At 31.9% G+C, this 72,089-nt stretch overlaps 2 protein-coding genes across 2 annotated transcripts; both read right to left on the bottom strand.

Moving 5' to 3' along the window:
- Nucleotides 1–25,297: 25,297 nt before the first annotated feature.
- LOC132727151 (aminopeptidase N-like) lies at nucleotides 25,298–37,803 on the bottom strand. The gene is made up of 11 exons (XM_060712569.1): nucleotides 37,748–37,803; nucleotides 37,054–37,154; nucleotides 36,318–36,463; nucleotides 35,503–35,558; nucleotides 34,765–34,912; nucleotides 33,482–33,558; nucleotides 32,141–32,248; nucleotides 31,441–31,608; nucleotides 30,936–31,013; nucleotides 26,594–26,672; nucleotides 25,298–25,456 (listed from the first exon to the last, which is right to left on the bottom strand). Exons 1-11 carry the CDS (start codon nucleotides 37,801–37,803, stop codon nucleotides 25,298–25,300), a joined length of 1,176 nt encoding a protein of 391 aa, XP_060568552.1.
- LOC132727158 (thyrotropin-releasing hormone-degrading ectoenzyme-like) lies at nucleotides 37,054–66,041 on the bottom strand. The gene is made up of 20 exons (XM_060712583.1): nucleotides 65,960–66,041; nucleotides 65,586–65,763; nucleotides 64,525–64,606; nucleotides 60,544–60,691; nucleotides 60,011–60,114; nucleotides 58,256–58,393; nucleotides 56,753–56,777; nucleotides 55,452–55,622; nucleotides 53,482–53,673; nucleotides 52,665–52,875; nucleotides 52,267–52,422; nucleotides 51,548–51,665; nucleotides 50,252–50,372; nucleotides 49,367–49,521; nucleotides 48,567–48,680; nucleotides 47,797–47,937; nucleotides 47,463–47,528; nucleotides 47,090–47,155; nucleotides 38,259–38,442; nucleotides 37,054–37,154 (listed from the first exon to the last, which is right to left on the bottom strand). The coding sequence occupies exons 1-19, from the start codon at nucleotides 65,991–65,993 to the stop codon at nucleotides 38,329–38,331; spliced, it is 2,334 nt and encodes a 777-aa protein (XP_060568566.1). The 5' UTR covers nucleotides 65,994–66,041; the 3' UTR covers nucleotides 37,054–37,154; nucleotides 38,259–38,328.
- Between the last annotated feature and the right edge of the window lie 6,048 nt (nucleotides 66,042–72,089).

Raw genomic sequence — 72,089 nt, 5'->3', positions numbered from 1 at the left:
GTATTTTTAAGATAATGCAATTTGAACGTTTTGCATTATTATTATGAGTGGGTGGGGTAATAATCTTGCGTGTCACAAGTGAATAAATAATAAAAAAGAGGCCAAACCTGTTGTTATTCATTGCAAATTCTATTTTTTTTGAACACCAATACATGCTGGCTAAAAAACTACCAATCTATAACAGGGAAAGACAAGACAGTCGCCACATATTAAACATATTACGATATTATATTACGATTTTTATGCCTGGACAGGTACTCGTAAACTACCTGCCAAAAGTCAAGTTTCCGAAGGTATATTTTTTTAGGGGTTTACTACAAGGTCCATGCATATATATTGATTGCAAAATACTAAAGAAAGCTTGTGTTGCAATTTGTTTGATGTCAAGCTACATATACTCATAACTTTAGTGGCCTACTAATGAAAAGGTTATGCAAAGATGTAAACTTTACCATATATCAAAATGTGAAATATGTGACTAAATGTGAAATGTGAGATAGCCTCGGTCAATATTAATTTTGTCGGTACATATCAATTCATATTCACCAGTTAAAAAGTTCATATTTGTTTTATTATATAGTTTATGAATCTTTTTTATATCGGCTATCAAATCTGCCATTGAATACGACGAATGATTACATTACTCAGCGTGTTATTTTTTTTTTACATAATTTGCCCTGTAATTCAATCAGCGCATTGGCACTCAGTAAGACACTGCTGGAAATAGAAAGGACGAAGCGAGTCGCTGCTATCTATTTTAAAAGCTAAACGTGTAGTGTTTATTGTGACTACTGTCTGGCTATAAAAGTGATTGTCGTAAAAAAGTATCACATGGACCATGTTCGCTTTTCACAAGCTTTTATATCCATTAACACTTTTATTAACTCTTACTTTAACAAACAGAAAAAAAAACATACACTTATGGCATGAAAATTAAACTTGCAAACATTTAGCAAAGTATGATGTTTAGTTTAAACATATTTGTCACAAAAGCATATTTACATACATGATATTTACAATCGATTAGACTGGATGCAACCTAATGCTTAGTGAATTCGTTTCCCAGTGATGATTTGACGAGAGAAACAATGCTTACAGTAACACATTTATCCATTCAATATACAAATACTGGCTTTAATTATTACTATAAATCTTAATTTTGAACTTTTGAAGAATAGTACCGTACTTAGTCACGTCACTCAAAAAGTCTTCAAACTAAATCGCTTAATATACCATTCAATATTAAAGCTCGGTTTATCGAGTCAGTTCGCTATTCCTTACCAACATTAATCTGACATAGTACATGCCACCTGTACTATCGAAACTGTTTTATGAATAAAATTTCATGAAATACAACAACAACAAAAAAGGCGAATAAAAGCAAAACATTGTTTATTCAATTTCAGTTGCACTTTCTGAAATGTAAAAAAAAATGACCTAGTTAGAATTTGTTTGATTGCATAGTAATCTATATCTGGACAATATTATGCACAATCTGATGTTAAATTCCTCGGTTAAAAAGTCAGCTTTAGGATAAAAAATAGAATTGAAGAAATTATAGTCCGAACACTAAACGGTATTAAACAGACTCTAGGAACATTTATTTAACAGAAATAAAAATTAAAAAAGTCCAATAATTAAACCTCAGAAAAACATAAGTATCCGATAAAACAACGAAAATGACTATGTACAATAACTGAATTGAAAGTGCTGCACGTTACATAGTATAGTTCAAAACATATGTATTAGCAAGGGTTGTTCTACGGTTGATGCAGCATTTATTATGAACTCTGCTGTAAATAACTTTAAGTGAGAATGTAGAATTGAAAATAACTAAGAGTTAATTAAAGCAATTTATTACAAATCAAAGCGAAATGAATGTTAGACATATTATAATGAACTGGCAGAAAAAGTAGACAACTTAAATAATTTAGGATCGTGCATTTTTGCTTTGAGCCGAAACATACAGGCTCGTAAAGGTGTAAGTCTCTTAATCGTTTTTATGCATTAAATAAAGGCATTGACTTCAACACCTGGCATAATATGTCGGCTGTTTGTTGCATTTGAAATTGCTCCTTTTAGCTATGACTCCGAAATATTCGGAAGTCAAATAGTTTAGTAGTTATTTCAGATTTAACGTGCACTTCTTCCAAGTTGGAGGGATGTTATGCGTATTCAATATGTTTTATGGTAATAAAATGTGTATTTTTTTGTCTTTTATTTAAAAACTTCAAAAATCATTTACATACAATAATTGTACATTGATTTTAACATGTCAATGGTGTTATATAACATTTTAAAAAAAAGTTTACATAGCTATAACAAACAATTATAACACGTGTGATAAAGCATGAGACTGAGAATTTATAATCTAATTACATAGAATAAGTCCTTTTTAACAGGTCTTAAAAAATCTGGAAACAGTGTTACCTCGGAAGCATTAATCACAACAAAATTATTTGAAAATTGCAGACTCGGTTTGATTGGGTCTGTACATGAGAGATAATGAATAAGTGCAACATCCCTCACGCCCCCTAGCACCGGCTTGAGCGGAACTCAATTCTAAAAACTTGATAGTGCTGGCATCAATGATCCCGATGGAACAAAAAAAATATAACAACACTGAAGCTTGTGTAACATAAGTTGTACATTTTCTGAAAAGGTATGTAAAGCTATTACGCACACTGACACAATTAAAATATGTTATAAAGCATTGAATTCTTTGTTATATGCCATGAATGGTAAAGGTACCAGCGCGTTAATTATTCATCAGATCAATTTTGCACACACAAAAAGCCAATGTTTGTAAAATCAATTAATTTGCAAGAGAGTTGATTGCTGCATATTTTCGAAGCGATAAACAAGTACACTATTTAGTTTAATCATATTTTATTGCTAATATATACATGTAAATATACATAAACAAATTGATTACGAAATAACAAATAGCAAAAAGGTTGGGCCCAAGTTCTTACAACATTAGCGATCGGCCCTCCCCCTGAAAAATATATTAATCAACATTGATGGCATTTATATGAGAAAGTGTGACATGTATACATATAAAGCGAACAAAGAAAAAAATAAAGACATATTAACATAAAAAAAAATAAAACAATGTAAGAAATAAGTAAGACAGAAAAAAAATGTATAGTAATGTATTTATATAATAACGACAAGGTTAAGGATCCAGCATTTAGTATTATTCCCCCTTTATCAAAACAACATAACAAATGCTGGATCCAAATAAACCCCAAATTGTCAAAAAGATATACAAAAAGTAAAACATGGACATTTCTAGTCAGATAAAGAAAGAAGGGGAAAAAATGTGTTGAGCAAAAAAGCGGAATTTTCTGATTATACTTTATTTTAAATTAATCTTGAATCAAACTTAAAATTGTCTTAATTAACACTTGTACTTTTATCATGAAAAGGATATTTATCTATTTATAATTAAGATGAAGTGTTTGAATGTTGATCAAAAATGATTAAACAACAAGAAATTTAACATAAACAAAAATATTCCTTATACATTTATACATTTCGTTTACAAGCAGCACTAAATAGTGAAATGAACAATTAACTGTTCAGCGGGTGTTTGTAGTCTCTTAAAATATAGGTATAACTAGAAGCTAGTTGTTGATAGTAATTATTTTATTAAGGCAAGAAAACTATTAACAGTGTGTATTATGACGGGAAAAATATATATACACCATATTTATATAAAATATATATGCAACAGAAAATATATGTATATATACGAGATGTAGATGTACTTGTATATAAAAAAAAAAGTCGAATGTGCTCAATATTACTTACAGTGCATGTCATCGAATTAACAATGGCAATATTAATATTACACACACCAAAGATTATAACTAAGATCAAACATCAGACGGTGCATTTGATCTCTTACATTAATAAATGAGTGACAGTTACTATGTATTGTATGTATGTATAAATTTACAAACAATAAACGGTACAGTGTGTAAATCATGATGCTATCCGAGACCGTTATACATTGAGATATAGTACAATTTGAAGTTATCATGTGTATTTAAAATATTTCGAACACGGACATCTGTGTTGTCTTTAATAGAAAAAAAAAAGGAAAATGGATTTATGTTGGATGATGGATATACAAAATTAAATTTGTGATGTGTATATCAATATTATGGTTGAAAATGCTCGGGATATAAAAATACTGTATTTTTGACTTTGATACTTGGTGTAATGAATTAATAGTACAAAAACAAGCATTGGTTTAAAACTACTGTCCTAGGATGATAATTTGGTCTTAACGGTACATGGGAAAGTCCAAAAACGGGGTTATCTGGATTATTATCCGATATCGTAAAAGTAAACACCTACAAATACTATATAGCATTATTCTTACAGTATCGTTTGCGTATTACCGTTATGGCTCTGTCGGTATATCGAAATGATTTGTAACTTTTAGAGTTTTGTTCTCATAGGTTCGAACCCCAAGTAGTGCCATTTTATAACCACAGGTTTTTCTTCTTGCTCTGTTTTTTATCATTATAATTATTCATTTATTTTCGTTTTCCTTTTTGTTTTCTTCTTATGATATATATTTTATAGTATATATTTTATTTTTTATTTCTATTCTTTTTTCTTTTTGTATTTTTTGATCACAGTGAAATAAAATATTCGATCTCATATTCATGTATGCATAAAACCGGTCAAACAATTGACTGTTCGGAGGTAAAAAAAATGTACCAGTAGTCGAACTTCTGTCTGTACGGATAAACTCATTACTGACACGGTTGCTCTACCTAATGCGCTAACAAGACATATGATAACATGTAGTTTTATTTTCATTTTTATAGATTGTGGCATTGATCTGCCTAACCTATTTTTCGCATTGTTATTGGTCTTTGTTATGTAAACAAAGGCTCAAGTTATCATCCTAGGACAGTACTGTCCTAGGATGATAACTGTGTTATGTAAACAAAGGCTCAAGTTATCATCCTAGGACAGTACTGTCCTAGGATGATAACTTGAGCCATTGTTTACATAACAAACACCAATAACAATGCGAAAAATAGGTTAGGCAGATCAATGCCACAACCTATAAAAATGAAAATAAAACTACAAGTTATCATATGTCTTGTTAGCACAGTAGGTAGAGCAACCATGCCAGTAATGTGTTTTAAACGTACAGGCAGAAGTTCGACTAATGGTACGACACATTTGTTTTTACCTCAGAAAGTCAATTGTTTCAGAAAAAAAGTTTAGCCGCTTTTTTCATATACATACATGAATATGAGATCGAATATTTTATTACACTGCGATTAAAAAATACAAAAAGAAAATAGAATAGAAATATAAAAAAATAAATAGATACTATAAAATATATATTATAAGAAGAAAACAAAAAGGAAAACGAAAAAAAAAATAAATAATAATGATAAAAAAACAGAACAAGAAGAAAAAACTGTGGTTATAAAATGGCAATACGTAGGGTTCGAACCTATGGGTACAAAACACTAAAAGTTACAATAATTTCGATCTACCGGCAGAGCCATAACGGTAATACACCAACGATTTTGTAAGAATAATGCTATATACTATATGTTAGTGTTTACTTTTACGATATCGGATTATAATCCAATCTTGATAATTAAACGATTAAGAAGAATAACAGATGATTCCCCATGTATTATGTTCACACAAAGTTATCTTTATATAGTCTATCTAAAGTTTATCAGGTGCTTTATTCACACAAAGTTATCTTTATATAGTCTATCTAAAGTTTATCATCTTACTCTGAAATGTTGTTGGTTCATGGCTGAAATGTGACATGGTTGCTTCTGTTCGATGCCAAAGGACTGTTAAGCATCTGGTCTGATGGGTCCGGCAGGAGATGATCGATATCTCCCAATTGTCTGATGGAGTGAACTTTATCTTGGGGTTTCACTTTATAAAGAATACGGCCATCAGAGGTCCAGAAACTATCTATATGTTTATCTCTCCTTGCCATTTCTAACTGTTGCACTATAAACTGCCTTTTCTTGGTAAGGTCTTCTGTTATAAACACTTTGAACGTATCCGACTTGTGATTTTTAAGATGTGATTTGGATTTGTATACTTGTTGTTTTGTTTTCCAATGTTTTAATTTGCACAAGATTTGTCCATAGCCATCCCTGACTGGGCCAATAAGGTGTGATCTTTCTATATCATTAGTAGTGATGGGTGGACTGACATTCATTTTTTCGTTGCATATAGAAACAACCAGCTGGTCAGTATCTAGTTGGTGAACTCCCTTATGTATTTGTAAGGTATTTTTGCTAGCCTCACTTATTTTAGTTGGGGGTATTTTAACTCTGTGGAAACGCAGTGAGCTCCTGCGTCCATATTGTTCAAGGTCATCCACATTTTGTTCATCTACATCTACATCTACATGTTACTCCCAAACAATCAATTCTGACTATGACTGGGAGGCGCTTGTCAGGAAAACTGTGTTAAAAGAATTAGTGCATACCTAAAGATAAAGATCACAGATAAAAAAAGGTGCAGGATAAAAAGAATAGTGCAAGTTTAAAAAAACATACTGGGGAGGGGACTAGAAGGTGACTGTCGCCAGCCTATCCTTGAAGGCATCTAGGCTGGGACTGGATTTGACCTGATATGGAAGGCTATTCCAATACCTGAGAGTTCTAGGGAAGTAGGAATTTAGATGATATTGGGTACGGGACTTGGGGATCAGGAAGTTCAGATTTCTAGTTGGGGTCAGATGGTTATGGTCAACATATACAAGTTTGTATTGGATTTTATAGAACACTACTAGAGAGGACTGGAGTCAAGTTCATTTAGCATTTGGATTACACTACTTTCGAAATTATAATTATTACAGACATATCTGGCCGCAGCTCGTTGGACACTTTCAATCTTATGACTGGGATGTTTCTGCCAGGGGTGCCATATGGTGGAACAATATTCTAGTTGTGGTCGGACATAAGTAACATAGGCTGATGTTTTGAGTTGCCTGTTTTGGGTTTTGACTTTTCTCTGGATGAATCTTAGAGAATTTTTGGCCTTGGAGGTGATCTTATTTATATGCTGTGTCCAGTTTAGATCTTTAGAGATAGTTACTCCAAGGTATTTTGCAGATTTTTGCTGATTTGAGAGTTTTATTATGAAGGGTGTATGGAAAGATGGTGGGGTTCTTTTTACGGGTGATCCTCAGCAACTCACACTTGTCTGGGTTGAACTCCATAGCCCAGTCCCGTTCCCAAACTTCAAGTTTATATAGGTCGTCCTGTAGTCTGTCAGCGTCAGTCTGGTCTTTAATTGTCAAGTAGACTATAGTGTCATCCGCAAATAGCCTGGTTTTACTTTTGACAGTTTCTGGCAAATCATTGATATATGCCAGGAACAGACAGGATCCTAGGACTGAACCCTGAGGGACACCGGATAACACTGGTAGCTGGTCGGAGATTTTACCTTCCACTGCAACCCTTTGGCTACAGTGGCGAAGAAATGACCTGACCCAGGTGGATACCTGTTTGTTAACACCCATTGTGTTTAGTTTATGGATCAATTTGTGATGGTCGACTTTGTCAAAGGCCTTTGAAAAATCCATCACAATCACGTCTGTCTGTTGTCCACTGTCTAGGTTGTCAAATACTTCTTGGGAGAAACTCAGCAATTGGGTTTCGCAGCTACGTTTTGACCGAAAGCCATGTTGGTAGGGACTAAGGATACTATACTTGTCAAAATAGGTCATCAAGTTTGAGACTATAATATGTTCCATTAATTTAGAGGAGATACAAGTAAGGGATATTGGTCTGTAATTGCTGGCTTTTGATTTGTGACCTTTTTTGTATACCGGGGCTATTGTTGCATTTTTCCAATCATCAGGCACAATACCTGTTTCTAAAGATAACCTGAATATATGGGCGAGGATAGGTGCTATTTCATTGTGGAGTTCTTTAAGGACCCGTGGCGATATTTGATCTGGGCCTTGTGCTTTACTAGGATTTAAACCTGATAGTAATTTGTCAACGCCTTCAACCGTTATAATGATAGGGGACATGCAATATGGAAGGGGGTTTACTGCATGTTTGCATATTTGTTTTAGGCTTAAAGGTTGAGGTCGAGAGAAAACAGATTCAAACTGTTTATTTAGGATATTTGCTTTATCCTTAGGATTTGTGTGAGTTTGACCTTCTGATTTTAAGGGGGCAACACCACAGCTATCTGTTTTGTTATGTTTAACAAAGCTGTAAAACTTTTTGTTTTGACCTGGTTCGGAATCCCCACTGAATATAACTGACTCCAAAAACTTCCAATACGAGTTACGAATTTTTCTTTGGATGACGGCTTTCTTTAGGGATTCTGTATTTATCTATTTTAAGAGTTTTGAAATGGGGATCAGAATTTGGGGCAACATTTCTTTTTTATGTTTTGCATACAACTTGTCCCGTTTACGTTCTTGTCTTTGTATGTCAGGAGTAACCCAGGGGAGATGTTGTTTACGTTTTGTCATTTTAGTAGGAATGTGTAAGTCACTTAGTCTATGGAGTTCCTGTTTGAAATCAATCCAGGCCAAGTTTGGGTCTGTATGTTTACAGTCCATGAACTTTTTGTGAAATTTGTTTAACTCCGATTTCATTTTTAACCAGTTTGCTTTCTTATAACAGTGTACTTTTCTTTGAGGTTGGATGGGACGGCCCCTATTTATTTTTAATTCATGGAAGATGATGTCATGATCGGAGTTACCTAGACTAGGGAGAGATTTAACATTGAATACAAGAGATGGTAGATTTGTGAAGAAAAGGTCTAACACGTTATTTTTTCTTGTGGGGATTTTGACCATTTGCTCAAGGTTGAGACTGACAATATTTTCAAGGAAGTTCTCATATTGGTCTTTAAATTTACATGAGCTCTTGGTGGACTCAGAAGACCAGTCTATGTCGGGCATATTGAAATCACCTGCAAGCCATATTATACTATTTTTGGGGACTTTCTGCATTTATAGATGACCACACCTGGGATAAGGACTCAGGGTCGTTTTCATCCGTTATGCGTTTTTGACCAGCATGCATACAGACCAGCCTGCTCATCCGCGCAGTCTGATGAGGATCCATGATGTTCGCTTACATACGCTGTAACAAGTGGATGCGCATGCTGTTCTGAATTCATGCTGGTCGCAAACGCATAACGTTGGTTTTGTCATGACGCGGCTCAAATGATGTATACCAATTCTTGGCGACATTGTTTGATTTGCTTTTTGGTCATCTTAACCAATGTTTGTCATACCTGAACCATCAGCAACACACACTTACCAAAGAGCACAGAATCAGTTGACAAAACATGGATATGTTTGTTTGTTTGTTTAATTTTACGCCTTTTTTCCCAACAGTATTTCAGTCATAGAGGCGGGTAGTTTCCTAACCATCGTTCCTGGAGAGTTGCACCAGTACTAGACAACTTTCCTCCGTGCTAAACTACCCTAGCGTGTCCCGGGGAGGATCGAACCCATGCCAGAGAGGTAACTGGATTAGAAGTCATCGACTCTAACCACTCGACCACGGAGGCGGTTCACAGGGATAGGTAACGGCGAGAAAATACGTGTATAGTAGCATTAAATAGCATTTCTGGTTTTTGTTGTCAATATGTGTCATAAAATTTGCACACTAAACTTTTTAACATTTGAAAACATTATAGTAGAAAATGAGATGAAACCGTATTTGAACCAAACTGTCTTTTCAGCCTGTTTTGTCTAATATAAAGCAGACGTTTTAGAAATCAGAACCAAAAATGACTTTTTTTACTTTTTTTGTATTCTCGGTAATGCAATATAAAACAGTATAACACGCTTTTCACGATTTCACTATCACAAGGTAGGGCAATCAAGTGCATATTATATGATATAATTGTGTACAACATGAAAAAGGAATACTTACACATCATATCAAAATCACTTCCATACGGAAGAGCATAAGTGCCAGGTGTATGTTTTTTATTAACTCGAAATTTCGAGTTACTAACTCGAAATTTCGACTTACTAACTCGAAATTTCGACTTACTAACTCGAAATTTCGACTTACTACCTCGAAATTTCGAGTTACTTATCTCGAAATTTCGAGTTACTAACTCGAAATTTCGACTTACATTGCACGACTTTCATTGGTTGCCGGTGAAAGCAAGGGTTGAATTCAAGATACTTTCTTTCGTGTGTAGCTGTTGCACATTGACAGAGCACCTTTAACATTTATTTAACAGAACAATTTTGTAGGGTCAAATTGTCCACACATACTGAACATATCCTTCGCTTTTTTTGTGGAAGGGGGGGGGGGTTGTAAAATCACACTTTCCACATTTCCGTGTAAACCGGGTGTTTCTTTTTCTTAAGCACACATACAACCATCATGTGGAGAAACAACAAGTCCAAAACCCACCCTATTGTAAACTGTGCAATATCATGTGTTAAATAAGTTTTAAATGGCGTGTATACGCCAGTTAGTCTGTCACGTTTCTTTATACTAATAATGTTTTTGTAACATTTATTTATTCATTATTTACTAATACTTTGATTCATATTGTGTTGATAAAAGTTGATAAAAGTGATACTTGTTGTTATATATATGTTGGGAATAATTTAAAAGCATCCGATTTTACAAGAAATATAGTCAGTCCAACAATTTTGACAAAGGCCTCAGCACGCCCTATTTTGGCCACGCCGCGATACTTTCCTCAGATGTCCCACACGTGAAGTATAGGATCGGTTTTTTTTACAGGGTTGAGAAGAATATGATTAGTGAAAAGATCACCGTAGGGAACGTGTTACAGTATCGCGTTTTTCGGTTACAGTATAGAATTTTCAATATGGAGGATTATTTATGAGAAGAGAGGTAGGTGATTTTTATTCGGGTCCATACTACTAGTAGTTTAGTTCCTAAAAGTTGCTTTTGTGCTTTGCTTGTAAGGAACAGAATCCGGTATCTAGTCATATATTTCTTCAGACCCTACACCGCAGATTTATCTCTATATTGTCTCAGAAATGTGCAGATTTGACAGTTTAAAAATTTGAATCGAGAGACCAACGCATTTTTCTCCCATTCCGACATTATTTAAGCATGCCTGGATAAAGTAAATCTACAAAACGTTAGTCCTTTGGGTTAAGAAACGTTTATACAAGTAAATGACCAGTTGAACCTATTTTCCTGTTGGTAAAATGCGTTTGAAAAAATAAACAATGTTACAGTATAGAGCGAGGTTAATTTTGAAGGGTTACAGCATAGACCTAGCGACTTTGATCCAATTTTGTTACAGTTTATACCCAGATTTCGGTTACAGTTTAGATACTTGCCAAATTTCAAACAAAGTTCGTGTATCCATTATTGTTATGAAATAACTCACACCTTTCTATTTAATACATTCTTGAAATGTTGTATTACTTTTTTTCTTCAGCAGAAAAGTTATAGTTTGCTATTTTTCTTACTTTAAGTTTCAGATTGAGACTTTTTGCAGAATAAGTAATGTCCTAAGTAAGGACTGTTTTCACGACAACAACAGTAACTTTTATCGAATTGTATTGAGAGAAGAAACATTATTGCTTGATTTCGTTACACATTATAATAATGCCTATTAGTAATAAAATAGAGAAAAAAAGAATCCTTAACAAAAGTCCAACACGGAAAACCTTAAAATGTTGCAGGCTCAGTTTGATTAAACCTGTTCATGGACGATAATGGTAACTGCAAGCTACCGTACACGCCTCCTAGCACCGGCTTCAGAAGAATTCACATTAAACATGAACTGGTACACTTTAGATTTTTTAACATCTGTGGATGTGTTCATATGGCGGTTATCATGGAACCTTCAATGTGACATGTTATTGCCATTCTATGAAAAGCGGCATATTACCCACAGGTTAAAATTTGCGGGTGCCCTAAACGAGAATACAATAAGTGAAACTAAATAAAATGAAATTTTGAGAGGGGATCGGTGGTTATGAAGCCTTCATACCATAGATAAGCTGTCAAAAGACACAATTAACAAGCAGGCAATACCCTAAGAATGATAACACAGTATTTAAGTGAGCAATACTGCAATCTTAAATTTTATTTTAAATACCATAATGCATCTTGTAAGTATTTAAAAGGGTTTGTTACTTTTGGCTCTCTTGGATTTTAAGTTTCTTTCAACGACACTGAGGTCATGTGAAAACATTCCTGCTTTAGTGTAAAGAAAGACCCCAGATTCCCTTTGTGAAACATTTCAAACACGAGCGGGCACCGGACTAGAACCACCGACCTTCCGTAAATTAGCTTGTTAGATTCCCCACATACAAGAATCCAAAGTCATGATTGGATTTCAACTACAGCAGTAAATGAAAGATGATTTGAAGTCGACGGCCTAGCTTATCCCGACTCTGCGACTATACTATTATGTACGTCCATCAGGCTCACTAGAGAAGATAGTGTAATTGTCTGACCTTAATTTATACTCTATAACTTTCAATATTATTTTCTTTTTCAGAAACATGAAAACTGCTATACAGGATGTCTGAAATAAAAAAACGACTTTTAATTTAATTATGACAAAATAATCGTAACTTCAACAAAGAAGCATGATTTTATTTGAATGCTTTTGGTTCGAGATGAAAAGGGTCTTTAAACATTGCCTTTTTTCAAAATCTATGTTTTGGGTTTTCGTATCCCCGATTGCAACCGAAACCATTTGGACAACTTAATTGGTAGAAAAGCATGTACATTTCATCACATTTAGTCATGTAGTTACTAAGCGGATGAGATTGCACACACATGTGTAAGACAGACGGACGAATAGCCATCGGGCCAATAAGCTCACAGAGATTTAAAAGTCTATGTAACATTCATACATTTTACCTAGTATAAATAGAAAATATCGAAGTCTAAACTGTAACCGAAATCTGGGTATAAACTGTAACAAAATCGGATCAAAGTCGCTAGGTCTATGCTGTAACCCTGCATAAATCACCTCGCTCTATACTGTAACATTGTTTATTTTTTCAAACGCATTTAACGAACAGGAAAATAGGTTCAACTGGTCATTTACTTTTATAAACGTTTCCTAACATAAAGGAGTAACGTTTTGCAGATTTACTTTTTCTAGGCATGCATACATAATGTCGAAATTGGAGAAAAATGCGTTGGTCTCTCGATTCAAATTTTCAAACTGTCAAATCTGCATATTTATGAGACAATATAGCGATAAATCTGCGGTGCAGAGTCTGAAGAAATATATGACTAGATACCGGATTCTGTTCCTTACAAGCAAAGCACAAAAACATCTTTTAGAAACTAAACTACTTGTAGTATGGACCTGAATAAAAAACACCTACCTCTCTTCTCATAAATAATCCTCCATCTTGAAAATTCTATACTGTAACCGGAAAACGCGATACTGTAACACGTTCCCTACGGTGATGTTCGAACAGATGGGATACAATACAACGTCTGAAGAACGCCTGAACGTACAAATTAAAGGAAGCCTTGTATTTTTTAGGTCGGGTGTGTACATGCCATTACTAAGTTTAAGTTAAAGTTCAATAGTTTTTGTCCAGGCACCCGTTTCTCCATCTCTGTAATCGTTCAAAGGCACTGCCTACTATATCTTATACCATCTAACTAATAACTTTGGCCATTCTTGTAATGTTAATAAGTCGAAATTTCGAGTTAGTAAGTCGAAATTTCGAGATAAGTAACTCGAAATTTCGAGTTAGTATTTCGAAATTTCGAGTTAGTAAGTCGAAATTTCGAGTTAGTAAGTCGAAATTTCGAGTTAGTAAGTCGAAATTTCGAGATAATTAACTCGAAATTTCGAGTAAGTAAGTCGAAATTTCGAGTTAGTAAGTCGAAATTTCGAGTTAGTAAGTCGAAATTTCGAGATAAGTAAGTCGAAATTTCGAGTTAGTAACTCGAAATTTCGAGTTAGTAAGTCGAAATTTCGAGATAAGTAAGTCGAAATTTCGAGTTAGTAACTTCAAATTTCGAGTTAGTAACTCGAAATTTCGAGTTAATAAAAAACATACACCTGGCACTAATGCTCTTCCGTACTTCCACGCTCCATGTAGTTAAACATATTTATAAATTTTCTTTCATATTAAAATGTTAAATTGGAATTAGACATTAATTTTTCTTGCATTGTACAATAACAATACACGTATAATCGTTCAAATTCTTTGTATTAAAAACACAGGCCAATCGGCCTTTGTGATTATATTCTTACCCATTTGAATTCCGACCGTTCATTATTTTACAACAAAACTTGGTCAAAATAATCTTATCTTTCACATGGAATAATTGTTTTGAAGCAACTTTTAAACATTTGCTTAAGTGCAGCTCTTAACCAGTGCGTTCTTACAGCATAAACAAATGGATTTATTGATGAATTTAAGATGAACATTGTACTTACGATGAATTTTAAGTCACGAGAACCATGGTGGTTGATTTCCATGCGGAACATGACAATCAATGGTATGGTACAAATATTAAAGATCAGCATCAATGCACCAACTGTTTTAATAACAGTCTGTTGTGCTCTGATACTTGCACGATTATCGGTTATACCAGCTGTATTGTTTTGTTGAGTTAATGTTGGGGGTACTGAACGAGGAATTCTATATATATCCGCTTCCATTTCAATCACCTGAGCCGGAACAACTTTCTTCCAAATGCATCTTATGCGCAGACATATGACTACATATAGTACATTTGTAAATATGTATGGAACAAAATATACATTGAATAGAAACAATGCTGCATTTTTCGTATTACCTTCAAATAGTTCATTAAAATTACATCGAGTTTCAGCCACTTCCGGACAACCATATAAGAAATGAAGCAAAAAATTAACAACAATACTTAGAATCCATGAAGAAAGTATCAACGCGAAAGGAAACCGGTTATCAGATCTTTGCTCATTTATTCTAGACGCTTTATTTATCAATATGCATCTGTGGACACAGATGCCAAATATCTGGTACAATGAAGCACACTGAGAACTGAAAAAAAGAAAAAGAACACTAAGCAAGTCCTGTAATTCAAAGTCTTATTCAATAAAGGTAATACAGCCAATGAAAGAGATGCTAGGCCAACAAACATATCTGTGATGGACAAACACAAAACTTGCGTGGAAAAACTCGACCATGTCTTTTTTCGGTTGATAATGAAGCACAACACAATGACACTGTTCGCTAGTAATGTCCACACAACGACAATGAGACCCGACACGACCGCTGTAATACTGACGTCACTTGTTTCGTCATGGTATGTCCTGTTTCTATCCGACACGATCCATGTACTATTCATGTTGTCTTTACAGTAGCATATTTATCACTGAGCTTGTACATCTGTTATAGGATAGTTTGGCGTGAGCTTCATTATGTTACAAACATAAAGCATGGTGTTGCATTTTTGATTGATTTAATAGAACGTGCTGTATTGTGATCTACAACTAGATATTGTTTTGTGTTGCTGGATGTCGTTTCATGAACGGTTTTACGCCTAGTCCTAGGTAAGATAAAACCGCACCCTGGTGTACATTGATGATAGTATAAAGTTATATATACGAGTATGTTTTACGTTAGGGTATAATGTGTGCAGGCAGGTGATGTCAAATCTGAAAATAGAATTTAAACTTAAAAAGTTACAAAGGACAAATACATTATTGATTTATGTATGGTATGCTCATTGTTCTCGGCAAAACCGTTATTTATGCAGAACCGAGATATATTGGTATCACATTAGATGTCAAAAGTTTTTCGCGCATGCATGACTAACTGTATACTGTTTCTTTTGCTTCCCATTAAGTGATGCGTATACTCATCGACACGCTTTGACTCAAAATGGTATGACAGTGCCTTAAAATTTACAAAAACGTAGCGTTCGTAAAGCCTGATTTTAACTACATGATTACTTAGTAAATGTCAATTGTCAGTCCGTTCACACGTTGAGGTGCTTTTTACCATTTTATAAAAGTGTTATTTTTTTAAAGCTTTTGCAGCGAAATAATCTTATTTGAAACTGCATGGGTATTGGTACGCGTTTAACTTTTTGAGGCATGGAGGAGCACGTGACCTGTTTTCGGTACATGGAGGAGCATGTGATCTGTAAACCGTACATGATTGGTTAATTGACATTTTTCGAAAACCTAGCTAAATACTGTTTGCCGGTATGTTACGAATTTACCTCTAGGGAATTAGTCCGAATTACACCTAATTAACAACAAAAAACTATTACGTGATATTTCTCATTTTCTATATTTATTTTACAGTTTAAGGTGGAAAAACTTGAATGATGTGTTTGAAAATTATCAATGTTTCTTTGATATCTATCTCAAATTTTACAAACAATAAATTGTTTATACTGAAAATCTACAAAATTAAAATATTAGTGGCATCTGCCATACTAAATATAGATATTTTCTGCATAAACTTGTGTGTTTACTTTATTTTTTTTGCCCGGAATTATTCAGAAAATTATTCAGGTTTTTAATCACTTTCTTAAAAAGAAAGAATTGTTTTATGTTCGACCTTTAACGGTCTTTAACGGTCACCAGTTTCCAAAGATCTTCTTCTATATTGATCAATTTTTGTCAACTATATTCCTGATACAAATTTATTTTCCCCCTTTAAAAAAAAAATGTTTAAAAAAATTTAAAATGAAATACTTTATATAAATTAAAAAATTCCCCCGGGGAAACCCATTTACTTTTTTAAAAATTTTGGGGCAATAAGTTGATAAAGGGTAGGTTTTTTGCTTTTTTAAACGAATGTTTCCAAAAACAGAAATTTTGTAGGGAATAGGTCTGCATGTTTTCACCCCGGGGTGGCGATTTGAAGCCCGAAGACCCTAGCATTCTTAAAAAATTTATCTATTTTTGGAAGTGTGTATTTTAATTTACTCATCCTTATTATATTTTTTTGATAAGCAGATGTAAACGGGGTCCAAAATGGAACGAAAGTGTATACTTGCGAAGAAAGGCCGAGTACGGGAAATCAAAATAAATTAAATGTAAAAAATGGGGGAAAAAAGAGAAAAAAAAGGTCTTTTACTTAAGATGAACTATACTCTCACTGATGGTAATATTTTGGGAAAGAAAGATGCAGAAATAACGCACGTCTTGACTCTCAAGTCTAAGTCGTCACTGGACATCATTCTGGCAAATTTGCACCCACAGTGATTTCGTTTTTATGGAAATGATTCCTACTCGAAAAAAACAAGGGTGACTAGACCGACCAATTTAAAAAATGGATTTTAGTTTTCTTTTTAAAGATTTGTTTAAACCTTTTATTTGTTTGCTTTTTTGATAAAGTAAAGAAGCCAAGCTTTGCTCCTGCTCATGTGCATACCTGTGTATTCAGGGACTGTTTTGTCAATACAAATTTCACAAATCTCTAAAATTATGTATAAGACTTATCCAAATAAGAATATAGAATTAAGCTTCATAATATTGCAGGAAAATGATAGCGTTGTCGTTCTGTAATTAAACGGGAGACGATTTAAATAATACACAGGTATGTGAAACAATGATTCTGTCCTTCTTTTTTGTCACTTGACTGTAACGAAATTGACTGGCAAAATAATTGTGGAAATATCGAATTGTAAATGTTTTGTAAACATTTCAACGGTAAGAATTCCTTTATAACATAAATAAATTAAAGTGGATTGGTCTGTAATGGAAGGTCTGTAATTATAGTGGCTGATTTACGCCATGTCGTATTTTCACTTTATATAAATTTTAAATGAACTTAATCCAACATGCTCTCTATGTAATCAAATTAAGTATGTCTTAAAAACTCTAGTACTAGAATAACAGACATTATAAATGTTTTCCTGTGAAAATATACCTCAATCTCAGACATATTTTTTTAAGATGTGTGCGGGCAGTGCCTTTATTGTCACACCAGTCACACCGGTCAGCAAATTAGACTGATAATCTAAAGATGGTAGTATATAAATAACACATGGGTTCTTGGGTAACAGTAAAAATATCATCCCGAGGAAAATACGCCTACGCCTCGGGTAACAGTTTTTATACGAGGGATGATATTTTTACTGTTACCCACAAACCCATGTGTTATTTATTTTATTACCCCGAACAAATACTGTGATGATCTGAATTTGTCATGTAACAAAAATAAGCCAAGAGAAGCAATGCAAAAATTTAACAATCCGAAAAAGCGAAAATGTAACAATGCGAAAATGTAACAATGCAAAAATGCAACAATACGAAAATGCAACAATGCAAAATGTAACTATGCGAAAATACGAAGAGACGACAAAATTATACTTGTTCACATTTTGTATTTTGAACGCGAAAAAGCGAAAATACGACAGATTTTATGCAGATAATAGAATGTTCTAGAATAAAATACATTTTTTCCATCATATAAAATAACAAGAATAAAGATCAACAAGGCAAAGGCAATGTTCACAGGACGCCGCCCCCGGACACACCCAAGCAGGACACCCAGAAGGCATGTTTACACTACATTACTTTACCTTACTTTATTATTTGTCCGAGCAAAATTTTATAAGACTATCCAAATGATACGATTGTATTGTTTTATTTGAAACTCTAATAGAAAATATGCCATTGCAGACCAATTCACTTTAAGAGAAAATGAAATTGTCTTTCAGTATCGAATATGCAATTTTTGTTTTGCATTCACTGAGTAAACGCTGATATGAGTTTGCACAAAGGAATTAGTGTATTAAAGAAATAAATGAAGAAGTACAAAGAAAGAAATACAATAAATTAGTGAATATTTTTAAGAAGTAAAAACAAAATATATTCAGTATCGAATATGCAATTTTTGTTTTGCATTCACTGAGTAAACGCTGATATGAGTTTGCACAAAGGAATTAGTGTATTAAAGAAATAAATGAAGAAGTACAAAGAAAGAAATACAATAAATTAGTGAATATTTTTAAGAAGTAAAAACAAAATATATTCAGTATCGAATATGCAATTTTTGTTTTGCATTCACTGAGTAAACGCTGATATGAGTTTGCACAAAGGAATTAGTGTATTAAAGAAATAAATGAAGAAGTACAAAGAAAGAAATACAATAAATTAGTGAATATTTTTAAGAAGTAAAAACAAAATATATAAAATTAAAACAACATATTATCAAATAAAGCTATAAACCTGCTGTTTCAGTAATCCGAATCAAAAACTAGAAACACTTTCGATGCAAAACGTCAATAAAGGATTGTAAAGATTCAAAGAACTTAGTTTGACGTACATGTTTGACCTTATTAATTGAATAACTGAAGAGGAAGAATATCACCATATTTCTATGTATCATATACATGTATATACATTATGCGTATACAATGATCAATATCAATAACAATGATATGTTTTTCCCATATATTGATATAGTTATCAGGCCTCGACACTAACTTTTTTAGCAGGTGGTACGCCGGACCACTAGATTTGAAAGTTAGGTGGTCCTTCCAGAAGTCAGGTGGTCAGTTATCATTATTATATCATTTTACTGCAAATGTAGAAAAAAATGTTTAAACTTTATGACAAAGATGTATTATTTACCTTTAAAGAAAACAGATATTTTTAGATATATATTTTTCATCTAATCAGAAAAGGGAGAGCAAGTCAGTAGGTATTTTATCGTAGAGTTATTTGTTTATTTGTTTTTATCTCAGTCAAAAATACACAACAGAGCTCTTATTTATGTTAACTTTTATATTAAAGTGATTTCTCCCTCAACTCAAGTTAGGGAATAGTGAAACCATTTGTGTCTGTTGTTTTCTTACTGTTAATAAATATTCATTGCTGATACGTGGTACGTCTTATAATCATGATAATAACATAGTATCTTTTATAGATTAACATTTTTAATGGAACTAATAAGTTATCTTATTCTTGTCTTTGAAAACAAGGAAATATCTAAATTATTAAACTAATGACAACGTTATTATTTACTATAACTTATCTTATTTTTTTTCGCAGATTTATAATACAGAATTTTACCTCCCTGTTGCTTGTTACTTGATATTCATTTTTGACATTGGGTATTTTTAACCTTTTAAAATATTTTTAACTCTAGAAGAAACAGATCTCTTATCGTTAAACAGTTTAAAATAAAGATAAATAGCATAGAATTACTAGATGTATTTTTTTCCAGTTCCCTTCATTTGCTGCCGTTATTCAAGTATCTGAAATTAACGTTTAGCCAATATCATATAATTACCATCATCGGATACTCACGGTTGATTAACATGTAACATAACATAAAGGTTAATGGTTCCGCCGTGGTTATCAGACGATGCATAATTACTAGCACCATTTGAATGAATTTTGTACCTAAATTTATATCACAAATGAACCATATACATGTACATCGGACATAGATTTTAAACAAAATTATATATAACATGTTTTTGACCAAATCGCTATTCTCCCAAATGAGCCTTGCATCAACCAGAAAATTCAAGTGGTCTGACGGACCAGTGGGTTTTAAAATTAGGTGGTCCTTGCCAAAATCAAGTGGTCACGGACCAACGGACCACCGCTAATGTCGAGGCCTGGTTATAATTCTCACCACTTGAATTGTCAGCATGCTTTACAAATTACAGGTCAGTGTTTTTTTCATTTCTCACATTACATTGTTAAGCTTGATACACATACGGCTGTATCATATTGCAACAAATATTGTAAGCTGAATTAATAAGCAGCATAGAATTACTGATAATTGATACGCACACACGCACGCACGCACACACACAAAATAAAAAAAAAATAAAAAAGGAAAAATATATAAATAAAACAAAAACAACAAGTAAAAAAAAGAAAATGAGAAAGCCACAGAATGAGTGATATTTATTTAAAACTGATTAAAAAAGAAATACGATATTCTAAGTTTAATTTTCATCCTTATGATACTGTACATACGTTGCATATTGCTGCTGTTATGTACTTTGCGGCAGTTGTATCTCAGTTTTGTTATATACCAATACTTTTAGTGTTGAAGGGTATAAATCTATACCTTACGAAATATTTTAATAACATTTATCAACAGTAAAATAACATTGGTTCCGTTATTATATGGTTGATTCCAAAAAGGGTTGTAACATAGAAGGTCTGTCTTATTTAACACACATGGATGTTGTACGTGAAATAATAAAAAGTTCCGGAACAAAATATTATTTTCTATTTTAAATAGCGTTTTATCCGTTTAGCTATGATTTTGTACATGCGTCTCAATTTTCTACCATGTTTATTTTATATAAGCATTTTTTTTTAAATCAAAACAAAAGAATCAAAGATAATTTTTTTAAAATTCAAACAATATTTTTTTATGCAGATAGATCTATATGGCTTTATACACTTTTACAATTTAACAACGCCTAAACCGGTGCTCATGAAAAGGCTAAAAAAAAACTTTATTTTGCAGTTTTCATTTCACTCGAGGTTTATCCATTTTTACAGATTTCTAGTTAGACATTTAACTTGTGCGATAATGAAACGTTATAATAATCACATACAGGTATTACAGGTTTGAAACATTTATTAATACATCTGAAAGATGTTTTTAACCCATCATATAATTTCATGTAACAAATTTCAAACGTTTTACATATTTATGATCCCATTTCAAGTTTCCTCTATATGTTACGCGTTTTGTGAATTATGTTCTGCATGAGAATGTTATTTATTCAAAGAGGGCCTTATGAGCTATTTGAAGATACTTTTGTCAAGGTTAAACTAGATTGCACATCAGTAATACGTATTAAACAATTAATGCGGGAAAAATAGAGAGAGTACGTTTGGGTTGAAGATTGAAGACTGACGGAAGAGGTTAAATAAAATGGCTCCTGGTGTGGACAAATACGCAAGTGTAATGCTAGTCAACACTCGACACATTGCACTCGCGTGAAATAGACAAGAAGGCAGACCGACAGGCAAGTAGATACAGAAACTATCATATACTCTCATTTAAATAAGAAAACATTTTTTTGCGATTCCTCGTCACAAGATACTTCGAGATCTTTCGAGGATACCTGAAGCTTGTATATAAAGGCATGAATCGGTACGGATTTCGAGAAAAGTCGTCAAATTCATGACCAAGATACATCTGGCTGTAGGCGAACAGTTATTGAATGATATTTCTGAACAATCTAGGGACATAGGTCATTGTTACTACTTAACTAATATGCTCAATATGTTCCTTTATTATTACAATATATATTGTATTCTATGTGATTTAATTTGTGTCATTTTCACATGCAATCAACGTATTCTGTAATAGGAATAGCAAGCTTTCGTGTCTTTATCAATTGTGTTTGCTAAATTTTCCATGTCGATCTTATTACTGACAATATCAACCAAAAATCTACAAAAACTGTTTGTTTGTTTTTTTTGTTTTTTTTTTGTTTTTTTTTTTTTTTTTTGGGGGGGGGGGGGTTACGTCACATCGACACAGTATAGGTCATATCGCGACCGTTCCAGTTTTTACTGGCGGAGGAAGACCTCAGGTGCCCTTCCGTGCATTATTTCAGGCACGAACGGGCACCCGAGTAGAACCACCGACGTTCTGTAAGCTAGCTGGATAGCTTCCTCACATGAAAGAGTCCAAAGTCCCTGTCGGGACTCGAACCCACAGCGGTGAGGGGCAAGTGGTTTGAAGTCAACGACCTTAACCACTCGACCACGGCCGCCCCACTCTAGAAAAACTACCGCTGAAACAAATTTAGTTGTTTTTACTTAAAAATTTCCATTTTCTTCTAACATATTACGGATACTGGTGTATGTATTAGAGAAATAAATTCGGTGCATAATCTGATAACTTCATGGCATTGTTATTTAAACAAATAAGCCATGACTAGCTATAGGTTTCAATTAATCTCGAGAGTGAAACAAGTTCTTGCAATATAAATTGATCACTTTCGAGTCATCTTCCAGGATTCAACCAGTACTGGTGTCGTATGAAGAAACGTGGTCGAGACCCAAGCAGGGCTAGAACCCATTATCCCTGGGTTGAAAGGCAGACACCGTTACCAATACGCCATCACTACCTAAGCTATGTACATTAGATCGTCTATCAAAATGTGATAGAAAGACATATCTAAAATATGATAATATCGATACACAATGTGGCCATTGATGAATCATGATCGGGTTTTAATGTCATACGACTATACCGGCTTGCAATAAGAAAGACATCGAAACTAAATATGATGCCTGAGTGTAATTTTAAAGATCCTGTAACACATTTTTTTCATGGTTTTATTTCATAAATATGATGCTCAAATTAAGATTTGTCAATATTGTTAGTTCAAGTAAGCATTATTTATAAAGATATTACCGAATTTACGTTTCATGTAAAGACAGGGAGGTAATTAGAAATTTAGAATTTTCTATACATTCTAAGTCAAATTTTCCAATAAGAAACGAATGCATATAATTTATTGATTAAATATTTTGTGCATAAATATTTGCAGTACACATTTTACATAATTATTCTTTGATGTTTGGAAATTGTTTTAATTGCATAACTATATACATATATAAGTTTTTGCAAGTGTGGTATACACACAGTAACAATATCAATCACAAAACATACAGGATCTTTAAGGATTTGATAAACATGTAATTTTAAAGAGATCCTTCATCATCGTCATAACCAAGCACTGCTTCTTGATACGAGTTATAGGTAAGTCATGTACAGAAATGTAAAAGGGCCTCCAATAAGTGAGATCATCATAAGTAAGGAAACTGATTTTAATTTGATTTAATTAGACGTTTAACATCAATTTATTAAAAAAAACATTTATTTCGCCAAACCTTTTCTCGATATGTGCAGGCGAAAATGTATCTTTTCGTCTTTTGTAAAACATCTGTCTGTTTTGACAAAATTTCGCCTGGACAAAAACCTTCAAATGTTTTGAGATAAGTGACTGAGATTTACAAATATGGCCTAGTCTTTGTGAATAAAATGAATTGATTTGTGCTAAAACATCGAATCAAATCAAACAAAAAGAAGTTGTATAACACCTAATGATCGCACTTAATGGAGACCCTTTAACGTTTCCGTAGTCATGACAATAAAGTAATTTTGCTAGTGATACTAGCATTTATTTCGTTGTTAAAAAAAGTGTGTGTTCCTCTTTTCCTTTCGCTTTAGGTCACATCATTAGAATTTCACATCACAATATAATAATATATAACTTGCAAAGTTTTTTTTCTTTTTCTAATTAATAAAAAGTGTTCAAGGGTTCTTAAATCTCATTTAAAATACAAAACTATATTTTTGTGATGTTTATTGAGAATCAGACAGCCACATAAATACTGTATCTAATTTTTGTACCACAACAATAGAACGTCGTCATAGATATAATTAACGTATAGAATAAAACGAATTCGAGAGTAAATTTTCAACGTTAAAACAGAAACAATATTGTGTGTGTTTTAAGATCTTGTAAACAATGGATCGTAAGAAGCTTGTGAACTGCCAAATTGTCTCCAACCTGCTTCAAACACTCCATCTTATCTGAAATAACAACTTGTGTTTTATTGTTGTTAACGTGTTTATTGATACAAAATACAATAATAAGAATTCATATATACTCATTTGCAAAGATATTTAAGATTAAATGAATAAATAAATAATAACAACCAAAGCTGTTTTTAGCACTGTTTTTTTCTAATCTTTAAATGTGTAAGTCGAAGATTTTGAAATTTGAAATAACGTACAAAAATTTGTTTAAATTTGTGTAGTAGTACATTTTATATGAAAGATTTTTATGGTATTATACCCGTACACGTGGGCAATATCGGAATGAACCCGTGTTCAGTTGTGCTAAAATTATTTACTTTCTTATCTGAGAGTACTGTGAGCATGATAAATATAAGCTGCATCATGACAAAACAGCATAATGGGTTTGCGACCAGCATGGATCCAGACCAACCTGCACATTCGCGCAGTCTGATCAGGATCCATGCTGTTCGCTATCAGTTTCTTTACTTGTTATAGGATCTGTAAGCGTACAGCATGGATCCTGATCAGACTGCGCGGATGCGCAAGCTGGTCTGGATCCATGCTGGTCGCAAACAGATTACGTTGGTTTTGTCGTGACGCGGCTCAATTATAAGATCTCAAATCTCAGTTTATTTTAAAATGCATTTTATTTTTTAAAAAAGCTCATCGAATTAGTTTTTTTGTTTGTTTTAATTTGGAATGATTATGATAATTGTTATTTTTATAATTACTTATCTAGTTCTTATAGATGTATAAATTAAATGTTTTACCTAAGAAGTTCTAATATCCCAGTCCAGTCAACCATGACTGTACGGATGGTAAGTTAGTTTCCAGCCAGTCATTCCATATCTTCATATCTAGAAGAGCCAGTTGTAAATAATAGTTAATGTCTGGTTTATCACCAATGTCGTCTTTCACATCTTCCAGAAATCTCTCAAACTATTGCCATGGAATTAAAGTACTTTTATATAAATAACAGAAAATAATGAAAACTTCAACTCTTTGGAATAAATCTTATAAGATAAATATATGTTTCAATTGGAAAAGCATTTTGATTTCACGTGCATATACTTTTGATGATATTCATGTTCATATGAAATTTAATTTAATTCCGTTAAAGTAATCTTTATAATTTGACATACTATTCGAACAATTTACATTAAAATGTATTTAACATATTAAAGACTTTTCCTGTAGTTTCTTCATTTTTCACACAGACAAAAAAGGAAAATCTAAACAAAATTTTTTTAAACATAGTTGAAACAAACATTTGAGAAAACTTGATGGTAACCATCTTAGAGAAATAAAAGTGAGTTTTTGCTCATTTAAAGCCATTTTAAAAATATATAATTTAACGTAAACAACACTAAATTTGATTTCAAATTCATGGACCGTCCTTTAGACCCTATGCTTATTACAGTTAACCTCACCCTTTCTGAAGAAAAATGCTACGAAGCATAGCAAAATACAAGTTAGATAACATTGTTTTAAACTGCCCAGTTAAATGAGAGTAACAAAGAATAGAATGGAATAAAAGTATCAAAATGCTCGATTCTGAGCAATCTGTTCCTGAAAATGACCCATAAGAGTGAAAAAATAACAAACAAAAAAACAAAAAACAACAACATAAAACAATGAAATTGACGAATTTAAAACGTTAAACATATTTACTGTAACCGGGGTACTTTTTTTTAAATCAGCTTACGATAAGGTAGTGTTGTTTTTCAAATTGTAAAGTCTCTGATATGGATAAGTTATCCTACTAAACTGACAGCAGAAAATTCATCAATTATCCATTTTTAATGTGATGCGAAAACAAATTTAACCATAAATCATTAACTTTATAAAAAATCACTCGTGAGGCGGCATGTACCTTTTAGATTTGATGTATAATATTATAATCTTCGATTGAATGTTTTAATATAGTATTAACAACAATTTTTTTTAATTTACTTTAAATAGTAAACTATCGTGGTTGAATTTGGGTGATCCCCCAATATAGAGACCGGCTGTAGGGCATTTTCTTTTCATAGCTAAATAGTGCGACAAAATTTGCTGTCAAAGTTGAAAAATTACCTTTGTTAATTCTTCATCTGTGGAAAATTCGTTTATGATTAGGTATATATAAAACCCAACTTCAATTTGTTCGAGCTCCCTAAAATGTGCAAAAGTAATTATCTTTTTGTACAATTTCTAGTGAAATATAATTTATTAAATAAAATAAGAGAGCCCGCTTTAAAGCTTGAATTGTATCAACATCAATAGCAAATCTCACCTTGACCTTTCTGCTAGTTGTTTACCTTACTTACACGAAAATTTAATGTCATCAATGGGGTTGAAATAAATAGTTGTTAGGACCAAGTGATCTAAATTCAATTTTCATGACATTGTAATTTTACTTTTTAATGCTTCCGAGGAATCTTTTTTTCCAGATATTTACATCCTTTGATCTTCCTTTTTTATTTTCACCAACGAGTAAAAACAGGCCTATGTACCTGTCTCATTAAGTCAGAGATTCTCGCATGGAAAAAAGTCTGTTGTAAAATATATTTAGCACAAGGGTTTTTTTTGTATCCGTGTGACCAATGATGTCTTGTTAATAATTGTTTAACATCACGATATTTATAATAATACAAAAATCTAAGTTAGCTTCGTGAACCGGTAACACCAAATCAAATTGAGCCGCGTCACGACAAAACCAACATAGTGCGTTTGCGACCAGCCTGGATCCAGACCAGCCTGCGCATCCGCGCAGTCTGATCAGGATCCATGCTGTTCGCTTACCAACTCTATTACAAGTAGAGAAACTGATAGCGAACAGCATGGATCCTGATCAGACTGCGCGGATGCGCAGGCTGGTCTGGATCCATGCTGGTCGCAAACCCATTATGTTGGTTTTGTCGTGACACGGCTCAATTCTATAATCTAATCCATACTTACACAAGCCAGGTGTCCCAGACTGATAACACATAATTCCAGGCAACCGGTCTGTAAAAGAATATCATACAGCGTCTATATAGTAAAAAATAACAAATTAAAACCAACAATTACATAATGTCGTTAAATGCCATATTTTGCATGAATTTAAAATACAATCGTATTCCACTGGTTGTTTTATAGATATATGATAAAGTACCAAACAATTTGTTAACGGACATTAATTGTCCCATTTCGCACGGTAGATAAAGTTTTTTATATATTATTTCTATTCTTGCAAACCATGCAGTAGTGTATTATCAAATCTATGTTGTTGTCTTTTTTAAAGTAGAATGCAATAGCTTAGACACCTATAGAATCATTTTCCCCATGATGAATTGTAAATCAGTCTAAAAAGACTTATAAGAAAAAGGAAATGTGAGGAAGTCAGGTTTGGTGCAAAAAATAGTACGGCTGGGTACAATAGAATCATACTGGTTGTTTTAACAGATGCAAATCTTGTTGGGGTGTTCTTAAGGCAAGTGTTCCTTAAGGCTTGATACTTGGTACTTTGCTTTTTGTAATTTATATTAATGACATTGTTTAAGATCTTTAATCTAATGTTAATCTCTTTTTGGTTATACCAGTAGCAATCTTGTCATTGAAAACCCACAAATTGCAACTCAAGAATTATAATTAGATATTCAAAAAAATAACATGGTGGTCATAAAATGGCTTGCTACCTTTAATACATCTAAGTCAGAATTACTTATCATCTCCAGAAGATAAAAAAAACAGTTATCACCAACATCCCCCCCCCCCCAATATGCTTAACCAAAATGTACCAGAAGTAATTGAACATAAACACACTTGGATTTATTCTGATCTAACAATTAACAATGACACTCACATAAAGAATATTTTAGTGATAAAGCATCGTAACAGTTTTTCATAATGAGAAAATTAGAATTTGTATTAGATTTTAAATATTTAGAAATAATTTATACGTCGTTTATATGACCAATTCTCGAATATGCTGACGTTGTGTTGGGAAATGCATCTCAATATGAACTTGATCTTTTTATATTTAAAACAAATGTGCTAGAATAGTATCGGGTGCAACAAAGCTTGCTTGAAAATGAAATCAGTTGGGAAACATTAGAGCAGAGAAGTACGGAAGAGTATACTGACCCCCCTTATATATTTTATATGCCTGTTTAAAATACGACGATACATGATAACAACATAGTTCGTAATGGTTTTTTAAAAGTTATATATATAGTTCATATTGATCTTTTCTGTTTTTTGGCTTCTATACTGTCAAAGATGCGTATTATCAACTAAAGTCTTTCTTAAGACCTTACTTTTATTTATAAGAAATATGTTTTTTCTTCTTTTCATTGAAATTCTACCTCAAGAAGCAGACGTTTTCTTCGAGTAAACGCTTTTATTTATTTGAAAACAGTATGTTTTCGAGGCATTATTTGTTTGACAGATATAGAGATGATATAATCATATATAATATATATATTCTTTACCTGAGTTTTTAGCTTAGATGATGTTTTATATGTTTCGTAAAATAAGTGGATCGTTATGATAACACGCTTGCGGTACACGAGTATTATATAAAATATAATAATTTATCTGATATATATATAATAATTATATAAATGGTATTGAAACTTTGAGTAACTTACACTATAAATATTTCTTACATCTTTTTCAATAATTATACATGTTGTTTTTATATCAAAACGGGAAAAGGGCCGTTAAATATTATAATACTAGATGCGACTTATTATACCAAGAGAATCTAATTTAATTTATAAATTCATACATCTTTTTTCATGAGATTCATATGAAAAAGGCTAAAGTGTACAACTACTGTATGTTAAGAAGAACATTCTGTTTTCTTAAATTTCCAAATATCATCGAAGAAACAATGCATATTTGTGATTTATGGTGTATAATAACAGATAAAACTCTGCAAGATCTATTTTAGATATCATATAACTTGTCTATTGTTTAAAGATATGTATTATACAAAGGTTTCTTTTTCTTGAAGGCATAAAAAATATATAAGGGGGGTCAGTATACTCTTCCGTAGAGAAGTCATAACCATAGACTTATTTTTTCAAATTTAAATAAATTATGACATAGCAACTGAATACCTTGCTTCGCCTTTACCAGATCCAACAAACACTCGCTACGACTTAAGGAACTCAAATGACACAATCGGTATATCAGCCAAAACTTCATCATATTTTTTTAATTCTTTTTATGCGTGAGTGGAAAAATCTACCCCTAAACATACGAAATTTCCAACACTTTCAATATTCAAAAGTTATCTACAACGTAACAAGAAATGTACCCCCAAAATACTTCTATTATGATGATAGGAAACTTGAAATATTACTTGCAAGACTACGTACAATATGCAGATTCTTAAACTATCACTTTTTTCTTAGTAATGTTTTGTTATTTTATTTTATTTACATCATCACATTAATTCGTAGTTTTCAGTCATTTTTGAGTGCTATATAGTTTCTTACTTTTTATACATTTTCGCATCTTTATTTTTTTCAAAATATTTATATTCTCCTTTTGTAATACTTTTTGAATAATATATAACTCGGCAAATTATAGAAATACACTAAAAAGGAGATATATTTTTCAGACTTAGTCTTTCGTTCTAATCCATTTCGTGAATATAGAAATGTTTAGTTTGTATATATGTATATATGTAAATGTATATATATTTTTGAAATAAATATGTTTAGAGTAAAGTCTGAAAGAAAATGAAAAGTGACAATAAATTGATATCAATAAGCAGTGACTGATTCTTTTTAACATTCGGAAAATGATATTCAAATGTGTATTTAGTGTTAATACTAAAATATCGATTTATTCATTGTCAGTTATCCCTAGTTTGATTGGACATATTTTAAGTGTAATAAAAGGATCTATGTCGGTTTCATGTGATGTCAGGTGTCTTCAAACTGTGATGAGTGTATTGTCTACTCGTAGGTATAAAAGATGTTTTATGTACCGGCAGCAACACATTTTCAGCTAGCAGTTTTAATGGCGGTACAATTCATTGACAGCTGATGTCTTTTGTATTATATACATTCATTTGACTTGGATAGTGTTGTTTTTTTAGTGTTGAACCCTATTTTTGTGGAATCCACCCTCAAATGTATGTGATTTACTATAACGTATATAGAGAAATGTCGATGGAAACCAATAGTTATTTGCTGGTATCATATTTTCGCTTTAGTTTTAACAGTTTAGTTTAGTATTTCGCTTTAGTATTAATCACAAACGTAAATGTTATTGTAAGTATATTTTTTATTTACTCAAATAAAAATTAAATAATAGATATAGTTTCATCAAGAATGTCTGCTAACATAACATTTGTTTTGATGACACGTGCAAAGGCCACTGTAGAAAATATTCATTGAAACAGTTAAAAAAAGACAGGTACTTAAAACATTCATCTTACCGACCAGCAGGATGTCTTCCCAGAGCATACGCTATTTTTATAGCTTCCGGAACTGACGTTTTAGCAAACTCTACAAGCCTGAAATGAATAACTCATTTCAGATTATTTGTGAATGGAAATAATTTTGACATGCTAGCCGTCTAAATCGATATAAATAGAGTAGGGTTCACCTTTTGAGACACCGAAATGCACCATTAACAAACTAAAAACTAATAAATTACTTTAAGTTTTCTCTTTTGACTAATATACATTTAAAGAGTTTAAATCGTTGCTAATTATTTGTGTAAATTTTAACTATTTCATGTTGAAGTCATAGAAACAAAATATTTAAATCCAAAGTTTACTAAATTTTCGTTTGCAAGAACTAATTTATTTTCCTTAATTGCATGCACACATATTTGTGCTTGCAATCGTTTTCTTAGGCTTGTCTCGGTTATGTTTGTATACCTGCATGTTTTACATGACCACATTAGATCGTTCGTTTGTTGAGAAAGAGAGGTAATACCGTTCAAGATTGTCCACGTTAGTGCTGCAAGCTAATGCATCTATACGACGGCCTCTTATTGTACTGTCATTGTTACTCTTAAACTGTTCAAAAACGAAGTCCCAATAATTTGAATTCTCATCAGATAATGCTAGACAATACGCTTCTTCATCAATAGCTTCATCTGACCTGTGATGATATAAAACGAACTGGTATAAATGATAGATATATCTGACCTGTGATGATATAAAACGAACTGGTATAAATGATAGATATATCTGACCTGTGATGATATAAAACGAACTGGTATAAATGATAGATATATCTGACCTGTGATGATATAAAACGAACTGGTATAAATGATAGATATTTGTTTTATCATTGAGTAAGATTTACAAAAAGTGAATAAATTTAATTCCTGTAACATATACAATGAAAAATATAGTATTGCAAATGTAATAAATATTTATATATATATATTGATAAAACCAAGCAGTGGTATCGTATTTAATAGTTACCGTTGTTATTTGACAACCACATGTCGAAATGCAGACTGAGTCTTATTGTTAATACATTGCGATGTTTAGATGAAAAATAAATGAAAACTGTAATGTGCATTAGCTGCATAAAATATAGCCATTTCAATAATAATGTAAATGTTTTGAAATAATGCATAAATCTCATAATATATAGCAATAGCCGATAAAATATATGTAGTTACAAGTTTTCAGGATCAAGGCTCCAGGCAGCTATTTCCTGTATCGTCGCATTAACACATAAAGGCGACCCATAAGAGCATCCGATATCATATATGATGTCTTTCAATAACCTGCAATTACAACGTTATTTACTAACGATTTTTAGTAAAATCTGTATATTAGAAATTTCTTATTCTATATGTACATAACGTATAAATGTATAATAACATATTCCAGTATGTACTGCATTAATGTTAGGCAAAACGGACTCAGTTGTTTAATTTGTCTTTCACCCTTCTTTCTCCTACTCTTTTATTGTGTCTATAATAAGAATGAACAGAAGAAAGCGATCACCTGTTGGGTTTTGCCATATAAAAATAAAGGAATCTTTTAAAGAATTATTCAATTTTAATGTATCCTTCTTAAGTTTCCTAAAACGACATATGTCCGTGCAATATATCGATAAACATCTGGACCCGCCATTATGAAGCATGCTTATTTCAAAAGAGCAATAAAATATAATGTGTGCAAAGTGCAATACTTAGAAAACGTTCTATTGGGGGAGGATCTTTTTGTTTATGAAAATATTGAAAAGGATTTTAAATACTACCATATATATAAAAGAAAGAAAGAAAGAAAAAAAAAATATATATATATATATATATATTTTTTTTTTCTTCTTTTAAAGTTAGGAAGGTGGAAAAAATTTATACCTATAACCTGATAACCCCCATAGTCGGGCAATATACTCTCGATTGAATTTTAAGTGCAACCAAAATAATATTTAAATAGAAGAAGATACTTACTCATGTTTTAATTTCAAACATTTTTATCTCAATTATTCTTCTGATACTAAATGACACCGGAGTAGAGGCATTTTTTTACCCAATGTGCATGATTCACAAAGCTTATGTAGAGACAATTACTGGACAGTGCTACATACCAAATAGATAAGCTTATGACATTAAAGTGTTCGGTGTGTTTTCATATACATTTATGTAGATTTAATAAAACAAATGATCAACAGTGCAGGATCAATTATGACCTCTGTGCCACGATCGATTTATGTTCTGTAGAACACTACCCAAAAGGTGGCCAATGGGGCACGATTTACATCAGTTTTGTAGTGTCAGATCTACAATGCAATTCGACGTGCTAAATATCTGGTTTTGTAGTTTCATACAATAAGAATAAAATGTGTTTTTCGAATTAATCAAACCTGTGCTCTGTACATCATCTCATTAACGTTTACATCTCTGAAAACTAGTTAAAAATTCCTACCATCGAATCTAAAGATACAAAGCGGATACTAATTTGCTAAACGAAGGAAAAGAAAAAATGGTAGTGAAAAAAATACAACGTACAATTGTATGTGTGTGTAATTGTTGCTGTCCACTATAAGGGTCGTGTATATATTCTCAACTTTGTCTGATACAAATGCCTGTAATAATGGAGCAAAAAAAAATGTTATTATTGTTGAAAACAAGTAAAGTATTGTTTTGTATTGTCCAACAATATAGACCTGAGGCACCTCATTAACTTTCGTAAGGGTCATTTGACAAACCCTGACCAGTATTTATCGAATATATCGATATATTTGCTAATTTCACTCGTCAGTGAGGTTTGGTGTACTGGTATTTAGCCGACGGAATTTAGCGATTATAGGGTCAAAGGCAAGAGTGCCAGGTCAATGTTGTTGGACAATAATATTGACCTGCAACAGACCTTTTGTTGGTAATTATCGGATTCTGAATAACTGATTTTAAAGTCTATAACGGTATACATGCCTTTTAACTTGTAACTTAGTTACCGACACATTTGCTTAACTAGCCTCCATGATAAGCAGTCAAGACTTTTAGTTTGAAATTGCAGGTTGTAGGTTCGAATCTTAATGAAACATTGCTTTTTATTTTTTTATGTATATTATATTTTGTGAAACTTGACGACTAAGTTTTTGTACATGCAAATCACCCATTGTTTGACTGTAGAAACTAAAATTATGAAAATTTACATATACATCTATATGTCAACGTTACAATTGTTTAAAGAAAAGACACACGAATTTAAGGAAATGATTCATCCACTTATTTTGCATGTTATCAAAAAAGGTTAAAAAAATTTGATAAGGATTCGAATTTGCAACTTTGCCTTACTATCATACATGTCCTTATCACTAGGTCATTGGAACGTTAAAACAAAAATCAGTATCGAAAAGTTTCCTGTAAAATATCATAGTAAATCGTAATAAATTAGGGAAAACAAACGAAAAAGAAAGCTCCCGAAAGATAATGAGTCTCATGTAATATTTCTTAAAGCGAAATGCAGTTTATAAAAAATGGTATTTCATAGAAGATATTTAGCAAAGTATTTATGTCAAAGACATTCATTTTATTCACTTCACTCATGTAATATATTGATTTATTACGATACTAGTACTAGGCACTTAGGCAGTATTCATTACGAAAATACTAATCTTAACTACAATAGAAAAAGCAAGAGCAGTGAAAAGGCAACTTTAAACTACCATTTAAACAACGACAATAATAATTAAAGTTCATTCGTGGAATAAATCTTAATCAGTTTATATTATATGTTGTATAAATACTATTACATTACAACAAATCACTACAATAGACTCAAAATTTACCTTGTATTTATCAAATTCTGAGGTACTTTCAATATTTTTTCCTATATAATCTATCCATTTTTGAGCAGTAACCCAAGGCAACCATTCCTCTTCATTGTTCACATACTCCAGAGTTCTCAGTGCAATAGCTAGACTTTGATATTCAGTCCTTTAATTGATTGATCATAGAACAATGCAATGTCAACCAGTTAAGCATTACAAGAATAATAGTAAATAACTTTGATGAAACAGACACTGACATACATTCTCATATCGGGCTTCAATTTTGTAAGATAAGTACAATGCATTTTACTCGCGTCGTGCATATTCAGACATTTTTGCGAAACTTAGATTTTCTCGTATACCAATTGTTATTGTATCAAGCTTGATTATTTACACGTGATAGAAGGTCTACGGACATGGTTCAGCGCACAAAGCTAATATTAAACACATCAATTTTAAATATCTATAACTTGATTACATCTATTTTTAATTATGAATTAAGAAAGGTAATATCAAATGTGGTATTTTGCAAGTACCGGGATAATTCGCAACAAAATTGAACAGTACGTTTAAATCACTTTGAACGTATTTTTCAATAAAAGTAACTGTGGTTCTGTGAATTTCGCTCAGTCAAATGTAAATGTTTGATAATCTATGAAACTGTTATTTTTATCGATTTTTTAAATTTTAGTGACTTTTACGGTGACATTTATAATTATAAGTATATCTTTACTGTCCAATAATTAAAAGACATACGCGTATAGGGAGAATGCATCATCGATAATCTGAGCCCTGTTGATAGCATGTATAACCTGAAATAAACAATACATTTCTTAAAAGAAAAGCAGAATCGTTGATACATTATACATTATGTAGAAACTGGCATATTTACTTTTAAATAAGTAAATAAGGTTTAATTAATAAGTCCAGTAAATTATCTGTTTATAAACAAATTTTTTCACAGACTAGATTGGTATGTATTCATTAGTAAACATTAGACCAATTTTATTCTTTGAATGCTATTAATGAACACTAATCTAGCACTGTATGGAACTAAAATTGATTGAATTCGACTCAGAAAATAACAACGCTATAAATAGAACAATTTGATTTTGATGTGGTTGATTTGGCTAGGAAAATGGAAGCAATGTTAAGTAGAATACTATATGGAATTTGAACTTGGAAATGAAAACTAGGCTTTATTGGTGATATCGGATCTAATAATTATTTATTTCATATTGGATGATCACATGGTGCGAACGCTGAAGAGTACTGGCTACATTCCGTACAGTGTGATATGATATATTGTATTATCTTATCTTAGTATTGATCTGATATATATTGTATCATAATACAAAATCTAGAACAAAAATCGATTGTATAAAATACACCTTAATTAAAGTAAATCAATGTCAAGAATTGAACTATCTATCTGATTCAAACCTGCGATATACATGCCATTTTATGTCAGCAGTCTTTGTTAGGGCCGCAAGATGACATTAATATTATTAAATTTTAACTGATACATTTAAAGCATGCATTGTTACAACAGATATAGCTAAATAATTTACTTGATGGTCCGAAACAAGTTGATCTGTCAACGCATTCCAATTCCTTTTATCGTATTTCACACGGTACAAACCAAATTGCTGTGGATTTGCTATAACCCATTTTAGATTACCTTTTGGCTTCGGAATGGAATCATCCGTGATTGTCACTGAAATATTGTAAGTAATATTGCTTTGTTTCATTTGTTTTTGTATTAACACTGTATACATATAAACTTTAGGTTAGACGTAGGCCATTATAGTTTTCAACTCACTAGTTACGGTCGTTTTTTTTAGGTACATTTGGAATAGTATGTAAAATATTTCCGGCGTCTGTGTTTGAAACTTGAAAAGTCTGTAAAATGTCGAAAGAGGAAAACGCAAAATATCACAGCTTATGACCATTACAAAGATGTTTGTGATTTCAGAAATATTTTTATTGATTTTACTGAATAGTACCTAGAAACGTCATGTGTCTTTCATCGTGAATTCGTTTAAACTAAACTCATCATCACTTATATTTCTATAGAATATATTGATAGACCTTTTTTATTCCATAATGCAAAAAAACTCTGTAAACAAACATTTCAGCATATCACATACACGTTACCATTATGGTAAATTATTGTTGCTTAATGTAAATAATATACAACTTTACGAAGGTAGCGGTATTCGGCGTTGTTATTCTTTCATAAAGATAAGACAAAGGTGGATGTGGTCTATTGATAACAATAATGTGGCCAACAAATCATGCATTTACCTTTCTTTTTGCCTAAAGGCAGTATCGTAATATCCTTGCTTTTGACATTAAAGTTTTTCTCCTTACTTGTGGTATATGCGAATGGAATATTCCACTTGTATCTAAAAAGAAATTGTAAATTACCAAAGCCTCAAGATAAAAATATTTAGCAAATACAAACATGCTTAAAACAAATCAAAAGGCATATAGCTCCATATTGTTTCAAATATGAAGCAATACATTTGATGGGTTCTCTTACAGTACAAACATATGGTCATATCAACAATAGGGTTTTATAAAGATGTCCACAGTGTGCAGTTTATTAACAAAAATTAAAATATTTTCCCATTCTTTAGCTTCCTTTCAGTAACATGTTGGATATTTTTCCGGTGATACTGTGTGACCACGGTCGAAAATTAATTTCCGAAATAAAATCAAAACTTAGCTATATACTATGCTCACCTTTGAAGAAATTTATTAAAACCTATGAAATTCTTACTGAATATGCCTCTAATTTGAATAAGAAATGAATAAAATTTGCATTGGTAGTCACGTTCTCTATTATAGGAAAAGTAAAGTGAGTCTCTTCCTAAAAAAAACTGCCAGTTTTTTTTAACGACACTAAATATTTATATTGTAACGACCTATAGTGTGTAGTTTAAAACATAATATATCAACTTTGTGTGAAGTCAAAACATGTTTATTTCATATTTACAAAGCGACTGTGTAGCAACTATCAATATTTTCTGATATCAAATTTGAGCATTGCATATCTTTAAGAAAAAACGCCTATTTCAAAATTCTTATTACTAAATGTATCATATAGATCGCAAACAAAGCACGTAAATCTATGCGCTTGAAACGGTTGCATTGTTTTGTACAAAGTAGTTCCCAATCTAAATAGCTGTTCCTTTAAGAAATTGAGTGAGACTCAAAAAAGGATTGGAGCACCACACTAAATACCATATTCTGGTACATACCGGACAAGACGCTTGAATGATTAAATGCTGAAATATCGCCTTTTCACCTTACGGAATGAACTTTAAAACGTCTAATTCATCTTTTCACACCGATTTATATACGATCATGAATGAAAACTGTACGAATCGGCGAAAAAAAAAAACGATATTTGTTTATTTTGTGAACATGATTTCTGCAAGCGTGTAAAGGTACTGCTCCAATCCTGTATTGAGCTAAATCCTTAAGAATATTTGGCTTTGAAATACCCGTAAGGTGATACAAAATCCCCAGGATCCTCTCCCCCAGGATTCCCGTTGTATCTTTCCTGTGTCAGTGTTATCTTCCTTGTACTGTAAATTCAACATTGACCAAAGGATAAGTCATCTGTAGAACCCACGTGTCCATTATTTCTTTTATGTTTGTTATACTCCTTCCGTCAGCTTTAGCTTGCTATTGTAAAATAGGGAAAAAGAAAATGTGCATTCTTTAAAAATAAATCTGAAATTAAATCATAGCAAAACCTGTTTTTACATATATTTTCCATAAAAGAATATCAATTCGGAAGTTGTTTATAAAGTCATTCATCCACTGTTACTTCCAGTAAACAAAAATTGCGTTAATTAAAAAATTTTGTATGTCTGAAACTATTAGAAATGCACAAAATAATATAAGGAATCAGAATCAGCAGACAAATGACGCTTTAAAGACAACAATTGAAGAAAACATTAACTAGCAACAGCAAGGTGATCACAATAACAAGCACCGCTATCGTAACAGTGAGAAAAAAGGAAAAGAATCGTTGTTGCAAAATATGACCATATATTTATATATAACCAGTGAAGGTGTAAAGGTTTTATCAGACTTGGTGGAAATAAAAGCGCTTGTTATTTAAGTTGATCATTTTATTGTACAATTGTTTGTGCCTGGAGTCCGTTGATTTTTCGTCTTGTTTTTTATTGTGAATTTTTATTATGGGTTGCTTCAGGTTCATTGATTTTCTATCTTGACCATTCGGCAGTGATTGGGACTGTTTTTATTTCACTCTTCACGCTTGTCTATTTATTTTGTGCTGTTATATACACAAATAACAGAAGATAGATCGTTGCAGATGTAATAAAAAAAACTCTATAAAATAAAAACAGACCATATCACAACAGACATCGCTTGTGTATGGAATCAAGAAAAAAAAATGTTATTTAATAATAAGTATTTAATAACATATTCTTTTTTACAATATTTTTTTCTTCAAAACGAAAGTAAGGCTTTTAACAAACATCGTCGATTTGTAAAATGAATGCAGACCACCTCCAAATAAATAACACTGGTTCCTAAACAATTATTGAACGTTTGTAAGGATGTTTGAGGGAAAACTCTTCTAAAAAAAAGTTACTCCATCCTGGTGAATTTCCCTAATAGTAAAAAAATAACGATTCAAACTAATGAAAGTGACATATAAGTTAATAAATCTCTCAGATGATGTGATTAAGTTATAAACCAGGATCCAAGATCAAAGACAAGGTGATCTTGCAAGGAGGTTCAAGAGATGAGAAGTGGACCACCTGTGACACTAGTGTGTAATCAAATAGACTTTTTGAAAAAAAATAAAACTCAAAATAAAGTTGCCTAAAAGTAACATTCTGAAATACACAATGATCATACATTCTTGATATTACTGAATACCTTTATAGTTAGGCAAATCATTTTAACAGACTTAAATGCGTCTATAAGAACTTAGGATTTTATTCCTGTCCTTTGTCATCTCACTTGTTTAATATTTTTTTTTTTTTTTTTTTTTTTTTCATAGAACAGAACAGAACATAAGTTTATTAATAAATCGTATGCGAACAGCATATTGATTAAACAATAATATTTTACATGCATAGCATAAAAGTATGTAATGAGAGCATATACAATAATGATCAATGTATCAAAGATAAATACAAACAGTCTACATATTTTCGATAGATTTGAGATATTCGGCTTTGCTATTTTTGACTATTCATATTTACAATTATGATTAACGAAAATGTCAAAACTTGGTAATTGTTATTTCATATGACACAGTATTTAAGTTAAGTATTTTTAATTAATATTTGTATTTAAGAGAGTCTTTCTTTCTTCAAATGCTTTGATTAGATATTTTTGCCAGTCCTGTATAAAATTTGCACATCACTGGATGATAATAAATCAATGAATTTAATCAATATTTGGGCCTTGTTCTGTACCAATGTGGTATATACTGTCTTCTAATGTTATTATACACCGGACATTCTAATATGAAGTGGAATTCATCTTCTATTGTTCGTTGAAGACATAATTTACACAGACGCTCGTTCCTAGGAATTTCCTATGCCTACCTTGTTTCAATTTTCAAGGCAATGAGAGGACAAAACCGTATTTTTTTATTACATTTCTATATTTCTTATTTTCCCATCAATGTTAAAATAATCTGCCATTCCAAAAGTTTTGTTTAAATACTATTAAATAGATGATAATTGGGCTACCGCGTCACACCTCTCCCATTCACTAACATATATGTCATAACATCTTCGTTATTAATATTGGTATAAAACGCGTTAATATCTACCGAACCGTGGATATAGCCATACACTCCCCAAAAGCCACATACAATCAATAGATTTCTTCACTTTTGAGGCCCAGTTTTAGCAAAGTCCATTTTCAGACTGTTTTTAACATAGATTCGTAACACATTCCATATTATACAGTTCCGTTGTCCTTTGTGTAAAAGTTTACAACCAAAATTTAACAATTCGAACTTTTCTGTTAAGAACTAGTGGATGTCTACCCGTTTCACCGTATATGCCATGGCTACTTGTCGATAGTTTCACATTTAGGACTCGCTTAATGAATTTTCGGTGTACACGTTCTATTACTTCTGCGATGAAAAACCCCATATATCAGCACTATAACAAAGAATAGAAGTAACATATGCGTCGAATAGGTTGAATTTTATCTTAACTGGCATTTCTATGTCTTTAGTTACCGATAGTAAATTGTTCATGGATTTTATAGCCTTTGATGCAAGGGCATCAATGCCCCGTTTCGCCGAACCATTACTGCTTAGTAACGTAGCCCAGATAGTTGAAAGATTCGACGATATCTATCCCGTTGCCGTTATATGTCCATGTTTCGTTATCTCTCACACGCCCGTTACCTTTTTTGAATACTATAATTTTTGTTTTCGTTACATTGACGGTTAATCTCCATTTTACACAAAGTTATATAGCAAATCGAGATGTGATTGCATTCCTTCCGGGGTTTCGCTCAATAGTATGCAGTCATCCGCATAGAGCAGAAGGTAAATGTTAATTGGTCAAGAGTTAATCCAGACTGTGTATTTTTCTTGTATGGTCATTTCAATATCATTAGGAAAGAGCGAGAATAATATGCTTGACGTTTATTTCTCCTTGAAATACGCCTATATCACAACTGAAGAAGTCGGATACTTTGTCTATTTGTTTCACACAAGATTTTACATTTGCGTACATTGATCGTTAGAACTTTAAAAGTTTGCCGTCGATTCCATGTTTTATTAGCTTATACCATAATGCCACTTCTAGAAACAGAGTCAAATGCCTTTTGATAGTCGATGAAACAGCGTATAGACGTTTCCCTTGACTTAAGTCTCTGTCAATTAATGACTGTAATACAAAATATCGCATCTGTAGTTCCATAATTAGGTTTAAATCCGAATTGTGCGTCAGTTATTGTTTCTGAATATCTGTCCAATTTTTAAGACGCGTATTTATCACTGAAGTGAATTAATTTTCCCAAACAACTAATGGTGTGATCCCGCGATAATTGTTTGGGTCATCTCAACCAGGTTGTTTCTTTAAAAGAGTATAATAATGCCATTTGACCAAGTTGTAGGAAATTGTCCCGATTCAAATATAATGTTAAATAACGTAGTTAATGGGCTTATTAATAGATCACATGTTTCAATCAAAATATTCATTTATAATGGAATCATCTCCAGGTTGATTTATTTCTGTTTAATGTTTTTACATGCTTTTAACACTTCATCTGACGTAATAGGGAAATCGAGTTCCTCATATGTACTGTTTCCGTCATGTTCATCAAAATCACGTAAAAAAGTCTTCGATATCATCATCCGGGGTATTAATGGTCCTGCGCTAATGTTTTAAAGTGCTCACACAATTGCTCGTTTGAAATCTCATTGACAGAATTATTTTTATTAGTCTTAAACATTTTCCAGAATTCGCGGGGGCTTTTCCTTCTCATTGTGTTTCATTTCCACGACACCGATCACGATTGAATGTTTTCTTTGCACGATTTACACATGTTTTTATATTCGCGTTTAAGCTGATGCAGTCTATTAAATGATTCCGTATTTCTATGTGTCAGATATTGTCCCAAATGCTGTCTTGTATATACGTTGCTTTTCTATACATTCTTCGTTAAAACCATTTTTTCCTGTCATTGCTTCTATCAAGGAATGTGTTATTTGTCCCAATTAACATTTTTTTTAAAGTTATTTCCCCTTTTATCTAATTACTTTGCAAAAGTTTGTTTTTATCTTTTATTGATTTTTTCACCGCCCATCTACAGACTTTTTAAAATTCCCCATTCACTGAATTATCTTTTCCCGAAAAGCAGTTTTTTTTCCCTTTCATTCCCCCTATAATTATTTTTTCCGTTTTTTTTTTCCCCCTTTTTTAAAAAACCTTTAATTTTTAATCGAAATGACAGGGTTTTGGGGGTTTTGGAAAATTCTGTTTAATCTTTAATTCATAAAGTTTTTAAAACTTAAAATTTGAAGTTTTTAAAGTAAACCCATTTAATCAATCCACAACCTTTCACCATTGTGCGTTCATACACGTTATAACATGTAGATTTTATATGGTGAACAAATGTTTTTGATTTACTTGTGAATTCGTATGGGAATTACCCTTATTGATTTTCTTAAATTAATACAAATATGTGTATGCTTAATGGTAGGAATTTTAATTAAAAATGACTTTACGTCAGTATCTAGTAAAGGCTGTGCCGTCGTAGATATTGTTTTGGTACCTTATGAGTGTTTGAACAATTTTAAAAGACTTTTTTAGAGCGGACAATGAATGTTATTGACCAAATTGGGCAATATTGCATCACTAGCTCCATGTTGTATTCCACGATCATTCTATTCTTTCGTGGACTATTGTTTGTAATTTTTCAATTTGGTAATCGAGAAAAATGATTGTTTTAACAGTCCCTTTATAAAGTTGATGTTTCGAATGTGCCAAATACATTTTTAATTGATCCGGACACTGTTCCAATGTTAATATTGTATCAACAAGTTAGAAGCAAGGGATGAGGTCACAACAAGATATCGATTCTATATATAGTGATTGGTACTATTATTAAAGAAAATATGTACAATATATTACCTTTTAAAAAAAAAATAATTTTCGCACAAAAGTAATAAAAAGCGTCGGCCAGGTAAAGCTTGGTGGTCAGAAAAGACTTACTGTTTTATGGACAAGAATGTCTACAGATGAAAAAAATTGGCTGAAATGTACGCATAGATCTGAAAAATACGTTTAAAGTCTATTTACTGTTTACTAGTCGTAAGCTTTTTGATAGAAAGAAGTTCAAAAAAAGCTAAACGTTTTTTATTGGTATTCACTGCAGAATGACCTGTTGAATGATTGTAAGGTAGATAGCACTTCATTTTGAAATCTATTGGTAAAAATCGGTGTAGGTTTTTCAAAAAAAACCAAAACCAATTCCAATGGAAGTTTATTTTACCAAATGGAAAACATCTACTATGTTGACGATGTGTTTTTTTTAAATTTTGGAACACGACTTTATTTCATTTTAAAAAATGTGAATTTTCAATACCCCATTTAACGTTCCAATATCTAAGGACATGAAAACAATCTTATATTTAATGATAAATCTTATATTTGAAGTTAAAAAAGCTTTTGAAAGTGCAAAATCTCGGTAAAGCTTGGGACCCCAAAATTTTCCGTAAGGTTTAAAAATACACATCATTATTTTTTTTCATTTTTTTTAATGGTTTTTTAATACGGGGTTTTTCCTCCCTCAGGGGGTAAACTTTTATAAACCCCCTTCCCAAAATCCCCACACCCCGGAGCCCCACTTTATATAGAGGTTTGCCTTTATCATCAGCCATGTCCCAAACTTTACTGTTCTATTTTTTACAGTCGTCTTAGTTCGTGGGTAAAAAACAAAAAATTTACATGACAACAAATGCTTTAGAAGAAAACTAGACACTTAACATTTCATCTTTTTCTAGTATGTTAAAAAAATCAAACAAAATTCACTTTTACACTTTATAGATTTCAAAAAAGTTTACGATTTTATCAATAGAGACATGCTGGATGCGTCTTAAAGAGTCGGATCTCGTAAAATCCCCAGCTAAAAGCTCTTATATTCTTTTGTTTCTCATCTACGAGAAAAACCCCATAAACATGCTGGTCGGGTTCGAACCGTCTCCTCAGGGGTTTTATTCTTTCGCCCCTTCTTTTTTCTTATACATCAATGATTATTAATATTTTAAAAACTTCAATGTAGAATTTTTTAAGGTGAAAAAAAATTTTTATTTTTTTACTGACGACATTGTGTTTCTGCGAAACTCAAATTTTACAGTGTCTGTTAAATGCTCTTAATGACTTGGTGCTCTGTAAATGATATGACTATTAATTGTGAAAAAAGCAAAGTTGTACATTTTAACATGTCGCAATTACTAGATGTAATACAATTTTTACTTGTGGCAACGATATATTTGAAATTTGTGGATAGATATAATATTTAAAGGTCTAATTTTAACTGAAACACTTGGACTTAATATAACTGCTAAACATGTAGCTCCAAAGTGCAGGTGAGCCCCTAGTCTTGTTATCCCGAAATGCAAAAGTATAGGAGGCGTTCCATACGCTGTCTACACCAAACTTTATGATTCCATTGTGTGGCCCGTGATGAACTACGGGTGCCAAGCGTTTGGGTGACCGTCTTTCTCATTGTGTTAATGCCGTCCATAATAAAGCCTTGAGGTTCTTTTTGCGGTGTTGGTAAATATACACCTAACGCGGCACTTGCAGTGAGAATGGCCTGGCAACCACAGTTGTTCGCCAATGGAAATCTATTTTACGTTTTGGGCTCGTTTAAGTAATAAACAAACTCGTCAGAACTGAATAAGAGAATTGCTCTTTGGGCTCATGGTAAAGCAAAACAATAATTGTAAAACTTGGTATTTTCGTGTTAAAGTCGAAATTGTTTGAATGTAGACTCAGCCATTTTTTCTGAAACATTTCTAACTATGTATCAAAACATGCTATTGTTGATAGTGCTATATGTTTTTTGATGGATAAATATGTATGTGACTGAAACAGCTTATCAATAGATCTGTAGGTAGTTCAGGTAGAGGAAAAATAAACTAAGAACATATTGTACTTTAAGAAAGATTATAGTGTGAGAATTATTGCCACCATGATTATGCCACCTTTACACAGATTCTGCCTTCTGTAAATTGCGCGTGGGGTTGCTCCCATTAGATTAGAAACTGGAAAGATATGAAACTTAAGTGAACAAAATCGTACTTGTCCATTTTGTGTTAATAACGTTGAATCAGAATCGCATGTATCTTACAGTGCTCACTTTATGATGATTACAGACGAAACTTATTTCATAAGGCGGCAGCCGTCGATCCAGAATTTTATAACAAGTCAGATAATGATAAACTTGTGTTTCTTTTTACAAATACCTCCTTAATTAGAATATGTGCCAAAACCTGTTTCGATATTCTTAATAGACGTAAATCTTATCTTTGTAAATAATATTATGTAGATTATTATTATAATATCTTATTTTATTTTTATTTTTTTTTTTAATGACATAAAGTGCTCCTCTTTAACTACAAAGTCGTACTGTTTTATTCTTAACTATTCTAACATAGTCTTTACATAGAGCATATATATATTTATGTGTTTTTACATTTGTAGTCTCCTGTAATTCTTTATAGAATGGTTATATACATGTTCTTAAGATATATTTAATGTTGTTTATATTGTACCATGTATATAGATGAGACTTTAATAAATAAATAAATATATAACTGCCCTTATTCGCCCGGCATACCTGATCGTCCGTTAACAATACACATATTTCACTGCTTTACAAAGTTCAATCAATAAATCACCAAAATCGATTACTATTTAAATCCATTGATTGTCGTATTGGCGGTACATCGTTTAAGGTATTGTTCATGTCTAAATCCGTTAAGCGCTCATCCTTGATAAAATCACACTTTACCCCCACGCGACTATTCATGTCGCCTAATAGTAACGTCCGTCCCGTACTGTTGAAAAAAGTTGTAATATCTTGTTCTAAAATACTAAATATGTCACTTTCATAAAAGTCATGTACGGGTGAATTTTCCGGGGCAACATATGTGCAACAAATATACCAGTCTGTATCTGTTTGAAAGAATATTTTATCAAGTTTTAACCATATTACACCGTCAATATCGTTTTTCACTAATTTGACACCTTTCTTTATAAAATCTTTAATATACACTATAATCCCACCGCTTGCTCTTTTTGCACGTCTATTCTGGAAACGTCTGTATGAGTGAAAGTTACTATATCCTTTTAAGTCTATCTTTGATGATTTAGAAGTCCATGTCTCTGATAAACATATTATATCGTATTGTGTGAGAATATTTGTAAACTCGTCGTTTGAACGCTTGTTTTTGGTTAATCCCTCGACATTCCACGTTAAAATATGTATAACACTCTCGGCGCTTTCCTAGTCCGTTTGTGGCGGTATGTACAAATTGCCATCAATGAATATTATATCGTATTACTTTCCTTTTAACCTGAGCATTTCAATACAATCTGCAGTGTACAATCTTCCCTCAATAACATCTATATACATTTATTTTCACCTCAACGCACCATTATCAACTTTCTTTCATATTTTTCTTTCATTACCTTAACTCTTCAATACTATTTCTATTTATTTATTTTTTATCTCCTTACCGTTTCAATTTCATCTCTATCTTTATCTATTTTTATTATCATAACACTTCAATACTAATTGTATGCATTACCTCTTCCATAACAGAATAAAGATCATCATTAGTCACTGCTTTGTAACTGTTGTCTTTTATATATCTCTAAAATTCAAAATAAAGATGTATATAATCGAAAACGACACTTTTTAATCTACTTACTAGTATTTCAAGTATAAACTAAATAAAAACTTTGCTTTATATGTTTCCAAAATATTTTTCATAAAGCTTAAATCTTGTACATTTTTATTTTGAATAAGTTTTAATTGTTGGCGCACATTACAACATTTTGGAATTTCTTCTCCACATTGGATGCAAAAGATGATACACAGCTTAATTTTATGAAAACGTAAGCATTTCCTTTTCTTATTTGTATTTTTCTCAATTAAGTAATTAAAAAGTATGGACGTACTTTCATTCCGTTTTGAAATGTGTTTTGACCAACCATGAAACTCAACATACGTATTACTGCTGCACCCTTAAAAATAAATAAAAAATCGGATATATTTATTCAAATAATGATATGAATTTTGTAGATAAAAGCATGATAAAATCACCAGGTTTGGTATCGCAAAATAACAAAGTGTAAAAACAACAACTTCAAGAATAAAATAGCAACCAAATATTACCACTACAAAAGTGACACAAAATGCCTATCTTTTAAATTATTCGATATTGTATTGTCATAACCAAATATGTGAGTAAATTGTAAAAGGTCAATTAAAACACCATGCAGACAAACATACCTTATTATACGGAATTAAACCAAATATATTTTTGTTTATGTCCTTTGGTTTGTACACAGGATTGTGAAGAGGATGTGTCCATCTTGGGTTTCCATCAACAAGTAAAACACTATGTAGTATATCTTTGATGAACTTGTCCCACTTAAAAAGAAGAAAAAATAAAGAGTTGTGACTATTGGACCAAACTGATGCACTAATGAGTTCTCCGCTGCTTTCAATAATAAACTTTATTGTATATCAAGTGCTTGCTACTGAATATGAGCCGCGTCACGACAAAACCAACATAATGGGTTTGCGACCAGCATGGATCCAGACCAGCCTGCGCATCCGCGCAGTCTGATCAGGATCCATGCTGTTCGCTTACAGACCCTATAACAAGTAAAGAAACTGATAGCGAACTGCATGGATCCTGATCAGACTGCGCGGAGGCGCAGGCTGGTCTGGATCCATGCTGGTCGCAAACCCAATATGTTGGTTTTGTCGTGACACGGCTCAATTATTAGTTAATATAGTCAATTGTATAAGATATTTATCAATGTATATTTTATGGAGAACGCCTCAGTTGCCGGTGATATATGTGTTATGGATATGATAAACAGCAATTTCAAGTTTATGATTAATGTGTTCGAAGTAAAAATTTCTTTATAATGACATGAAACCTGTATCTTTTTCTGTAACGTACATATGTTAGCACATGTATCATGTAATTGTGGTAAAATAATAATTGTGTAAAATAAAGTTGATCCACATATAAATTGAAAATTAATTACCATGTTCCAGTCTGGATGGGCAAAATCTACGCCAGTATATTGGTAAAATCTTGCAAATCCTTCATTCAACCAAATATCATCCCACCAGTGAGTCGTCACTAAATTACCAACCCACTGTAATAATAAATTAAATCATATTTCTCATGGAGTGTAACATAAAAAATATTTTTTGCATAAGTAAAGTACGACTAAAGAATTGAACAAAAACAGCTTTGCACATCACTTAAGTTAATAGCTACCTTATTTCAGTTTAGAATGCTGATCAGGTCGATTTAGCAAGTGACCAGCTTAGCAATTTAAAGAAATGAGCCGCGTCACGACAAAACCAACATAATGGGTTTGCGACCAGCATGGATCCAGACCAGCCTGCGCATCCGCGCAGTCTGATCAGGATCCATGCTGTTCGCTATCAGTTTCTTTACTTGTAATAGAGTTTGTAAGCGAACAGCATGGATCCTGATCAGACTGCGCGGATGCGCAGGCTGGTCTGGATCCATGCTGGTCGCAAACCCACTATGTTGGTTTTGTCATGACACGGCTCAAATGATGTATTGATTTAACACATTTAGTAATATCTTATTGAGGAATCTATCCAGCTAGCTTTCAGAACGTCAGTGGTTCTACTCAGGGGCCCGTTCGTGCCTGAAATAATGCACGGAAGGGTACCTGAGGTCTTCTTCCACCAGTAAAGCTGGAACGTCGCGATATGACCTATACTGTGTCGATGAGACGTAAAACCCAAAACAAAAAAAAAACAACAAAAAATCTTATTGTATATACCAATAGAAAAAAATATTTACCGTATGGGCAACCTCGTGCGACACAATGCTTGCTGCTGTTTCTATTGACTTGAGGGAATCCTTGTCCAGGTCTACTAGCATCAAATTGTCAGCATAAACTATCAATCCCCAATTCTCCATTCCACCCGATTGGTAGTTTGATATCGCAATATTGTCTACAGTTGTTATAATTTATTATCATACATTGTAACACAATCTTTATCAATTACATATATATTTCAACGTTAAATGCATACATGAGTATAATTTCCAAAATAATTATTACTGAACACCGACGAAAAAGCGTTTGGGAGCTTCGTATTTCAAGACTGCAAGATTGTCGTCCATAAAACCATTGTTACGAAATACATGGAGGTTTGTTACCTTCAACAGCCAAACAATCCCAAGAAACGATTTGAATTTGAAGTATATTTTTTAGTATTTATTTTATGCGATTTTATATCAACATATTAAAACAATTCAGCCGCGCCATGACAAAACCAACATAATGGGTTTGCGACCAGCTTGGATCCAGACCAGCCTGCGTATGGATCTGCGCAGTCTGATCAGGATCCATGCTTTTCGCTATCAGTTTCTCTACTTGTAATACGGTAACTTGCACTTTCCAGTACCGTCCATGAACAGGCTCAATCAAACTGAGCCTGCAACATTTTCAATTTTGCCGTTTTGGGCTTTCTTTAGGGATTCTGTATTTATCTATTGTAAGCGAACAGCATGGATCCTGATCAGACTGCGCGCATTCGCAGGCTGGTCTGGATCCATGCTGGTCGCAAACACATTATGTTGGTTTTGTCGTGACGAGGCTCAATTTAAGTATGTTCAGCTAATGCTGCAAGAAATGACAGCTAAGTCAGCATTAATCGTTGATATTTTCGAAATCTTTACCTTGCTTTGGTAATGGGTAGGATACTGCGAAGTAATCTGCGAAGAACTCTTGCATCTTTACACCAACATCTAGAGCGTAAGTTGTTTTATTGATAGCACTAGGTTTTGACCATGTGCGAAACTAAGACAAATAATAGAAAAAAAAATGAAATACGCAAACAATACTAAGTAATATTCGCAAGTAAGAAAACATAAAGCATAGACGATTTCTTCTTAATCAGAGATGTATCGTTCCAATGACTCCCAATGAAACAAAATAAAAATAAAAACATTTTTAGTAAACGGCTATATAAATAATCAAACGACAAAGAAATGATTTCCTTTGTAAATTGTAACACACATTAACTTCAGATTATGCAAACAGCTATAAAATTTGATTAAACGACAAAGTTGCAAGTAATTTATTTATTTTATTTTATTTTATTTTTGAGAATGCGCACCAAAGATTAAATGCATCTTTAAATCTAAACAATTAACAACTTTTTTTACAAATTATGGTAGAACGCTACACTTTACAAACAAGTAGCGTCTTGCAAAGTTGCATGTGAAACGTTGACCATGTTCCAGATTTGATTGCGTTTATTTTATTCCAATAGTTTAAGCCATTTTTTGTACCCATGGCGTCAAAGTTGACCACCAAAGCCTGTTTTAGAACACGACGTCGTCTCGTATCCTTGGTAAATTTTACGAGTATCACAATTTTATCGGCAGACAAAATATCTTAAATTCAAAAGTACTCAACGGAAAATATTTTCCTTTATACTGAAAATAAATTTATCGTTTTACGCCGGAAAATGTTTGAAAGTTTGAAAGAAAATTGGCATTTTTTAGTAATATTTGAATTCAGTTTAGCTACAATTTCAGCTTTGAAGCTGCTTATTTAACAATTCTAGCAATTTTTTTTTTCATTAACTTTCCTTTGAAATGTATCCTCAATTTAAGTATGGCGTTGTGATATTCGTAACATTTGCCAACGAAAAGCAACGACGTCATGTTCTAAAACGGGCTTTGGTGGTCAAATTTGACGTCATGTATACAAAAAATGTCTTGAAATATTTAAAATCAATGGAATCTTAATTAAAATAAGGTCAACTTTTAACATGCCAATTTTGAAGATGCTACTCGAAAGTTTGCAAGATGTTGCGTTCTACCTTAAAAATGTCAATATATATTAAGATGTAAGTAAATTTGATTTGTTTCATCAATATTTTGTTAGTTCCATTTTATTTTTTCTTGTGCTTCATTTGCTTTTTTAAGAAATAAAGAAAAGAGAAATAAAATTGAGTATTTTCTTACTATGACTCCATTTGCAGTCGTCTTTTCCAGATGCTCATGGTTACCAACAAAGAAAGCTAAAAGGTACACAGACATCTTTGGCGTTCTCTCAAATGTATCTGCTATCCAACCATTGGCTCTAAAATATTATTTTAAAAGCAAATTTAGCTTTCATAATAAATAGTTAAGTACAATAAGAATCGAAATCTGTCAATCTTCATTTTTTATTCATCAAGTTAAAAATGGATTGTTTTTATGTTGGCAGGCAGATCGCATGAAAATACGAAATATCACTTGGTTTGTCATTGCTTCCGAGGGAGGGACCACCTCAAATTTTGATATGTCATTATCTGGTTATATCACTGTTTTTCCTTTAAAAAGCCAAAGTTCTTATGATTAAAAATGCAGGCTCAAATTTGCATATTCAAAATAAATAGGGTGAGGACTTAACGCAATGGAAATTTTAAATGGTCAAAATACAATGTGTAATAAAGCAAAAAATGTTCGATTTTCAGTAACAGCACTTATTAAAGACTTGCTATTAAGACTTACTAAATGAAAGTAATATGGACGATAATGCACTTTCAATATGCAGTCCGTTAAATAATAAATTGGGTATTTTACACTCAATTTATCATGTTTACTATACATGAACATGTACCTTGCTGTATACGATAAATGCTTTTGAAATTTCCTCATAAAAAGCTATAAAAGATATGGAAAAAACACATCGTAATCACCTATTAGTCGAATTAGAAAGTGGCATATTGGATAACGATGACACAGATTTCTTCCTAACAAGAGTAATGTCGTATCGGGATTTAATCGCTGGTTCATCGAAGCATGGAAACGCTTTCCTTGCGGATATCGGTTGAAACTGGGTTGCGGCAAAATACCTGTGATCAAAATAAAAACAAAAAGATAAATCTTTAAACCAGCGAAACTGTTTTTTCAACCTTTCAATTATAGTCAAGCAAAATATAGTGAAGCAAACTAAATATTCCTGCATTAGGAGCATTCAAATTTTAAAATAATAACTTTGCATCACAGTAATATGTAAAGGAAGAATTATTTTGTATTCAAGAATGCATTTTTTAGAACTATGTTTGCTCATAAAATCAAAAGGTTGTATACTAACACTTTGTTACCATCTTCTTCATCATAAGCATAAAAGAATCCATCACTGGTGGCTCCTAAAAATCCATCAAATTTGTTTATGCTGAGCACATACTTTCCACCCGCCTTAAGATATTGGTTTGTCAAGATGTATAAAAACTGTAGCTCTTTCTCAATCACATGTTTCTGGTACAAATTCTCAGAGCTGCCCTCGAGATTCACAACGATAGGTCCTGAATATAGAGTTAATAACTTGACACAAAATTTGAAATATAAGATAATTCTTCTTCAACAGTTTAACCATTTTGTACGTGTATATCAATTTAAGCAATCAGAAACCTCTACAAACTAGTAACGTTCGATTGTTTGCCACATTATGCTTTCAGCAGTGTTAAATTAATTTCCTTTAATGTGCACATATTTGAAATGTGATCCATCTTGTGTAAAAATGTATATCAGCCAGAGGAATAAATAGTTTTAAGTAAATACAAAACATTTTTCGAAAATACTTAATGATAATGTCAACAAAACACATTAACCTTGCAAATGGAGAGTGTTAAATACGCTTCTCGAAATGACGAATTGTTAGTCTTAACTCGGTATTTCATTTCCGTCGAAAATTTGACGGGGGCATTAAACTATTCATAAACCTGCTTAAACTTATTGAGCAGAGCATATATTATTTAACATATTCAACATCGCTTCAAATCGACACAGATGGAGCCTTAGCGCAGGGGTTTCAACAATCGGTATTACTAGCGGTCTATATTATACAGTCATTTGTATTGTAACTAAATGCAAATGTTTTAGTATCATAAAACAACACGACGAGTACTTACCCTCTATTGAAAGCCTATTTATATTTAAAGTAATGATACTAGTGTCGCTCAAACAATTCAATTTTATCGTCACAGATCCAGTAAAAGAAAACTCTTCAGGTTCAACATTATTGTAGATGTCAGGTTTTAATTCGATAGCATACAGTAATGGGTCAAAGTCCAGTGGTAGGCGAACTACGTAATCCTCTGACTCTGGAATGGAAATAGTTCAATGTGGAAGTTTTCATCATTATTACAGTTGTATCTAAAACACTACATTCCAAAAACAGTTTTCCTCTTTTTTGCGAAGCAACATTGATAATGTCTTATAAAAGCTCCAAGCTTTCTCCAGAACTCCATGACCTATTTCAAGCACGAGAATATCGCTTTACAAACCACAAAAGCTCACAACATGCAGGATAGTATAAATCAAACCGAGCCTGCAACATTTTCAATTTTGCCGCGTTGAGCTTTCTTTATGGATTCTTATTTCTTTCTATTATAACACATAAACGATCATGACTTTCCTATCATCTTGTTTTCTAAGAACAATGGTTTTCAGTAAATATATCTGAGGTTAAAACTGACATGGTAGTAATTATGGCAAGTAATGTATAACAGTTGTTTCGTTGCTGAATATCGGATACCGCATGAAACGATGCCAGAGGTGTGGCATCTTTTGTTACCTCTTACGAACAGACAATAATGCCCCAATTTAACAAGCTTCAATTTCAACTACTAATGATTCACGTTTTTGTTGATTGATTTCAAAAGATTTTTCATTTTTTCGATTTTTTTTTAAATTTACTTTTAATGTACAGGTATGCATAAAGTATGTTAATCAAATAAATATCACAGATATTAGACTTAAAGCCCATAAACGTATTTGTATTTCTTTTCCTTAATATCGAAAGAATCTTGTCACTGAATATCATGAACCCTCTTTCATCGTTTTTTCGCGCTTTTCGCGATATGGACATCGGCCTTGATTCAAACAGTTATGACCTAAGATGACCCATTATAACAAAACGATTATGACGTAAGATAACCCGTTATACCAAAACGGTTTATGACGTAAGATAACCCGTTATACCAAAACGGTTTATGACGTAAGATAACCCGTTATACCTAAACGATTATGATGTAAGATGACCCGTTATACCAAAACGATTATGGTGTAAGATGGCCTGTTATACCAAAACGGTTATGATGTAAGATGGCCTGTTATACCAATACGGTTATGATCTAAGATGGCCCGTTATACCAAAACTCGACAAAAACATATTGTTTCAATGGCTATTCGGCTACACGGGCAAGAATGATTGTATTGACTTTACGAGGCTATCGGTATTCGGGATATTACCAAGCCCTCTATCCTTCAATTTGCATATAACGCCTTGAAGCCTTAAATTAATGCCGAGATATTTCCCGATTATGTTGTAAATTTATAACTGAAATATAATGTTTTTTTGTTTTACCGTTTTTGTTTGACGCAATATTTTTCACCAATATTTTTTTTACATAACTGACTTATTATATACACGTTGTCCCGTTCTTCACTCCAATGTTGTTGATGCCAGCACTATTATGTGTTCAGAATTGAGTACCGCTCAAGCCGGTGCTAGGGGGCGTGAGGGATGTTGCACTTATTCATTATCCCTCATGTACAGACTCAATCAAACCGAGTCTGCAATTCTCATATTATTTTGTTGTGATTAATGCTTGCTAGGGATCACTTTGTTTCCAGATGTTTACATTTTAAACTTTAACAATGGCGGCTTAATGAGAAGTGATCGTCGGTCTGTAAGTGATGACTCTTTGACACTATCAGATCAACATTTCAACAGACGAATTAGATAAATAAATGATAACATGTTATCATGCATTTCATACTTTAGACGAATGTTGTTCACAATTGTACTGTACCTAACTTGCTAAATAATTATACGAATTTAACTAATCATGTAATAACTCCTTACAAATGCATTTACCTATTGCTGTACATTCGGTTGTTTCCCATTTACGGGACTCTAGGCAATTAAGAACGGTTTTGTTTGAAGTGTATCCCTGGAAACAACTCACGTCAGCCCGAGCCCCAATGTCTGTACTGCTATTAGACAAAAGAACATTTGCGTTGTCAATATTCGGAGCGGTTCCACATCCTAAAATAAAATGTAATACATATATTACTTAACACAGAAATACATCATAAAATCGCGAAAAATCGATACATTATGTAACTCCCCGCTATGTTAAAGGTCTAGACAGCCTGCCGTATCAAGGTGTGGACAGCGGTCATTTTAAAAAAAAAATATCTTGTTTAATCATAATAGCATTACATACTCGTACGCACGAGCAGAAAAATGGCAAAATCCAGATTAAACGAGCTATTTACGTAATGACTATTGATATTTGCAGTTAGTAGACAGTTGTAAGAAAGTACTATATACATGTTAAAAACTTGAAGAAATCATTTGACTACCACAAGAAGCATTCTGAGCAAAATGTACTTCTACATTTTCTATGTGCGTTTTCCGCTTCAAATTCCAATTTTCACCTTGTCGTTAAATTTATTGCCCTCCTCATTTTTTTGCCCCTCTACCCCTTCCTTAAATACCTACATCCCCTTCTTACTACAAATTGTTACATTTATAATTAAACTTAAGCTCCCCTATGGTCCTGTATGTCTACTGTCATTTGGTGCCAATTTGTGTGCCGTTGGTTTTGGATATTGTTGTAAACTTTGCTCTCCTTTAATGCATTTTATTTTCATATTTTACAGATATGATTAAAATCTACACAAAATATGGTAAACAAGATCAACAAGGAAAGGCGGCGCCCAACGAACGCAACCAAAATCTGCCAATTAACTTCAGAAAAAATAATTTCGCTCGTGAAATGAAATGTCTTCAGATAAATATATAAATGAATCTATGCAGTTATATGATCTATTTGAAGTTATAAAAATATATGGAGTTATATTACATATATGAAGTTATATGAAGCAGGCAACAGTTTAAACATCGTAAGATAAAAGGCAATGACAAAAGTATACATGCGTGTACTTTGTTTCCTTCTCTTTTCTTTAAATTCATAACGCTGCTGATATAATATACACAGTTTAGATTAGAAGTTATGAAAACCAATGCCTTACACCCTGTTTACGTTTTTTTTCTTTTTTCATAGTCATTATTTTTCTATTCATTTATCTATTTTTTTACAAATAAATGGTTTTTATTCTTGCATTTCCTATTTTAAATTTGTTTTCATTAAATAATGCTTGATTAATTACCTATTACTTCGCTGTCCTTCACAACCTAGAATAGAATGTAAACACTTATGTTATATCTAAAATGTTATAACGTAACATTGCTTTTCTATAATATCAATTGTCAAAACATACCGGTAAATGGTCAGAAAACTCGCAGCATAGTTATCTTAGCATGGTTTTTAAATTGAAATGAAAGCATTGCTATATTTTATAGCCACTTAAATAGCAAACTAGAAAGACATGCTTGATAGAATAGATGTAATATATTTCAAAACGGTTCTGGTTGACAATATATCTGAGACATTTTGTAAAGAAGACAAACTATCACTTCGTTTTGGTCTTGATACTTTTATAAATTATGTCACATTCAACACTGCTTTTGTCACAAGATTAGCATATAACTTGAAATTTTAAACTTGCTTCTTTGATTTAACACACAATTCTATAAATTCCATAATGGTTATTCACAGTGCTATAAACTAATATAAAATCAACAGCAATACATTTTATAAAACAAACGATAATATCTTCAGACAGATATATGCAATATTTAACAAATAAATTGCAATCATATGAAAGTAAAAATAATTAGTTAAGTTGCTTCTTTAAAACATATAAAAACATATCTAAAGACCAAAGATTAAACACACGTTTTATAAAATAAATGTTTGCCTTTTCTTATTCAATTCTGAGACTGAGAATGCATTGAAACGGTAATATAGAGGATATTTGTTTAGTTCAGTGTAAGATCGGAATATATTTCACCGGACGAGCACCAAAAGGTATATTTCACGAGTGGTGCAGCCACGAGTGAAATATGAACTTTTGGTGTTCACAAGGTGAAATATATTTCGATCTTACACTAAACTAAACAAATTTTCTTTTTATTACATGCAAAGAAACGTTTTAAAAAGACATTAAACCTTATACTGAATGAAAAGCGCGCCAAATAATAATACAACGTGACGTCATTTACGACGTCACGTCATTAAGTTGGTACCCAGTACTATGCACGCTGGTATTTCACTGAAACAACGTAAGGGGCTTGAATTCAAAACAGTGAAATTATCAAAATGGTAATTTCACTGTTTCAAAACAGTGAAATTATCAGTGTTAATTCACTGATATATTTCTATAAACCATCGAAAAGCATGTAATAAATTCTCGTAACCGCATATTGCAAACTTATCGCACTACAGTACCCTATTATTTAATGGTTTACTTCACACAAATTCTTAAATGATCGTGAATAACACTAAATGTGAGCAAAATAAGCTTTTGTCAGGTTAAAGATTTCATACAGCGGTGGTTGAACTGTGCTCTGGTGAATACAATGTGTCTTACTGTCGTGATCCGGAGTGAAAACTACCAACACCACCACCACAGCGGAAGCAAACTTGCTGCATTTACGTAAATATATCTTAATGATAAACTCTTCAGTTTACTGATTTTATATTATACTTTATCTTTGGTTCTAAATACATTGATATTATTGATTATTATATTGTTTTGTAGCGTTCTTACTTTCTTTATAGCACTGCTGTAGTACGATAGTCTAAATCCTTTGATGTTTTTATTGCTGCACTTTTTGTTGACGAATGATGATCCCGTGAGGTACCATTTTGACTGATATTTACAGACTACCGGGGATCCATTGTCAACCTAAAACGATAAATGTTATAACTTAAATATTGAATAATATATGAGTATAAAATCGATATTATTTTAACAAAATATATTTCAAATGCAGATACATGTATAAGAAAGTACTTGTAGTATATTTGTTAAGCAGTTATTTGGTTTGTTTTGATTTCAAAACGTAACAACGATTTTTAAGGGAATATAGTAATTTTCTACCAATTCAGGATAGTTATAATGTACGAGGAGTCATCTTAGTAAAAACATCGACATTAGTAGAAAATAATCATGTTTTTGAACATTAACTCTTAATAGATTTAAATTTTCTAAATATATATTTCAAATGTTTTGAATAAATTAGAATATGTAACTGTTAACTACTAGTATATGAATATATCAACCATAAATCCATCTGCACGCATATAATATATTATCATTTCAGCTTAGTGCTTTTGTAATATATAATAGCTACAGAGAATGGCGATATTGATGGAACATATAGAACTTACTTTGAGGTAAAACTCGTATATGTTAAAAAAAACTTAGTATAGGTTAGTGTTTAATAATACGCATTAAAAAAAATAATTGGTCAAGCCTGCCACAGGCAGGCGACCAATTATTTTTGTTAATGTGTATTATTAAACATTAACCTATTTAATGATCAACATTATTTTTTTCAACCAACAACAAGACATATCTCTAAATCACCGATAGCTCCGCCCTTTCGCTCTACAAGATGTCTACATCTTGTCAAAGTTCTAACATGTCACAATTAGATAAGCTAAATAAATGGCCCAGGCACATTTTATTACTGAAATGTCACAGAATTTATACCTTTATCTACAGTAAGACTATCATGTTTCTATAAAATATCTGGAAAAAAACAGCGAGGAAAACGATGCGAAATGTGTACATCCTTTTAAAATAAATGGAAAATGTGAGAAAAATACATAAGAGATTATTCATTGATACAAATTCGTTATTAGCTTCAAATTATTCACTAACATTTAAAGTCCCTATTGATTGGCTCATTTGAAAAACAGTTCATTTTTTTCTGTGTGGAGGGGGTCCATTTTCAAAGAGTTTTCCAGCCAAAAAATGTAATCATTGTATTTTTGATATCAATGATTGTTAATGCTGTTCATTCCTATCAAGTGAAATAAAATAATGTTTTGGTTACTTTTTCTAGAAAATATAAAGTTTAAAACAGTCAGCAATTTAAAACAGTCATTTTTCTTAGAGTTCAAAGGATATAAAAAAGTTACTATATAATCATTAGTCTCTGCGTGTCCCATATGTATTATCTATGTAATAAATTAATAGATTGTATCCTCACATTTAGAAACATATGACCGCTTCTAATTTTTTACACTAACCTAGATATTTAACGACTCAGAGCTAACTCCTCCCTAATATAATGCAATTTGTTAGACTGGTAAATTTTATTTAGTTAGTACACATTAACCAAAGTTAGACTTAACAGAAATTTGAAAAATACTACAATGTGATTGGACAAAAAATAATGTCTTATAAAGGTCACCTTGTTAATTCTAACACCCTCAAATGCAACAAGAGTAATTAATGAAAGGATATGTACAAACATGGACACATATCAGCTTAAAACGCGTATGAGCAGCTTACCTTACAAACTGATCCTGTTTTCGTACCAAAACAAAGCGTCCCTTTTCCTTTGCATTTGTTCCACTTTAATGAAACAGCTACCTCACTTTGACGCTTCCCATTTTCTGGGAAACAACCAAAAACATATTGATATTATGTCATTAAATAGGTATGTATCTGTGTTTCCCACTGGGTTGAATATACCTTAATTACCTTTCAAAGACTTGAGAATGTTAAACTTGAATTGTTCACTTACCTATATTTACATTTCATTTAAGACTATTGTCCCATGCAAATACATAAATATGGAATCCCTAAAGAACATTAAAAAAGACAAAATTTAAAATATTGAAGTCAGTAATGGAAAGAAAAGCATGATTTGAACGTTTGGTCTTTCGAAATAATTTATTTAAACATTTTGTTGCAAACTTTTATTGATAATAATACAATAAATCAAACAAAATCTGTATGTTGTGTATTTCAGTTACGTAGAAGGACCGTCTCTAGAGCTATAAAAATACAAATAAACTTTTACTTAATATCATGGTACTTACCAGTAAAGCCAACTGCTTTGCAATTTGTCATTTTCTTGTCAAGTTTAGATGTACTAAAACGATCTAAAGCTGTCACTTTATCTTTACTTTCATCAACTTCCTTGTTAAGCTCCAACATTATAACATCGTTATTTTTCTTGTCTGGAACCTGAAATACAATAGCATACAATGTTATTCAGTTAAAAAGTGCTAATGATGTTTACAAGTAATGTTAAATTAAAATAAAGTACTTGACAATAGATTTATGACAAGATTTAATTAACACAATAACCGTGCCGAGTTGACCATTGTCTTATTCGCGTGTTTCAATATTTGAAAAACAATAACCGTATAAATTGAAAATGAAACAGACATTATTCTTTTGTTTTAGACTGGAACAGCTATGAAGAAGAGCCGGTTGAACTGGGTGATGCTCCCCGAGTAGGCTTTGGACACATACAAAGCTCAAAGTGTAAAAACAACCCAAATGTTGGGCTCCACACGTCTTCTCTATATGGTGATCATTTCTGTGAAATAGTTGGAAAATCCGACTTGAAATCACGAAGTTATGGGCCGGACACAATTTTGCTGCAAGGTCATGTGTGACCCTGACCTTCAATGTAGCGACCCAAAAGTTGCGCGCGACACGTTGTCTCAATATGGTGATCATTTTTGTGAAAAGTAAAATCCGATTTCAAATAACCAAGTTATGGTCCGGACACGAATTCGGGACATACGTACGGACAGACGGACGGATAACCCGGCGACTATATGCTCCCCCGAAATTTTTCGGGGAGCATAATAATACAAATTGCAGTGATTTGTAATATTCAAATTTAAGGTTTAGTCTTGACAAATGATGTATGACCAATAATTGAAATGCAGGCAATATTTAAATCAGCTTTCTATATACGTATTTTGCAATTTGTTAGTTAATAAAGTCAGCCTAAAGTTAAGCTGATATATTGCTTATTGAGTATTAGTTAACCAGCTTGATAAATACATGTTTTGTTGTTGGTAAAACCTTAAGAAATATATTATAATGCATAGCATTGTGCAATGTCTTAAAACCCTCTGCCTTACTCCCTAAGCCACCACACCTGAAAAATGTCGTCTGCAAAAAATATTGACTGTGATTTTATTGTTTCATTTAGATCTATCTTGTTTAAGACATCATATGTCGATAAAGATTTGAAATTGTTTATTTGAAATGAACAAGCTTAATTAATATTACAAGTAAATAAAATAAATTGCAATATGTTATAGCTTAAAGCAAATTTCACCAAAAATATAAGTCATTATACATGTTTGACCTTTTTTCAAATTGAATTGTAAATTTCCTAACATTAATTAAAAATATACAATCATTCTGGATAGATAATACAGATGTACATTGATTCAAAAATTACAGTGATGCCAGAGGGTATTGCATATTTTTGAAATTATTGCTGGCAGCATCCATTTTTGCGTATAAAAAAGAATTTTATGAATCTTATATAAAGCCTTAAATCATTAGATACGTGTTTCAGTAAGAATAAAGTAGACTAACTTTTGTGCGCGAGAAAATACTTCCTCCGGTCGATTTTGCCTAGCAATGGGTCGCGTCGTAAAGAGGTCTATATTTCTGTTCCTAGGATAACTGTGTAAATTTACTCGTAGTAACAGTTCTCAAGACAAATATCTTTACATTACAAACTGACAAATAAATAATACAATTTTAGTTGATGATGAATATTCTGGTGAAATTCCTTACCCATTATATTTATATTAAAGGTGCTAGTAATTCAATACTTCAACTGATTTTTAAATATTATTTTTGACGCAATAACCGTTATGGGATATAAGTGAAGCCTATTTGTTTGTTGTTGTTGTTCTTTTTGAGGTAAATGTTAAGAAATCATCGCAAATGCAACATTTCGTATAAAAATGTTAATATTCACACTTAGATTTCACCCTTAATTGTTTAAAGGCATTGGCATATGATGGCCGAGCACTTATTCTGAAATCACAATTTAATATCTTTTAAAATTTTCAGTGTAGTTTATTTCTGAAATTCTGAAATTCCGTGTGAACTATTTGAAGTTTTCCTAATTAAAAATGTTTTCAACTTTCTCCATAGGTCATGACTGCTTGCCTACGGACATTACATTTACGCTATTTGATTGTAACATAGTTAACAATTCTTATGACACTTGTATACCAACATTCGGAAAACATTCTGGTACTTTTCTACGTTTTGTTTTATTTCAGTCAGAGAGTAACAAATAACCCGTAAAAACGGGTAGAACGGCAAACTTGAAAAGGTTGGACGCTCGGGTTGAGACCGTAGATGTCTTTTGGCACTAAATGCAGAAATAGATAACAGAATCACTATAAACATGTAATTTTATATAGAGGATATTTGTTTGTTTGTGTGTAAGATGAAATTTTATTTCATCGAGTGGCCTTTAAAAACAGTATTACTAGAACAGAATACTGTTTTCAAAGTTCACGAGAATGAATAAAATTACATCTTACACAACAAACAAACAATTCTTTTTTTATTTTATACTTAATAACAAGTTAAAACGAAATTTCCATAATATTAACGTTGATATTAAAATCCTTTTTTCCCCATTGAGAGCCCCATTTAGTCGGAATTTCTCAATAAATACAAGAAGTATTGAGCTGAAAAATAAGTTATTTTATTAAAAAAAATGGATGTTCGCTTGTTTAATAATAAAAACAAACAATTCTTGTAGGAAAAAAAGTCCAACCATCCATCCAAATTTCTGTAACTTACTGCGAATTTATATTAGACCTGGCTTTGTTAAATGTATGCGGCAGCCATCTTTTTAAATTGTGTATTTTACGGGAGGAAAATAATTGTGTATGATTCAGAGGGATATCATTTGGATTTGTTACTCATACACCTTTTTAAAAGAAAAACAAACTTATTTGAGGATTGTAACAGATAAAAAGTAAGTGTTGACAGATGTGAAAACATTAAAAAAACAGCTAGGAAAATGGAAAACTTGGAAGCTGGCTCAGGAACGCTGGGTTGTTTACTTATTCTTCGGTTGATGGCTGTAATTGCTTTTCAATTTTTCATTAAGCATACGGCAGTTATTGCTCGTATGATACTTTAACATGCCCAAATGTCACCAAGAGCAGTTTTGCATGTATTTTTCAGACTATAAATATGAAACAAAAAAATTGAGAGACGAAATTTGGTGATTGGAATTTGAATGAATAGAAGTAAGTTTTCTTATTTTATTACTTTTGACATTTAAGTTATTTATCAATTTCAGCTTTGCTTTTTCTTTAAACAGCCTGACATTGTCAGAATTGTCAGTAAAAATAACATTGAGGTACCACATGGGGAAATCTTTAAAAAGTAGTTTCGTCATTGAAAAGTGTGAAATTATATTTTGATAATTTTCACTGTGAAATTATCACATATAATTTTCATGGATAAATCAGTAATCCAGTGAAAACCATAAAACAAATCGAGTGTATTTCATATAGCATCAGACATGCGGGAAATGTCAACGTCACAACATAAGACTGTCTTACACCGACATCAGTCACACCATCTATTTTTGAAATGATGTGTTAGGTTTGTAAAATGACTTGGGGGGTTTTTTTGGCGTTGGCGACATACGAACACCTCAGAACTGCATACAGGCTTTATTATTTAGTGTTTGTATAATTTATTGGGATACTGTTTCTTATACACTTTTTTAAACTTATTGTCGCTCGGACGTTATATTTCTATTTTACAGCGAATATTCACGACTTAGTGAATAGCATTCGTATATCATTTGAACACAAAGTGTTCCATTCTGAACAAGTTATACAGGTCCAATGGTTTTATTGTGCTAGTAACAATGGATGTTATCAGAAGCTATGAAAAACTAGATGTGACTACATTTTACATTATCATTGCAAACTATTCATAGTTTTAGAATTATCATTGGCTGAGTGTAAGTAGGTTTGTACTAAGATAAAAAAACTCATTACCTCAAGTTTATTGACTTCACGCATTACTTCTATACCCTTGCTTTGTGAAGAACTCATGTGCACTCTATACTGTGATACTTTCCTGTAATTAGAATAAACTATTTGAAAAAAGTTATTAAAATAAACTCAAATATTTTGTTTCCAAAAAAGAAAGGTTCGCATTTATAATCCTTGTTCGGAAATCCGTCTGGAAATAAGAATCCATTTTATGTTCAGTAATGAAATTACAGTAGTTCCATCATGCTGCTAACCTACCACGTCACCACGTGCCAGCCCATTCTATTCTTACGTGTAATTATATATGAAGGAAAGAAGAACATTTGTTTTAACTCATTCGAGTGTTAGTTTAATCATATTTTATTGTTATTACATTTTATACAAAAACAGATACATTGTCACATGTTAACATACTACAAAACAGTAACGAATGAATTTACAGTAATTACATGGATGTTATAGTTATTATTAAAAAGCAAAAGGGTCGGGTCACAAGTTTTGACAACATTAGAGAATTGGCCCTTCCTACGAATGTTTCATCAAATAGTACCTCAAGTAAAATGCTCATCGCTTTAATTCATGTAATTGCAATCGCGAAACTAAACATCATAATTATGACGTTATAAATTTTCAACCTCACACTTATTGTTATATATCACACTAATTCTTAAAACAAAACCTATAAACTGATAATATATGTAATCTGATAACGCAAATAGCTTGCCCGTAACAGCGAATTTAAAAATCATGGTAACGCATACCCGCGCAGTGTATAAATTTGCGCTGATTACAGGCGCTTTATGATACGTATATTTTACAGTATGCACATTTAGATTTCAAATTACATCCAAACGTTACGAAGCATGGAAGTAAAGATTGCAGAAAAGGTTATTTGTGGCTATGGTTTCGTATGATATCATGTGTGACAAAACAATTACAAATCTTAGACGCCAATAATTAAGGTAATTAAAGTTATAATACCTTAAGCTGAAGTAAAGATTTTGAGGGTCATTAAAATGTTAAAGTGATAGACATTAAAGATATGAATGGCAAAGAAATCTTACTTTTTATCGACGCATTTTTTCAGAGTAACCACCCATTTGCTATCAACAAGTATACCATTGCAAACGTGTTTGTTATTAAGTTGCAACTTTACTGCAAATGAAAAGTCTCCTCCAGTTACGTCTTGTCCGTTTTTTATTCTCTCCTCTTGATTTTCCTGACATAACGCCAAAGTCATAACTGGAAAATAAATACAAGAAATAAAAAAGGAAAAATATTTCAGAAAATTAGATTAAAACAGATTCTGACTGTTGTATGAAAAATATTTAAAAAAAACTCTGATTTTTATCATAAAAACTACTTTTACTTTACAATAATAATTATTATAAAAGATCAAAAAACTAAAAATCAATGATGTCAACAGAAAACAACTTACATTTTACCAGTAATACAAATATCCCTAACTTCATGATTAGGCTATAACTGTATACTGAATAAAACTTGAATCGTAATATTTTTTTAAATCAATTATTTTTTTTAATTAAAAAGGTTATTTCCTTTTGGCAATATAGAATTGCTTGGGTCATTATTTCAAAATTACAAGATGTGTATTACGTATATCAAATATTCAATATTGAACATATTTTATTGCGAACATAAATATGGTGGCTTTTTTGTTACATAAACAAATAAATACAATAGTACAATTGAACTTGTCGATATGACAAAATTGACCAATTATATCAACAGCAAAAATGTATGACACAGACAGTAAAAAAAAAACACAGAGAAAAGGGCAGACAGAAAACTATTGGAACTACCGGAGAATTCATATGTAGTGTATGAGTTAACCAAATCATTGCCAAACATATCAAATGTTACATGAAGTTATTGAAATATAACACGGACAATTGGTAAAATGGTAGATACTGTAATAAGGTTCTTAAGACACTATATTAACTACATGTATACCTTGACGTATTTCAAGGGATTTGTATCTTAATCTTTCATCTTAAAAATGAAAATGTATTGTTACTTAATGCATATTTACTTTTATGTATAACTATCTTTACTTTATGATGGAAGTGCCCACGATAATGTGGTAAAAACTTTTGGCCTAACCCTTTGTATATTGCGTAATTTTGTTGATGTAAATGAATTGATGTAAAATTCATGTATTCAATAAAATGTTATTAAACTATGGAATTTGTATAATTATATATGTATATATATATTCATACTTTATGTTGCATGTGACTGTTGGCACTCTGCATTAGCAGGGGGGTCGGACGTATAGCGTTCGGATACGTTTTTAAGTGAAGTGTAATGGTACGATGTGGAAAAATGGCGGATTTCGAGTGTAAACACACGTCATTGTGAGTATATTTTATACAAATGCTAGAGTCATACACATTTTGAGTGGATCATGTGGGGTTTGGGTATGATAAGATACATGTACACTATAAAAGGTTAGATAATTATGACAACACTTATAACAAACTAGTCATAGTTATATACCATCATCTTCTTTAATTAACTTAAAATCTTGTTGAATATAGAATGTCGCGTGCCGGCAGTACAGGTCTTAAGCAGGTGTTGTTTCATAATCTTTATTTGGTAGCGCTATCTATTACAATCTTATATGGATGCAACTGTACTAGTGGTTCGATCTTCACTGAGCAGGGCCTTCAATAGATAAATCATCTATTTGTAGTTGAACCGTAGATATATAGTATAAATGCAGGACAAATCAGGTAAACACTTAAATAATTTTTATTCACATAAAGATATGTGTCATCAGACAATATTTAACAGCAACTGTGACAATTATTCATAGCAAAATGATGGGTAACTGCAATGTTAATTAAATATACATAGAATTCAGTTGTTAAGTTGTTGGACATACACTTGAGGTTGTTGACTTATGATACTTATGGATAATTTGCCATAGTATTGTACAGGATGTATTCAATTTAAAATTCTGCTAATATTATCGCGTATTAAAAATATATTACAAGTTAGTGAACCGTAGCAGCTTATATCATTTATCAATAAGAGCAGAGAATAAAGTTTAAAGTCAATAAACATTAACTATAATTTATGAAACTGTATTAAATTATAATGTAAAATCTTATACCATTTGTATTTTGTAAGTAAATTGTCTTTCTGTAAATAAAATTTGCTTACTAAAATAAATGGCACATAATACAAACAAATTTACAAGTTCAGGGGCCGCTAAAATTTCTAATACATACTTCAAATTTTCTAAAACAGCGTAAAAGGGTGTTGCTTAAAAAATATAGACAAGATTAGACTGACTCAAACGGTTGATTTTGTCGTATTTATATGAAAACGCCCAACCACTGCCCAAAAGTGGTTGGAATGAACAATCAAATGATCGGAAACGATCATAAACTGATCGGACTGAACTTAACTTAACTTAAATGGAGGAAAATTTTACAATAAGAGAGCTAAAAACAAATACAATAATGACTATTTCCAAAAATATTCTACCTTTTGCGATGCAATTTCTTGTGCATAAAGTCGGAACATCTTTTATTATTATTATTATTATTACATACCACATTTCTATAGCACTCTTTTCATAAATAATAAATGTTCAAGAGTGCTTTACATAAATCCGATAAAACATAATCATATATATATATATTTTGAAGATGTGATTGGTAAATGCCTTACACATTGGCATCTGTTTTAGTTGTTGGAAAAGTATGTTTCATTCTTGATTCTGTGAAAATGGGACTTTATTTCATGCGCATGCATTTATTTAAGATAAAAAACACTTGTAACTTAATTTAAGAGCACATATAAGTACATGGCCATATTTGCATGCAATGTAATGCTTTTAACCTATTTCAGCCGGCAAGTTCCATATCGGTTAACAATAGTTCTCTTTGACATTTCGTATCTTTGTAGATAAAATGTTGATTTCTGTATTGGCACGTGTGTGTTTGTGATGGAGGATTTAGACCCAAAAAAAACAACTGTAAGAATATACTTGGAATAATTTTATAACACTTCTTAATTTTTTACACATAATCTTGTAAATAATCTGTCTCTCATTTCAGTTTTAATTAAAGCATTTAATTCAAACATCTCTTGAAATTTCTCTTACCTCAATATAATGACTAAATAAACCTTGCATTAACGTTCATTAAAGTTATGACTTGGACATTAAAGTTACAAATGATTCTATTTTATCTTGATCTAGTACTTATATTTTGCTCTCACGGATTTTGCTCTCATAGATTTAGCTCTGATAAATTTTACTAATTCTACGAATCAAATATAAGTCCAAGATCAAGATTCTTTTATATTAACCCTGAATAACATGCTTTATTCTTTTGAAAAACAAATTAAATATTCACACAATATCTAATACGAATTTATATAGTTACAAGTTAAGTTGATTATAATTAGTTATTGATCATTTCTATGCATGTATTTAAAATATTACTTTTCTTAGTTTCAGACTTTTAACAGTATCCGTGTTTGTTTTTAGACTGATAAGGTAGATGTAAATGTCAAGTTCCTGCATTCAATGCTCTACAAGCAATACGTCTGATAATTCTGATCCCAAACTACACAACCTGAAAAAAGAAAACACATTTGTTGAGAACATATGACATAAGGTTGCAAATATACAATGAAATTATCCCATCTGCAATAGTCAAACAGTCAAAAAAGTTGCAGTTAATTCCGTTGATGCATAAAATCTACTGTGGCCCGAGACCAAAACAACACATTTTCTCCCTCTGGCAAAAACAACCTGCGAATATACAGGTTAAAGAAACGTCGTCTCTGCTCTAGTAACTCCCTATACATGCAAAATATCACAAAGAAACTGGTGCTGCTCAACCCTGTAGATATTTTGCTACTCCTTAAAGGTTTGTTTTTGAATTTGCCACTGATCAAATTAGATGTCACAAAAACAAATTTTATGCTGAAAATGCACTTTAAAGCCCAAAAATCAATTACAGTAGCTCCTTTGTGTGCAGGAGCGTTGTCATGCAGAAAATACAGACCTTTCAGACCAGACGAAGGACAAACTTCATTTGAAAGCAGGTGTTTTAAAGCAAAACATAGTTTACACAAACACAAAAATCTCGAGCTCAATTAGAAAATATACTCCATATAACATATTGACCCATCCTCGTTATGAAAAATCGCACAGAATTGATGGACCTCGTTTGATTTAAAATAACTTTACTGTGTTTAATTAATGATTTTTTCAATGCCCCTTACGGTGGCATTGATAACTCTAACATCTTGAGAAAATTTTATAAATGAAAAGCTTATGCTAGAGTAACACAAACATATATGCAGAATGAAAACTCTATAATAGTATCTTGATCTGTTACTTAAATTTTGCTCTCATGAATTTTGCTATCATGAATTTTGCTCTCATGAATTCTGCTGTCATGAATTTTGTTCTCATGGATTTAGCTCCCATTTATTTTAATAGAACACATCAAACACAACTCTCCCTACATCTTCCTCTTCTATTCTACGCGAACCAAATATAAGTCCCATGTCAAGTGTCTATAGTATTATTTTCGATTCTTTTGAGAGAGAAAAATATATTCACACGATAACTAACACGATTTATATATTTACATAATTATTTATTTATATATTTACAAGTTAAGTTACAGTGATTATTATTATAATTAGTCATTGATCGATATTCATATCTTAAATTTGCCAGGTATTTCAAAACACGTTTCAAAACAGAAAGAAATTTCAAGACTTTCATTGACATGCATATTTCAGCTTCATTTGAGAAAGACCTACCAATTTACTTTGTTTTCTAGATAAGAGTTCTAGCTCAAGTTCAATAGGGAACAAATATATTGATGACATTTAGTCATTTCAAATGGAAACAAGAGACAAAAAAAATTTGGCAAAATTTTTTAAACGGAAGTGGAATTGTTGATAAGGAGCTGTTCGTGCCGTCTTAAAGATATACTATGCTCAAATTTGATATTGATAATTGCTACACAAGGTCTCACCCGATAGTCTAGAAAGTAGTTATTTTAAATTTTAAAGTGGTCCAATTTTAAGTTATTTCTAGCTCGATTGGTCATAATTAAAGTGTATTTATTGCATCTGTGTAGTTTTTTTTGTGTAATATGGTGACTTTAAAAGTTGTTTTTTGTGTATTCTCTAGGACCTCATTTGTTGGCGGAAGGACTAAAGATGTACTACCCACCACTAGTCAGGAGTTTTTAAGCGGTGAATTTAAACAGTGTTACAACAGAATGAAGATTTCTTAAAAAGGTAGATGGCTAACACATTATATTTCGGGCATCATTTGACTTAGATAGTGTTGATGTTTAAAGTTGAAGACTGTATATAATTCAACAAGAACACTGGAATCAAGAATTAAGCCTCAAATGTGACTGATTTACTATAGAACAAAGAGTACGAAAATTCACTGGGCCGAGACCACAATCTCTTTGTAACTATAAAATAAACATGGTTTGACTTCACACAAATTAGATATGTGATGTTTAAAATTCTATACACACTATAGGTGGTCACAATATGAATATATATAGTGTCATTGAAAAACTGACAGTGTATTAAAAGTAAGACCAACTTCACTTTACCTGTAATAGAAAACACAGCTTCTCATACATAGTTTATTCATTCTTTTATTCCTATTAGACATGTTCAAAAAGAATTTTACAGATTTCAATAAATTTCTGTGCTTAAAATATTTTACTCAATAATGAGCAAAGCATACATGTATCTTTAATATGGTCTGCACTGGTCGATAATCAATCAGTCCTTATTATAATTTTTTCCTGTAATAGATGTTGTTGTTGTGTGTGTGTTCTGTTGTTGTTGTGTTGTTGTTTTGTTGGTTTGTTTGTTTTTTTGTGTTGTTGTTTTTTGTTGTTTTGTTTGTTTTTTTGTGTTTTTTTTTTTTTTTTTGGGGGGGGGGGGTTGTTGGTTTTGTTGTTGTTATTTTTATTTGTTTGTTTTGTTGTTTTTTGTTGTTGTTGTGTTGTTGTTTTTTTTTTTTTTTTGGGGGGGGGTTGGGGGCGTGTGGGGTTTTTTTTTTTCATTATTATTTTTCCTATTGTTATTTATATATATATTTCATGGAGCTAAATATGTTTATATATCTATGATATATTTGATTTTTATTTCAGATGGAAAGAGGGACATGTCGTTTATATGTTAACATTATTCACTCTTGTCTTTTGTATTTTTTGTGCTTACACTAACTGTTTTTGCTTTGTACATTTATGTTTCCAGAGCCAGTGGCCTTGCAATATCACGAAATAAATAGGTTCAGTGCAGAAGTATCATCACAAAACGTATTGGTTTTAAATCGACTTATTTTATAGACGAAATACAATATTATTTTTAAAAGCTTTCTCTCTCATGCATAAAGTAATATTTGTTTATTTGAAGATAATTTAAAACCTGATATTACCCAAACGTCATTAATATTAATGCTGGTTTGAGTATTTCTACAATGTATATGTTTTCAATCTAAAACATGTTGAGATTTCATTTTCATTGATAATCAT

This window comes from Ruditapes philippinarum, unplaced genomic scaffold (assembly GCF_026571515.1).
Source record: "Ruditapes philippinarum isolate M1 unplaced genomic scaffold, ASM2657151v2 ctg3943_1_1_1_1, whole genome shotgun sequence".
Lineage (NCBI taxonomy): Eukaryota > Metazoa > Mollusca > Bivalvia > Venerida > Veneridae > Ruditapes > Ruditapes philippinarum.
The sequence above is the reverse complement of the archived record's forward strand: the minus strand, read 5'-3'. Positions and strand labels throughout refer to the sequence as shown.

Excerpts from the sequence above, each read along its gene's own strand:
- LOC132727151 (XM_060712569.1), bottom strand. The coding sequence starts at position 37,803 with ATGCAATGCTCAAATTTGATATCAGAAAATATTGATAGTTGCTACACA. Across the intron at positions 31,609-32,140 it reads AGCCTTGATCCTGAAAACTT|GTCAGATGAAGCTATTGATG; the intron begins GTAACTACATAT and ends ATATCATCACAG. Across the intron at positions 25,457-26,593 it reads CAGATGAAGAATTAACAAAG|TTTGAGAGATTTCTGGAAGA; the intron begins GTAATTTTTCAA and ends CCATGGCAATAG.
- LOC132727158 (XM_060712583.1), bottom strand. The coding sequence starts at position 65,993 with ATGAAGTTAGGGATATTTGTATTACTGGTAAAAT. Across the intron at positions 65,764-65,959 it reads ATTTGTATTACTGGTAAAAT|TTATGACTTTGGCGTTATGT; the intron begins GTAAGTTGTTTT and ends TTTATTTTCCAG. Across the intron at positions 60,692-64,524 it reads GTGAAGTCAATAAACTTGAG|GTTCCAGACAAGAAAAATAA; the intron begins GTAATGAGTTTT and ends ATTGTATTTCAG.